The 72,089-nt window shown below is 34.0% G+C and overlaps 3 protein-coding genes across 3 annotated transcripts; all 3 read right to left on the reverse strand.

The window, feature by feature from the left end:
* Positions 1-19,378: 19,378 nt before the first annotated feature.
* On the reverse strand, positions 19,379-22,579 carry LOC131044620 ((R)-mandelonitrile beta-glucosyltransferase-like). The gene is made up of 3 exons (XM_059211936.1): positions 22,507-22,579; positions 22,326-22,425; positions 19,379-19,796 (listed from the first exon to the last, which is right to left on the reverse strand). Exons 1-3 carry the CDS (start codon positions 22,577-22,579, stop codon positions 19,379-19,381), a joined length of 591 nt encoding a protein of 196 aa, XP_059067919.1.
* Positions 22,580-22,593: 14 nt separating this feature from the next.
* Positions 22,594-22,956, reverse strand: LOC131044619 (UDP-glycosyltransferase 85A7-like). The gene has a single exon (XM_057977975.2). It carries the CDS (start codon positions 22,954-22,956, stop codon positions 22,594-22,596), a length of 363 nt encoding a protein of 120 aa, XP_057833958.2.
* A 10,310-nt stretch (positions 22,957-33,266) lies between these two features.
* Positions 33,267-35,141, reverse strand: LOC131044613 (linamarin synthase 2). Its single transcript, XM_057977968.2, has 2 exons — positions 34,626-35,141; positions 33,267-34,549 (listed from the first exon to the last, which is right to left on the reverse strand). The coding sequence occupies exons 1-2, from the start codon at positions 35,095-35,097 to the stop codon at positions 33,585-33,587; spliced, it is 1,437 nt and encodes a 478-aa protein (XP_057833951.2). The 5' UTR covers positions 35,098-35,141; the 3' UTR covers positions 33,267-33,584.
* Positions 35,142-72,089: the final 36,948 nt, after the last annotated feature.

Here is a 72,089-nt window from a genome sequence, read left to right on the forward strand (position 1 = left end):
CACACAAAGAAATTCTTGAACGAGCATTAGTAGATACCACAGTATCCAAAGATCTTGATATCGATCAATTCCAAACCATGGTGGGACACCTCACAACCCCTCATTGCTTATCATTCACTGAAGAAGATGACATGTCCTTGCAACACCCCCATAATGCTCCCTTGCATATTGAAGTCCTCATTCACAAAACATGAGTTAGATGTGTTCTAATAGATAGTGGATCTGGCCTAAATATTTGTTCATTGAGTCTTGTTCATGCCTTAGGATATTCAGAAGATGCAGTTGATGTCCGGAAAAGGATCACCATAAAAGCCTATGATGAAGAAGAATGTTCCTTTAAGGGAATTGTGATACTACCCATCAGAGTGGCACCTCTACAGAAAGACACAACATGCCAAGTTCTAGACTTGGACTTTTCATATAATGTACTCCTGGGGAGATCATGGATACATGACTTACAAGCTGTACCATCAACATATCATCAATGTGTCAAATTTCCCTATGAGGGACAAGAGATCACAATCTCTGCAGATGCAAATCCATTCCAATACTGCAGTAATCTAAAAATGGCTCAAGAAGTTATTGTTCCACATAATAGGGAGGTAACACCATCAAACACACACTCCAAGGAACAATCATTTACATCTATTTTATCAAGTATGGAAAAAAAATGCAGCTAAAAGATCGAGGGAATGAAGAATATTCAATATCACAATTACCACTTTCTCCTAAATCCTTTGGAAAAGCATCAAACTCTAAACAACAACCAATTGTGAAACATCTTCCAATATTTGATGGAGCATTCATTAGTGCTGGGACCTTATCAGAGGAGACAAAAGACAAAAATGTGCTACAGTGGCTATACACAGATGAAAGAGTTCAACAAAAGGTCAACAATGTGAGAATACCTACAGAAAAATATGGAAAAGGATTAAGCATTCTTCAAAGGATGGAATACATTGGAACAGGCCCTATAGGAAAAAGAAAAGAAGGTATCTCAGAACCTATTCAGCCTCATACTTGGTAGACTACAGACAAAATAGGTTTAGGGTACGGACAAGTCACTCTACCAAAAGATGCATCTTTTACTGAACAATAAGAGGAATATGTAAACAAACAAGAACAACTAGCAATTGAAAGGGAAGAAAATTAGCTAAGCAACAAGCACAAACAAACACGAAATGGAAAAAGAAGCAATCCTCAAATCAACAAGAAAAACAAATTGCAGATATCTCTCAAGCAGCATTAAATCTCAATAAAAACAAATATGAACCTAGTACTGATCAAGGAGAGCTCATATCAAAATTGACAGAACTCAATCTTAGTCCTGAAGAAGTTGAATATGAAAGAAGGAAAAATATAGCCAGAAAAGAAGAAGAAATGCTATATGACCAAATCTGTATATTACAGGCTGCAAGTGATATAGATTCTAATGAATGGGAATGGGATTCCTATCACTTTGAAGAATCAGCTAAAGAAAATTTCTTTGAAAAAGATGCAGGAGTCGATGTAGTTCACACGTATGCAGGACAAACGTCAGGAACTAGTTCACTTGAATTAGAATCACATTCGGCTAACTGGGACTTAACCGAGGACGATCAAGAACTTCTTATGCAAGGTCATTTTGATGAGAGTACCATTCTAGAAATCAACATACATACTAAAAACTTTAATACATCCATCATGACCCTTGCTATCCTTGAAACATCCCAACCTGAAGATCCCTTACCTCTAATCCACCCTAAGCTTATTGATTGGGAAAATGAAGGACATATTGTCATTCATACCTTTCCAAATGACCATGCCATATCTGTATATCTTAACAAAATTGAACCCCTAACAACTTCCACTAGGAATGTCAGCAACGCATCTTCCAATCAAGTGGGTGCCAAATCTCCTAGTCGCAAAAGTGAAAATAAAGAAAACAATATCAAGTCTAATGCTGAAAACCATCTCTTGGCAACATTAGATCGAGAAAAAGTAAAATAAAAGGACACTTCTAATGGTGAAAACCTCCTTGAGGCACTGAAAGATGGGAGATTTGACACTTTACCTGAGCACTATCAAGAAAGGTCATCCATTTTGATCGAACCAAAAAAGGCAGTTAACATTGGCACAACTGAGCAACCAAAGATTCTTCATCCAACAACTTCTTTGTCTGAGGAAGAAATGCAACAATATGTGGAATTCTTCAAACGACGACAAATCAATTTTGCCTGGTCATATGCAGACATGCCAGGGTTAGATCCAAAGCTTATTATGCATCACGTAAATTTTAATCCAGGAGCCAAACCAGTTAAACAGAAGTTACAGAAGATGCATCCTCATATTGCTCTTCTAGTCAAGGCAGAACTAAGAAATTATTAGATGTTGGATTCGTCAAACCTATAGCTTATCCTCAATGGGTATCCAACATTGTTCCTATTTCAAAACCAGATAAAAGTATTAGAATATGCACAGACTTCAGAGATCTTAATAATGCATGTTCATGTTAGGAATCCCAAAGATACTGAGAGGGGGGGTGAATCACTATCTTACCAGTTTATGAATTTACTTGATTTAAAACATGAAAAGCATATTAATACTGTGTACCGGTAAATTAGAAATAATGCAGTAAATAAGAATAACAACAACCACATGAGAAGCACACCATAACATAGTATTTTAATGAGGAAACCCAGTGTGGGAAAAACCTCGGTGGGATTTGTGACCCACAATATTCACTTACTGGCGAATAAGTGAATATTACTCTTACAATAGGGGCCTGCACATGCAGGGAAGGCCAAGTTCCTAGAGCTCACTGCTCAATTACAAAAAGGAAGTCACACTGACTTACAAAAATGGATTATGCAAATCCAATGTCTTGTACTGCTTTAGATTAGCATCTGCTATGCCAGATTCAGTACTGGTTTTAGCTCTGTTACATACATAAACCCTTAACCTATAATTCACATATTAGGTCTGCATAATTTGGCCTATATCCTTATTACAAAATGTTCTACAATGATCTCATACATAGATGAGTCATGTTACAACTTTCCATGTCGGCTTACAATGCTTTTACAATTTATTATAAAATACATTTTAAACAAAATTGAAGTCGGCCTGTCGGTATCCTTCCTTTCACTGCCGGTGTTCTGTATGCCGGTGTAGAGTCAATCTGTCGGTGCCGGTATCTTGTCTTGTCGGTGTCATATGATAGAAAGGTTGCCATCAATGACAAAACCTTTAATCACCAACAATTTCACATTGGAGTGTGCATTTGCCAACAATCTCCCCCTTTGGCATTGATGGCAACACTCATGAGGAAAATCCAAAAAGTGTCATCCAAAAAAGAATCTGTCAAAATTGTCTTACCAAAAATGTGTTACCAAAAATATGTGCTCCCCCTGAGCTGATGGTGTCATCTGCTGATCATTTTTCTCATTGCCTCTACTCCCCCTTTGACATCAATGACAAAGGTTGTCATCTGCTGTCAGTGGAGTCTTGCCTGAATTCTTGTAACCGGTGGGTTACAATCTGAAAAATGTCTATCAAAATCAAATTTATATCATTACTGAATGTTTTGCTATCTTTTATTGCCTCTTGTGTTCACTGCACTATACCAATGAGTATGTGCATTTTCTCTTCTGGTGTCTTCAGTCTAGGAACCAGAGCCTTAGATATTTCTTTTCTCAAGGAAATAAGGTATCCTAGTCTTGGATTAAGTCTTCATTTTAAGTCCTTTTCCTTATCCTTAATTCCCTATTTGTCATTCTCTAGTTTCTTGATTTTCTCTTCTTGCTCTGTAATTTTCTTCTTTAGCTCCAATAATGAATCTGATGCTCCTATCAGATTGTCAGCAATATTGTTTATCTTCTCTTGTGCTTTGCTGATTTCTTGGTCAAGATCCTTTGTTAATACATCCATTTTGCAAATGTCCCTGTACAGTTTCTTGAAGTCAAAAATAATTTCATTGAGTTCCAGTAAAAGGGTATCCATTTCCTCTTTGTTATTATTCACAATTTCCACAAAGAATTTCTCTTTCTCTTTTATCATTCTTTCCTTAAATCTATCCTCATTTATTTGATCAATAGAGATTAGGTTACCAGTGATGAACTTAGACAATGTGTCTAGTTGTCCTAAAGAATCTTTATTATCAACTGTGCACTTTGGTACAATCAATTTAAGAAATGGTATTGTATCATCAATAGCCTTATAGGCTTGTGCATTGCATTCTGTGATCTTCTTTATTGAATCTAACAAGACCTTTGTTACACTAGTAGGTCTGAATTCTGCCATAGTTGTACCAGATGTTTGTCAAACAGTCTTTATAATAGCCATGCTACTAGTTGCAGTAATTTCCTTTCTTGGTTCGACCTCTGGTAGGTCTGTCTGTGTTTGCATTTCTACAAATAAAGTTTTAGGCTTTTCTATTTGGGCCGGTGGCACTATCTCTGTCTGTACCTATGCTTCAACCTGTACCTATTTGGGTTTCTCTAGCTGTGTCTCAGAAGGTTTCTTTGAGTTTTCAGGTGTTGGTTTCTCATATGGTTTAACGGTTGTATCTACCAGTTTTTCTGATGTAATCTCACTCTGTACCTCTGAAATTTCTTTGGCCGTTTCTTTAGATGGTTTAATGGTTGTATCTACTAGTTTTTTAGTAGTATCCTCTGTTGGTTGCTCTTCCTGTGAAGGTTTTTCTGTGCTTAACTCAACCTCTGCAGCCGGTGACTCAGTAGTCACATCTTTCTCCTTATCTTCAGTGGTTTCTCTATCAACCACAACATTTACTTCATGAGTGTCTACATTAACTGTATACAAAATTTTTGATTCAGGATTAGTATATTGTATCAGAGTCTTCATACTCTCTGTAGCCAGTTGTCTGATAGTAGTGTCTACTGGTGGAGTGTCTAAGAGAGGTGGGGGTATATTGTTGGTTATTTTTAGGCTTGGTGGTCCACCAACCTTACCTTTCCCCTTATCTCTATCCTTTTGATATACTTTGATAGTTTTAGGTCTAAGTAATTCTTCCTCTTTCTCTTTTTCCACAAAGAATATATCCCATCCATCTACTGTTTCTTCAAATACTTCATTTACTCTGCCAACCATTAGTGCTACATGTCGGTGAGCAGTGGAAAATATTGTTCGGTTTGCTTCACTAATTAATTTGTCTATTTCATCAGGTGAGTTAATTGGATGCACTGCCAGTAATTTCTCAATCTTAATCTTTTTATCCATTTTAATAATAGCTACTCTTCTAGCTTCTAATCTCCTATACAAGTCATTTGGAATTTCATCAACAATTTGCATCAAAAATTTCTTGTATATGTCTAAGTGTAGAATCACACTATTTTCTATTCTTTCCTTATCATCATCTGATAGTGTATTGTACATTTTATTTATGTTCTTCAGCTTACCATCCTCTGATTTCACTGAGAAGTTTGTCGAGAGGAGCAATAGTTTGTTGTGTCTTCTTCTTCTTAGGAGTCATTTTCTTTACCGGAGGCCTTACTGCCTATTGCTTCCATCTTGTCCTTTTTGGTGTAGGAGAGGGTGCCAGTGAGGGTTTTCTTTTCCTTTCAACCCTTTTAAATACATCAGGTACATCACTCTCAGAAGAGGTTCCAACCAGTGAAAGATGAGTTTCTGGTTGAGGTGCTTCCAACTCACTTTCACTTATAACAGTTCATTTTAACACATCTTCCTTGATTGCTTTTGCCTGTCAGGTACCTTTTCTTACAGTTGCCTCAACCTTCTTAACCCTTTTCCTAGATTGAATTGGACTCTCTATTGTTTCTACACTACCAAATACTTTCTCTTTCGGTTCCTTAGGAGCTTCAAGGAGGGATTTTGTATAAGTTTCAATAATGTTGTCATCTATCTCATAGCCCATTTCAGTTACCTAGATGGTTCTAGGAATAACTGCTTCCATCCAAATTTCATCTTTCTTTATCACAAAATAGATTTCCTTTTGATACTTATCCACAATAGCTTGTGATAGCCTTACTCTGGTTTTCATTCGAGCCTTTAGAGCTTGAAAATGATCATTTATGTTTTTCTCCCTATTCTCTCCCATATTATTCAATAGGTCTGATAGTTGTTTTCCTACCGGTATGTCAAAACCAAAATCTCTAGCACCAATACCGGGTACTTGTTTGGTTATGCACAACATCAAACAAACAAGTAAGTTTCCAAATCTGAATGTTCCTTTCTTTTCTCTTTTGATCTTACCCAAATTGTCTATCAACTCATCTTTGAGCCATTCACATATGTCTATCCTTGCATTATCATTGACCATATCATAGGCACTCTTGATACATAGGCTAGAAACTAAGTTTAACTTATTTGCATCTATAGCCTTATAGCCTAAGATCATACTAATAAATTTGACATTTATATCCTTCACATTGTTTACCCTTAAAGATCTCTTATCAAATGTTGCACCGGTTAGGTTTGTCACTAAGTCATTTGAGACCTTCTTAGTTTTGTCAGGTCTGTTGCCGATGGAGGGTAACCCTGTTACTCCTTTTACTGCATCTTTTGTGATTTTATGAACTGAGTCCAACTAGAAAAATTCACCATGTACTCTGCTTAATACTATCCTTATGATATCCTTGGGAAAATCCGAGATACTAAGAATTTCAGTGAAACCTAGGGTTTCTACTATCTTATGTTCAGGTTTGACATTTCCCGATTCATCACAAATCATAGACTTAAACATATTCTTGATTTCCCCATGACCTAGTTCATCAATATGACAATGAATATACATCCTAGGGTCTTCAGCATATACTACTCCTTTAGGTATTTGAGAAAATGCACCTAAGCTATCATCTTTCTTCGCAATTTTGGGAACTAACTGGAATACAAGTTTAGGGTGCTTAATAACTTCAACAACAGTAGGGTTTGCAATAAAATTCAAGAGTGGATGAAGATGCCATAGCTATAAATACCTTAGTTTGTCTTAGGGATGAATGATTTGATGGATTGCTTCACTTATTCGCTTGGAATACCTTCGCTCAGAAATTTTCATGTTTTCAAAGATTTGAATGCTCGGTGAAATGAAAATGGAGCCAAAACACTTGCTTTATAATGTTATTTTCTTCAACTACCACATTTAATGCTTGTTGGTTAAGTCACAACTTAACTCATCTACCGGTATAGAAGTAATTTCAACTTCTCACCATCAATCGAGGGAATAATAGCATGTTTTTCAATTTGTTGCTAAACCCTCAAATGAATTTTCTTCAGTTAGATGAAGAGTCTCCTGCCAGTGGAGTGTTACTCTGTTCTGCCAGTGGAGGAGTATTCCCATCAACTTTCTGATCTGACTTTCTGATCCATTGCTTTGAGAATTATTGTTTTACTTCTTCAACCTTTTCTTTACCCTTCAAACTAGGACCTTTGTTATTTATCGGTGATGACTTGCTTCTACAAAATTTAGCAATATGTCCAATCTTTTTACAAGCATAACAAGTCACATTGTTTTTCTGAATAGATTTCCCATATCCTATGCCAGTTTGTGTTCTGCATTGATTAGATAAGTGTCCAAATCTTCCACAAATATAACATCTTACATTCATTCTGCAATTCTCTGAATTATGACCAACTTTGTTGCATTTAGAGCATTGACCGGTGGGTGTATTAGTGTTCTGATAATTTCTAGATCTACATTGATTTTCTCTATGACCATAGTTGTTACAGTTAAAGCATTTTCCATTAAATTTGTAAGCATTAGATTGTCTTACCGGTTTTCTATGACCATGATTGTTTGCAATACCGGAGCTTTTACCAACTTCAAAGCCAAGGCCATTTGTATCACCATTAGGTTTCTGATTCTTCAGCATGTCACCAAGTTCTTCTGAGCTTTTCTTGAATTTCCCCTTGTGTTGATTTGCAGCAGCCAATTCTCTTTCCAAGATTCCTTTCTGTCTCATGAGTTCATTTGTGTCATTTTGTGTATGCATCAGATCTGTCTTTAACATATCATTTTCATGACTAAGTCTTGTGTTTTCATTTGCAGCATCATTCAGTCTTCTAGTCAAGTCTTCTTCATTTTTCTTTCTATCTTCAATTTCTTTACAAAATCTCATGGTCATATCCTGCATCTCATTCTTTGTTGTAGTGTTCTCTTGTTTTAGCTTGTTCACTAGATCACTAAGAGTTTCATTTTCATCATTCTTATTTTGCATCTTTTCACAAAGTTCTCTTCTCTTGTTTCTTGCAATAGTAAGATTTTCTTGAAGTGCTTGAATAATATCTTGTGTAGCCTTTAGATCATCTTTAAGTTTGATATTCTTCAAATTTTCTGCATCATAGTCTGAAAGAGCTGTTTCTAATTGCTTCATCAAATTTTCCATCTCTACCAGTGTCAAAATCTTCCTCAAGCTATTAGGCTTTGAAAATAGAGGACCAAGCTCTGATACCAATTGTTAGGAATCCCAAAGATACTGAGAGGGGGGGTGAATCAGTATCTTATCGATTTATGAATTTGCTTGATTTAAAACATGAAAAGCATACCAATACTGTGTACCAATAAACCAGAAACAATGCAGTAAACAAGAATAACAACAACCACATGAGAAGCACACCATAACATAATATTTTAACGAGGAAACCCGGTGTGGGAAAAACCTCGATGGGATTTGTAACCCACACTATTCGCTTACTGGCCAATAAGTGAATATTACTCTTACAATAGGGGCCTGCACATGCAAGAAGGCCAAGAACCTAGAGCTCACTGCTCAATTACAAAAAGGAAGTCACACTAACTTACAAAAATGGATTATGCAAATCCAGTGTCTTGTACTGCTTTAGATTAGCATCTGTTGTGCCAGATTCAATACCAGTTTTAGCTCTGTTACATACATAAACCCTTAACCTATAATTCGCATATTCAGTCTGCATAATTTTGCCTATATCCTTATTACAAAATATTCTACAATGATCTCATACATATATGAGTCATGTTAAAACTCACCATGTCAGCTTACAATGATTTTAAAATTAATTACAAAATACTTTTTAAACAAAATTGAAGTCAGCCAAGGTGTCGGTATCCTTCCTTTCACTATTGGTGTTCTGTATGCCGGTGTAGAGTCAATTTGTCGATGCCAGTGCCGATATCTTGTCTTGTCGGTGTTATATGATAAAAAGGTTGCCATCAATGACAAAACCTTTAATCACCTACAATTTCTCATTGGAGTGTGCATTTGCCAATAGTCCAAAGGATGACTTTCCTTTGCCTAACATCGACATCATTATAGATTTAACTGTTGGACACTCCATGTTTTCTTTAATGGATGGTTTCTCCAGATACACTCAGATCAAAATAGCACCTGAAGATCAAGAAAAGATAACTTTCACATGTCCATGGGGTACTTTTTGCTAAAATGTCATGCCTTTTGGACTCAAGAATGTCGGTGCTACATATCAAAGAGCTATGATAATTATATTTCATGAAATGATGCATACATTCATGGAAGACTATGTGGATGACATATTGGTTAAATCATACAACATAGAAGAACATATAGAGATACTGGAAAAGATCTTTGATAGGTTAGAACAATACAAGCTACGACTAAACCCTAAGAAATGTGCCTTTGGTATAACTTCAGGAAAACTATTGGGATACATTATTTCAGCTAGAGGTATCGAAGTAGATCTAGCTAAAGTTAAAGCAATCATGGAAATGGAATCTCCCAATAATATTAGTCAACTAAGATCACTCCAAGGAACACTCCAGTCAATCAGAAGATTTGTGGCTCAACTAGCAGATAAATGTCAACCATTTACTCATCTATTGCACAAACATGTTAATTTCAAATGGGACCATCAATGTGAAGAAGCATTCAACAAGATCAAGGCATATCTCATGCAACCACCTATTCTAATGTCACCAATTCCAGGAAAGCCATTATTACTCTATGTATCAACTACCGAAGCATCATTGGGAGTTTTGCTCGCACAATAGGATAAGGAAGAAAAAGAACGAGCCATCTACTACTTTAGCAGAACACTAGTGGGATACGAGATCAACTATTCATCAATAGAAAAAGCATGCTTGGAAGTAGTTTTTGCTTCTCAAAAACTATGACACTATCTACTATCTCACTCCATCAAGTTAATAGCTAAAATCGATCCTCTGAAGTAACATTGATAGGACGACTAGCAAAATGGATCATGATTCTAAGCAAGTTTGATATTGAATATGTTGATAGAAAAGCTATCAAGGGACAAGTCATTGCAGACCAACTAGTAGAGACACTACTTCAAGATGATCATCCTTTGCAAATTGAGTTTCCCGATGTTGATATCCTAACAGTCACCACAAAAACATGGAAATTATACTTTGATGGTTCATATACACAGCATGGATTAGGAGCAGGCATTCTATTCATCACACCACAAGGTTATACAATCCCAAAAGCATACAAATTAAGCTTTCCATGCACTAGCAATACAATAGAATATAAAGCTTTGGTTACATGTATCAAAATGGCTATAGAATGGAACATTACACAAATTCAAGTCTTGGGAGACTCTCAACTCGTCATCAATCAAATTAATGATGATTATCAAACAAAAGACAAAAAATTGATGCCTTATAAAAAGATGGTTGATGATATCAAGAAGTACTTTGTATAAATAACTTTTCAACAAATTTCAAGAAATGACAACAAAGCAACAGATGTCATGGCTACACTTGCTTCTCTCCTTCAGACACAAGAAAATCAACAGCATTATGAATTCTTGGTAGAAGAATTGTTTTACCCTACTCATAGTTGTCTGGATTCCCAAACTATCTATCACCTTGTTGGGCATGATTCCTCCCGCTATGGCCAAAATTCAAAATACCTAAAAGATAATGCCCTATCTCTCGATTTATTGAAGAACCAAATGAGAAACTTTATTCGCCAATCCTCCCATTTTACTATTGTAGCGGATACCCTATTTAAACAAGGTCTAGATGATACTCTCTTAAGATGTCTCGAACAAGAAGAATTTGAGAAGGCCTTACATGAAGTCCATAACGACATTTGTGGCACTCATTCAAGTGGTCTTACCCTTTCAAAAAAACTCATATGCTTGGGCTATTATTGGCCGGCTATGGAACAAGATTCTTTTCAAATAGCTAGAACATGCAAACAATGTCAGATACATGGGAATTTGATCCATGCACCAACACAAGAAATTCATGCTTTAGCAAGCCTTTTTGTCAATGGGGTCTTCATCTCATAGGAAAGATAAATCCTTCTTCATCTAATGGTCACAAATTCATCTTGGTAGCTACAAAATATTTTACAAAATGGATTGAGGCAGTACCTCTCACAAACATCATAGGAAAATAAATTGTTGCATTTATCTTAAATTACATCATCTGTCGCTATGGAATACCAATGACCATTATCACTGATAATGGGCAACCATTCAAGAACCAAGATGTACAAGAGCTATGTGAGAAGTTCAAAATCCAGCACAAATTCTCCACACCATATTATCCATAGGGAAATGGGCAAGCAGAAGCATCTAACCAAACTATTCTAAAAATCCTCAAAAAGATAGTGAATGCTGCTGGAAGAGATTAGCATATTCAACTGAACGTTGCTCTATGGGCCTACTATACCAGTATCCGCACACCAACAGGTGCCACACCTTTCTCTCTTGTATATGGATTAGAAGCCATATTGCCAATCGAAGTAGAGATACCCTCTCTATGTGTATCACTAAAAGGTCTCATCCCAGATGAAGAACAATGAGTATCTAGACTACAAGAGTTAGAATTGATTCATGAACAAAGACAAAATGCCTTTGATCATTTAAAGGTATATGAGCAAAGAATGTGTCAGAGTTATAATCACAAGGTTAAACCATGAGTCTTTCAAGTTGGAGAACTAGTGCTAAAGGAAAACCCACGCAACCAAGCAGATCGAGAAAAGAAAGGAAAATTTGAACCAAACTAGTTAGGTCCATTTGTGGTCATAGTAGCATTTGGGTCAAGAGAATATCAGCTATCAATATAGGACGAAGATCAACTCGTGGAACCTATCAATAGCATGCATCAAAAAAAGTTTTATGTCTAAAAAAAAAACAATGAAAGAAAAAAAAATCAAATATAAAAAAAAGTGCAATAAAAACAGATGATGAAAACTTGGCAAATAGACACTGTCTGTCTGCTAGCTCTTCCATCTATTAGTTCATGCATCTTTCTGCTTGCATTCAATCATTTTCCATCTGCACTAACCATCATAAAGCCTTTGTAAATACACAGACATCCCAGGTGGCTTCTCGCCATGGTTTGGATCATTGGATATATCATAACAACTTTGTTTCTAGGCTTGGGGCAAAATCCTACACCTAGCTGGGGGAAAACTCTTCATCATTTTGAGCTTAATCAAACAAGTAGAACAACATTTAGACAACTCTTATCAAGTGAAAATTGAGACACATCCAACATTGAACATGAGATCAAACTATCAACCATCAAGCTATCATGAAGTAAATCTAAGCACATCACACACTTTTAGTGGATAATATCTTTTGGGATAATAATTTTAACATGATTGTTCAACTTTTCTATATTTCTTTTTGCTATCATGATTTCTGAGTGACTCCAGGATGTCTTTGACTAGAGGAACAAGGAAGGAACATGATATTTTTCTTATTTGCTATCTGAAAATTAATCATTAATATGTGCAAATTTATCTCGAGACATGATCATCGGAGTATCATTGAAGACATTTCCGATTTGCGTATTGAAATGATTAATACTGCCTGTTTTATGTAAGCAACACTCAGGTCATCTCGGTTCAATTATACCTCGATGCTTGTTCTAACTTGCTATATCAAAATCTAGGAAAGAAGTGCTCAGGTCATCATGGTTTAATTATACCATCAATGTTTGCACTCACTTCCCACATTTCAAAAATCTCAATGATGAAAAAACTGCAAAATAATCCAGTGACTGGTCTAGTCGTAGCTGTGCATTTTCATTTTCATTTAGCTTGCATTTCATTCTTGCATGGGATTGCACATGCTCCTTTTATCCAAGGTTAAATCTATCGCAGGAATAATCAAAGTATCATCACAAGTGTATACACAATCAGACGAATGACTCATATCTCTTCAGATATTGTCAACCCAACGAAAATCTTATGCTATCTCTCTCAACAGAATCAACATCAACATATCCAAATATTTCTGCAACTTGATATCAACAAACTGTCAGTTCTTTATCTAATCAACCTTATCAATTCAATCAATCTATCATGTCTTATATAGGGTGTATCTTTCCTGAAACCAGATGATCTGATTTTGATTCATGTCTTATACAGGATGTATCCTTCCTGAAACTAGACGTTCTGATCATGTCTTATACAAGATGAATCCTTCCTGAAACCAAACGCTTTGATCATCTTTGTCTTATACAGGAGGTGTCATTCCCGAAATGAGACTGAATCTCAATCTAATCAATCAAGATTTATCAATCTTATCAAATCTAATCAATCAAGCTAATCAAAGAAAACACATTTTCATCAAACACAGTTGCAGAAATCAAATCAAATCTATTAGGATATCAATTTTGCAAAGTTGAAAACACTCCAAAGATCAATTATCTCAATTGATCTCCTGATGGGGCATCATCATACCGAAATTTAGCAATCAAGAGCTGGGGCATCCTATCAAACCAATATCATCATCAAAATAAGATTATTCTTTGAATCAACACGTCATCACACCTCGCTTCAAAGAGGGGAAAAATGTATACACCTAAAAATGGTCTGAAGATAATTAATTGAATAAGCAATTATTTAATTAATCCTCCTCCCCAATTTAATTGAATTCATCAACAATTTGATTAAAATACCCTATTTCATCTACTTATTAATAAATCTAAGGATTTATTTAATAGGTTCATTTCAATAATCCCCTTTGATTAATTAATTCAAATTAATTAATTCTTCTCCATCAAAATTATTTCTTCTAATCCTCTAATTAATTAAATCAAATCAATTATGAGTTGTTGAAATCAATTAGCCTTTTCTTATTAATTGAATTTCTAAATTCAAATTCTCCTAACTTCTAACCACCTAACCTAACTCATTCCATCTACCCTCATGTTCCCTTTTATCTAACCTCTTCTAGAAGCTTTGTGACACTTGTCACTAAGTGTTCCCTTTCATCCAACCTCTTCTAGAAGCCTCTTGACACTTGTCACCATAGAGATGACATATGTTTCCTTTAATCCAACCCATTTGCCAACCTCCTCCAATTTAACCATTGATATCTTCAAATCAATTTTGACCATTGATTCCTGCCACCTCACCCCTAGCCTTGTAAATCCTTTTAAAAGACCCCATTTTGGAGCACAAAGGGTCCCAATTCATCTCATTTTTCCTTAATTGATCCCATCTCATTTTTATCTTATGCATTGTTATTATAGGCATCTAGCTTCTACCAAATCATTCTTAGCATTGTTATCATGTTCAAATTTAGCTTAATCATGCTATCATTGCTAGATCATGCATCTTCATCATTTAAATCCTCCATCTAGGTGTATTCAAGTCACTGGAATTTGCATAACAAGATCTAAGAGCAAAATTCGTACTCGCATTTACTATGAGGCGATAGATCGCTTAGTTATGGTTTTAGCTTTCTTTGATTTAAATTCATTAACCATGCTTGTAATGATCTATTGAGTGTTTTGTGTTTGCAGATATAGGTACACTTCACAGGCACAACAATAACCATGCCCTAGGGGGTGCTATGTAACACAACACTTCTAGTTTGAGGATATAACATAAATGAATTAACATGAGAAAAAAGGAGAGCTCATATGCCTCCCCTTAAGATGTCAACATACCTCTAGGTTGATATCTTAAGGTAGATAATAATCAAGGATAAGAACCTTCAACACCAAGAAGATACCCTTAATAAACATACATGCATTCCAAGCTAGGAAGAAATATCCTTGTACATGCCTCATTGCTATAAGAAAGGAAGAGATAGTTGTAAAAGAGATATTTTTCAACAAGTGTAAAGGGATCATTTTAAAGAGAGAGGAAGAGATATTTTCCTAAAGATGTCTACCTCCAAAAATAGAGGAGATATTTAATAAAGATATCATCTTTTAAAATAAGAAATGGGTAGGAGATTAAGAATACAAACCTTCCATATTGCTAGGAAATGGTATCCTTGATGAAGGATTGCACACTTTCTGTCACTAAGGAGAGATCATTCATAAAATACATACCATTTCAAGAAAGAAAGAGGTCCTAATCAAGGAACACACACGTCCAAGCAAGGAGAGTATTTGGATTGAGGACAATTCTATGCAAGAAAGGATATCAAGTTATAAAAGATAAAAATCAACATAAGTAAAGTGGATCCTTAAAAAAGAGGAACAATTGACAACTATTATTCTTGCTCCACAATGTAGAGACAATAAGAACTAGGCTATTACGTTGCCTCCCAAGTATGATTGCACATGAAATCGTATGTAGTACGATGAATGACAATGAGCCCCTAATAGGTAATTTTGTCCTAATTTTGTTTATGGTTTTTTCTTCAATTTTTCAAGGGGAGAGTAATAAAGTTGGCTTTAAGAAAATCATACAAAATTATCTCTTGTTGTGATTAAAAGTTGTTGGAAAAGTCATAGATATATTAGACAATGGGGGAGGGGATGTCAACAAAGGAGGAAAATAGAAACCTAAATCTTCTTTAGAAAAATGATGTATATTTCTCATGAAACTCCACACTTCATTGCACACATCCTAAATCATGTCCATTGCATCCATGTTTATAATTAAATGTGGTATTTAAATCATGTCTAGAGGAGTGTGTTCATTCATATTTTCAAAGTTTAAAGATCCTCAACCATCATCAAGATGTGTTGTAAGAAGAGGTTGGAATAGATTTAGAAGAAGCTTGAATAATTGACACATACAACTCCCTTGTGACTTCATATTTGGATAGAGGGACCTTATATCAAATTAAGGAAGGCATGAGAGTGATATATGTATTAGTGTAATTATTATAATTTTTGAATATTTATCCTTAATATAATATTGGAAATAGTATATTATACTAATTAGGGAGTTGTAATTAGGATATTATTTTCCCATTTTTAGTTGTTGATCTCATTATTTAAGACACAAATGATTTTCATCATTTTTAGATATGAAATAAGAGGAATTTGGGGTTGCATCATCATACGCCCATTTTCTGAGGACTCTTGCCAATTGTTTGACATAATGTCAGCAAGCTAAACATTTTGATTTTGAGTCTAATTTGGTGTTAGATCATCATAATTTGATTGTATATGAATTATTGGCTATAATTATTTCACTTGCAGTCAATTGTAGTTGTACATTTATGAGAAATATGTGATGGTTCACTTGTATACCAAACTAAAAACTTTTGAGATAACAGTCTGCATAACACACAACAGTAGAGAACAACATAACACACAGATTTGATAGCGAATATTCCTTGTTTTTCAGTCATCATTGGACAAGGGATATGACACAATCATACTAAATAGATTTCAAACACCATAATTCATATAGAGAACAACAAATTTGCTTTCCTAAAGGAATAGTTTCATGAAAATAGACATCAGTTGGGAATACGATATCCAAAGTTTAAAAAATAAATAGACATTGGAATGTTGATTCTATGATATAAAACATCTTTAAAACATGTACCCTGGCAATTGCAGCTACAACATGTGACAAAATTCCTCTATTATTTATCCTATGATAGATGTTCATACTGTGTTCCAAAACTTCCAATTTCTCTGAGGTGGTCTGTCAAACAGTTGGCATGCCATTTCAAAGCTCCCATTTTCGCATAGGCTGGGGGATGTTCATAGAGCTTTACACTTGTTCCCAAGCTAACGGAGAATTAGAAACATCACTATTTGCAGGTGCAAAATAGATGGGTGACTGATACTAATGAATGAAAGAAGGCAAATGAAGTCTATTGGTCTTTAGCCCCCAGGAGCATGCCCCTATTCCATGAGCTGACATTGCTCCCATTTTCGAAACAGGTTGAGGGATGTTGATAGAGCTTTACACCTGCCCTATTCCATGAGCTAACATTGCTCCCATTTTCACAAACCCTATTCCATGAGCCGACATTTCTTGGAACTGGCATTAATCGGTCAAAATGATTCACGTGCGTCATCCAAAACCTAGAGTACACTTACTCTGGGTGAGAGTATGCTGCTGGGGCGGCAACATGAGAATTGGAAGAGGCCGCAAAAATGATGTTTGAAATGTCTTGGTATTTTTTTTTTAAGTAATGCCTGCGGTCATCGGAATTTCAACAAACGCAGGCACTTTTTGTAAAAAAGCACAAATTTCATTGCAAATTCCTTCCCTATCGAAAACATATATTGAATTATCGTCAAAATTCCAGCGAATGCAGGCAATTTTTCAAAAAAAAATCAATTTTGTTCACAATATACCTTCTCCGTCAGAAACCTCTTTCTAAATTTTAGGCCAAATGTATTAGTGTGAGCTCAATATGGATTGTTGTTTAGCAAGCTTCAACATATATGATCAAGAATTATGCAGGTTCATGATCACTAGATAATGATAGAGATCTATCACATCTCTTAGGGATTGTTGTTGAATAATTCAAGAGTTTGGAAGTAAGAGCTCAATAACACATCTTGAAGCTACACCTTTCCAGGAGTCAAGAGACAACTTGATGGAGCCTTTCTTCGTTCAAGATTTACTTATTTTGGAGAATATTTTTTCAAAAATATGTATTCGAATTATGTTGTCCGCAAGTTTTGTTGTGTAAGCCTTAAGGGGGGCTCCCTAGGGTAAGATGAAGTTGATGGTTTTAGGATCAATCAAATAAGAGGGGGAATGTTAGAATAACTAGTAATATTCCATTGGCATAACTACTCCATGGGTAGTTATTGTTGTTATTCTTGGTAGTTACTATTTTCATGCAACAATTGTGTAAACCCTAAAAATACTTCTCTCTCTATATATATATGCTTTGACATGCTCAATAATATTATCAAACCATTTTTCTTTTCTCTCCTTCAAGAAATACTTTTGAACAAAGAACAATCATTCCATATGCATTTGTTTCAAAGATAACAAAGAGCACAAGCACTTGAAAGTTATGTGCTCTGATATCGAATGAAAGTGCATAATGCTTTATTGATACATATGGATGTATCCTGTTGTTGTGCATTGCTTATATAAAGTCATTATTTGTTCATATAACTACCAAAAGTCTCTTCCCAACAATTAATAGTTTAATTAACTATTTGTTAATTTAAACTAAAGTTAATATAATGTTCTCCGAAAAAAATAAGCTAATCAAAAGTGGATAAGATTCGCATCAAATTCACTAAAGATGTGTTGAATTCAAAAAGTATCTCTTTAATATTTTTTTCTTCTAAATAGTAGAAAAGGTAAAAGTGCATTCTATGTCTAACAAAATTTCAGTATATTGATCTAAAAAGATATTTGATATTGTAAACTAGAGTTATTTATAAGATAAATGACACTTTGTAGTAAAGAAAAGTTATAGAAATTAAAGCTCCATTACTTAGTAAACAAGACCTATAAAATAATATAATAATATAAATAGTATTATATAATTTATTGTATAAAATGTAAAAAAATCACAAAATTTATTTAAAATTATCAATAAGATGCTTCAATCTAAGATTTGTGCTCCTATATAAGATAAGGAAAATAACTTTGTAGATAAAAAATTCTCAAAAAAATATTAGTATTTTCCTGTAGTCTACTTATTCTTTAGTTGTGGACAAACTCAAGATGGATGAATGACAACCTAAGCATATCACAATTTCGCACTCCAAACATTTGGTAAAACTAAGAATATCACGTCTATTATTTAGAAAGGGTGAAGTGATAGTCTACCACTAGACCAATACAGACTAACGAAGAAATTGCATGAAATGCAGATATGCCACTAAAAGTGATCGATGAGTGACGAAATGCTTCCATGGCTACGCCTTTCTAACAGAAGATGAATTGCAAAGTTGTTTCATGTCATCAATAAACCTGTTCAAGTTGAGAAAAGAAGAACCTCCCTCCCCAACCGCTTTAAGTGTCGCTTGCTTCAACTCCCTCCCTCTTTTTCTCAGCTCCTCCGCTTCCATCAGTCTCCTCACGCCTTTCTCTATCTCCTCCCTTTTAACGACCAAATTTTCATCAACGTCAACGCCCTCCAAGTCCATGCCAATCTTCCACACATCCTTGCAGAACCGACAGTCCAGAAACTGGTCAAAGAAATAGGGCCATCCAAGCATTGGAACACCCATGCTCATGCTCTCCAAACACTAGTTCCACCAACAGTGGGTGAGAAACCCTCCTAATGAAGGGTGAGACAAAACCTACACCTGAGGCGCCCATTTCACAATCAGTCCCCGATCCACAGTCCTTTCTACAAAACCCTCCGGGAGAGTGGCGGGCTTTCCACCCGCAATATCCATTCGTAGCACCCACAGAAAGGGGTGCTGGCTTTTCTCCAACCCCACTGTCAACTCCTCCAGCTGCTCAATCGATTTGATAGCGATGCTGCTGAAGAAAACGTATATCACAGAACCTGGCTCTTCGGCGTCGAGCCATTTGAGACAGCTCTCTTCCTGCTCCGACATACTCCCAAGTCCATTTAAATCTCTTCCCTCCAGGAAATTAGGAAGAAATACAGGCCCTACTGTCAAAGAAGGGCATCCATTGCTGGACAGTGCACCTACCGTCTGAGGAGTGTCCACTCCATCGAGCGTGTTGACGAGCACATAGTCTGCCTTGCTTTGAAATTATGACTCACGCAGAGTCCACTGGAATAAAATGTCCGATGTGTCGGTAGCGCGGTAGAAGGATATCAGATCGCTTGGCAATAACGGCGAAGACCACTGGGCAAATATAGAATCTAAAATAGAGGATAAAAAAATAAGAAATCTTTTGACACAAACACAAATCTTTTATTTAAATTTGGAAAACCCAATTACATTATTGCAAGCAATACTAAAATTGCAATTCAATAGTTTTTATAGAGGTTGTAGCCTCTTCCAACAAATAGCTCACTCTTGATTACATTTCATGCATTCATTATGCATTATTCAAATAAATAATTAATTGAGTTTTTAAAAATAATAAATTAAATAAAACTATAAATAGTCTCCTAAAAATAAAACAACACATGTGAGTGCACATGCTTTATTCCACTAAAAATAAAATTGAATTAATTGTCCAAAAGAAAACTACAAATAGTTTTCTTGATGTGCATGGAAACAAACTGGAGTTCTGAAATTAAAGCAAGAGTTGCATGCATGTTCACAGCATCAATTATCTTCATACTCCCCCTTGATGCTGAGACTCACAAAATAATCTCAAAGCTTGGACAAACTGGATCTTTGCAACTTGATATGACCTTGTTGTACAAGGGAACTCAATGTGACAATATCCAAACCTTTGCAACTCACTTCATGAGAGATCACAAAGCCTTCCTTTCCTTTTTCTAAAGAAGACTCATGACACTTCAATGTGCCATCATAGAAAGCAGTGATCTGTTACTTGACTCGAACATCCAAACTATGTTCGATCACTTCTCCCATTCACATGTGAACATTTAGGCTTGTACAACCTTCTAAACATAGTCATTAACTTTTGCCTATAGGATCCATCAATCCAACCATAATCAATTTGCATACAACCTTCCTTAGGTTGATCATTTATCCCTTTGTTCCAACATGACTTTTCACAATGATTCTTCAACCCACAAATTGAACAAGGGTGAAGATCCCAACACTTATCTTTTTTATGTCCTTCTCTATGGCAATATGAACACTGAATTCTTTCAGCTGATTTACACGAGCCTATAACACTAGCCACATCAAATCTCTCTTTCTTATCATATCCCAAGCCTTCATACTTGGGCCTCATAGTTGTCTTAATGGGCTCTCTTATTCCTTGCCCATGTTTTCCCAAACCTTTTCCGTTATAAACCATCTTTTGCATGATCTTCATACCAATATTATTTTTATAACAAACTTTGTCTTTAACATCACAACTTGTATCTATACATGCAAATATATCCTTACTTTCAAATTCACAATTTTCACCTTTCGGTAGATCATCCATATCAACCAAAGGATACAAATCACTTGTATCACATGCAGCATCATGAACAAGAGGCTTCAGCTTTAAACTATCATTTTCTTTTGCCAACAACTTTAACTATTCTTCCAGATATTCATTCTTCTTTTTGATTTCGTCAAACAATTTTAATTTTGCTTCTTGATCTTCATTCTTCTTTTTAACCTTCTGCAATTCTTTTTAAAGCTTCTCAATTTCAAACAAATACTCACATCTTTCTTTTCCAAATTACTTTAAATTTGCTATCAACTGTGAATTACACTCTTTCAATTTCACCAATTCATCTTTCAAACAATCTTTTTCACATACCAAAGTTTCATTCTCTTTCTTTATTCTTTTACCAGACTTTCCCATTATAACAAATTGAATTTTTTTTACCTGATAGTATAGTTTCACAATAGTGATAGATCACAATCTGCAGCTTTGTCACATGATCTTTCTAATTTTTGGCTCCCTTAAGAATTTTCTCCTTTCAGCAATGGAGATTCTTGCAACCGACAATCCAAATTTTCTTGATTAACACCCTTGAACAAAAAACCACAACCTAGCTTGAGTGTTTCTTTTATTTTCCTACGAACCCTTTTGCACGGTGCTTTAAACTAGAGAAACTTTTCTTGGCAACAACATTGACTTCTCTAACTAAATTATCTCCACACGATCTTTATCTTGGTTGGGACTAATTTCTATAATTTTCTGCAACTTCCTTTCTCCTCATGCAATTTTTTTTGAATCATTCATACAATCTACTCCTATTCAGACTCTAGGAATAGCTACACCCATGGATCCCTCAACTGCTCTAATACCATTTGTAGAATCTAAAATAGAGGATAAAGAAACAAGAAATCTTTTGACAGAAACACAAATATTTTATTCAAATTTGGAAAACCCAATTACATTGTTGCAGGCAATACTAAAATTGCAATTCAACAGTTTCTATAGAGGTTGCAGCCTCTTCCAACAAATAGCTCACTCTTGATTACATTTCATGCATTCATTATGCATTATTTAAATAAATAATTAATTGAGTCTTTAAAAATAATAAACTAAATAAAACTATAAATAGTCTCCTAAAAATAAAACAACACATGTTAGTGCACATGCTTTATTCCACTAAAAATAAAACTGAACTAATTGTCCAAAAGAAAACTACAAATAGTTTTCTTGTTGTGCATGGAAACAAACTGGAGTTCTAAAATTAAAGCAAGAGTTGCATGCATGTTCACAACATCAATTATCTTCAGTAAACAAGTGATCAATTTATCGACCTTGTTCGAATGCTCCACTACAATCATAAGCGTTCAGTTATTACAAACATTTTTGAGCAAGCAACATAAAACTAAGGATTACTATGTAGATTTTGTACCTTTGACAGGAATATGCCCACGGGAGATGAGAAGGTTGGCGTTGCATTGTGCAATAGAAGAGGCGGTGCACATTGTCCAGAAATGACTCAAGGCACTTCCAGCTTGTTGGTTACATGGTGAGTGCAAGACATGAAATTTTTCATTATAATGTAAGTGATTGGAGGAGCTCCGTCCGATAAGCTGCACAACAAATGATGCTCCAAGATGGGGCCAAGATTTTCCAATGCCATCGCATACTCGGGAAGATAGGAGAGACGGTTATGATGAGGTGGCAACCCATCTGGAATGATGAGAAACTTAAATGTGGAGGTGGCAGTTGCAGCTGCTCTTGACATGCGGTTGTGGCTCCACTCTGTGTTTACGAAAGTGATGAAAACTCCTCTTGAAGAGAGGAGGTGAGCCAAATTCATAAGAGGATTGATACTGCCTTGCACAGGGAAAGGCACCATCACTGCATGCATGCTATTCATCTTCTTGTATTGTATCTCCTTGTATCTGCAAGGGATGAGTTGGGTCCGTCCATGGTATATATAAAAAAACAGACTAGATAGGTTGTGGATGGGTTTGATTGAACAATCAAATAAATAATATTTTTAAATTCATGGAAAGGTGGAAGGTAGGGGAAAAGATCTATTAGTTGAACACATTTTCATTGTTGTGATAGTAGTTGTTGATTTAATATCTATATTTTTTTATAACATTGTATCAATAGTTGTGATTTTAAAGTTGCTATTGCTATGATGACTATTCATAATTGAATGAAATGTACCCTTTGTTGTAAAAAGCAACCAATCATGTGATGCCACATCAGCTACGTAAGTATGGGGGCCTCTTTTGCATGACTATTGGTCTCACTTTTTGGGGGGGTTGTTTTGGACACCTTGGCAAAAAAACATGCTGATGTGGCCCTAAAACCTTAGTTATAAGCAGGGGACTTGCCAAGTAAGCCACTGTTAAAAATTGGAATTTCCACGCAAGATTTTGAGAAGCCTAAAGTTAGGGTGAACAACTACTAGGTCCTCTCCCCTAGTTGAAGCATGCATATTTGCATTCACAATTGATGAGAGATTTGGTTGTTGCCGATTATAGATGTTTTTTTATATAAATTTCTTTACATCATATTAAAATTTAGAAGGTGGTATTATGGTTTTCTTTTTTATGGAAGAGAGACTTACTTTTCTTTATGGAAAAATCTTTGGCCTCTAGCCCAACATGATTTGTCTTGCATAAATGTTTGACTCGACACAATAAGGGAAGAGTATAGTTATAGTCCATGTTATAATTTTGGTATACTCCTTGCTCATCTTATTTGCAAATTACTAACTTAAAAAAATAAAACTAATGGTAACTAAAATTTTATTAATAAATTTTACATGTATCAATAGCTGCCCACTTTATTCATAGCTCAAGACTCCTAGGACATTTTTGCATAAATATTGGCAATTTACATTTGTGCATATGTATTGGCAATTTTAAAGGCACAATTATCAGTGCATATTTAAATAGGTATGAGGCAACACTTTGAAATGACTACTTTTTGACTTTGGACAACATTTTGAAATGACTATTTTTTTACTTTTGTGCACATAACAGAAGCTAGAATAATAGTTGTAAATAGTTAAGTCTCATATAGAAACAACTGAAAAAAAAAATCATTGAAATCCAATATACTAATTTAAAATCTGTGAATGTGTAAAATTACCTATAACAATTATTGGTAGGCATCCCCTACTTCTTTCCTGATTGAAGGGCCATTGTCATTGGTACATCTAGCAATTTTTCTCAAGGCCAAAACTGTCAGGACCAACCAACGATGCAAGATTTCTGGGGATACAATTTGTATTTTGCCATGCTTGTTTCTCAATATTGTTGTTGAGGTATGAAGAAGAGAGATTGAATCTTTTTCCCGATTGGTGTAATAATTAAGATTGGGTCCAAAAGAATTATTTTCCTTGATGTGTTCCTCAAATTCAGCCTATAGACATCTTTTCCTTGATTGTGGTGCATTGTTCCTAGTTTGACAATCGACATGGCTCTCAAGTCATCAGAATTCCTCACATTCAACATGGCATTCATCCTCCAACAACTGTTCATCATTTTGTAATCATGAAATTTCTGAAGATAATTGATGCTGCCAGCATGTCAATAAAAGAAGAAGAAAAAAAACTATTCCTATTATTAGCTTGTAGTTGCTTTAAAATAGTTTTTTAGTTTTTAAAGCTTAGTTTTATTTCGTGCGAATAATGCATGATAAGCATGCTTAGTTATTTTGGTTGTTAAAGCTATGTCTAGGTTCAACTTAGTGATGATAAATCGTTGGAGGTTGCTACAAAAGGAGCTATGAAAATTCACACAAAAGAAGGTATAAAGAGTATTCATGGTATTTATTATACTCCACAATTGAAGCATAATTTGTTAAGTGTTGGACAACTATGTGAAAAAAATTATAAGGTAGTCTTTAAGAATAAGACATATACTATCTATGATAAGAAGTAGGGCAATAGGGTGATCACTGTTGTGCCTATGACAAGAAACATGATGTTCCCCTTAAGGTTTGGTGAACATAATAGTAGTTTGGCAAATATGGCATATGAGGATTCGAGTTGGTTATCGCATCTCAGGTATGGACATTTAAATTTTCACAGTTTGAAGCTTCTAACCTCACATGCATTAGTTTCTAGTTTGCCCAAGGTTGAAGAGCATAAGGAGGTTTGTGAAGGATGTCCTAAAGGAAAGCATGCAAGGGAAAAGTTTCCAAAGGGAAATGTATGGAGAGCCCATCACCCACTTCAACTTATTTACTCAAATATATGTGGTCCTATGCAAACTAAGAGTTTGGGTAAGTCATCATATTTGGATACATTCAAGAAGTTCAAAGCCCTTGTGGAAAATGAGAAAGAGTACAAAATCAAATGTTTGAGGACTGATCGTGGAGGAGAATTTTGTTCGAAGGCTTTCCAAAGTTATTGTGATGTGAATGGCATCAAGAGACAGCTTACTACCGTATACACACCTCAACAAAATGGAGTAGCTGAAAGGAAGAATAATACAGTGGTTGAAATGGCAAGGTGCATGTTACAAACCAAGGGTTTGAGCAATTCTTATTGGGGAGATGCAGTTGCTACATCAATATACATCCTCAATCGAAGTCCTACTAGTGCAGTCGAGAAGATGACTTCTTATGAAGCTTGGTATGGAAAAAAGCCTAATGTTAATCATTTCAAAGTTTTTGGTTGTTTGGCTTATGTGCATGTTCCTGATCAGAATAGACAAAAGTTAGATGCCAAAAGTGAGTCATGTATTTTTATTGGGTATAGTGAGAAAAGTAAGGCTTATAGATTGTATAATCCCATGACTAATAAACTTGTTATCTCAAGAGATGCAATTTTTGATGAAGGGGAAGTTTATGGTCATCAAAAGGGCCATGTTGAAAAACCAAAAGCTGTTGTGAATGATGTTAGTGAGCAGTGCACTAATGATTCTATTGAAAAAGTTCAAGTTCAAGTCCTACTTCTACAAGGAAGGTAAGAAGATTGAGTGATATTTATCAGAGGAGTGCAAATCAAATACATGAAGAAAACCCAATCGGTGAGACTGTGAATTTTGCTTTATTAGCCAAGGCTGATTTTGAACCATCATGTTTTGAAGATGAATGTACTAATGAAGTTTGGATGCAAGCAATGAAAGAAGAGATGGATTCCATCTATAGGAATAATACTTGGGAGTTGACAAATATTCCGCATGACAAGAAGAAGATTGGCACCAAATGGGTCTACAAGACCAAGTTTAATAGTGATGGGAGTGTTGAAAGACATAAGGAAAGATTAGTTGCTAAAAGATTCACACAGAAGTATGGAATTGATTATGAAGAGACATTTGCACCAGTAGCAAGACAAGAGACCATTAGAATGTTGATTTCATTAATAGTTCAAAAGAAGTGGAGCATACATCATATGGATGTGAAAAGTGCCTTCTTGAAAGGGTATTTAGAAGAGGAAGTATATGTAGAGAAACCACAAGGTTTTGAAGTAAAAGGAAAAGAGAATCATTTCTACAAGTTGAAGAAGGATTTGTATGGCCTCAAGAAAGCATCGAGAGCATGGTATGCCAATATTGATGGATACTTTCAGGATAATGGCTTCCAGAGAAGTAAGAGTGATCCTACACTTTACTACAAGCAAGAAGGTATGGGTAGTAGTTGTAAGATGAAAGATGAATTCAAAATTGCTATGATGAATGAATTTGAGATGAAGGATCTTGGTCTCCTGAAATATTTTCTAGGATTGGAGGTTTATCAAAGTAAGGATGAGATTTTCATTTGTTAAACAAAGTATGCATATGATATGTTGAAGAAATTTGATATGGCTGATTGTAATCCTTCCTCCACTCCTAGTGCTCATGGAGTTGTGTTGTGTAGAGATGATGGTGTTGATTTAGTTGATGAGACAACTTATAGAAGTATTGTGGGGAGTTTGATGTTTCTAACCCACACGAGGCCTGATATTGCATATTCAGTTTCACTTTTTTCAATGTATATGACAAATTCATCAGAAATACATATGAAGATAGCCAAAAAGATTTTGAGGTATGTGAAAGGCACTCTGAATTTTGGTATTCATTACTACTCTTCTAAAAAGTTTAATCTTGTTGGCTTTAGTGATTCAGATTGGGGAGGTAATATGGATGACCATAAGTCTATATCAGGGAATTGTTTTTCTTTTTCTTCAGGATTGTTTACTTGGAGTTCAAAGAAGCAAAGCATTGTTGCCCTCTCATCCACAGAAGTAGAGTATGTTGCGGTTACTTCAGCGGGTACACAAGCGCTTTGGCTTAGAAAAATTCTTGCAAAAATTGGAGAGAAACAGATTCAGCCTACAGTGATTTGTTGTGACAATGTAAGTGCCATCAAGTTAGCAAAGAATCCAGTTCATCACAGCAGGACAAAGCATTTTGATTTAAAGTATCATTTCATTTGGGATTTGGCACAAAAGAAAGAAGTCGAATTGAAGCACATAAACACTCAGGATCAATTAATGGATATCTTCACCAAGGCGGTTGCAAAAATTCAGTTTTTGGCACTCCGAGATCAGATTGTGAGCCCTCTCAACATCAAGGGGGAGTATGAAGATAATTGATGCTTCCAGCATGTCAAAAAATAAAGAAGAAAAAGAACTACTCCTATTATTAGCTTGTAGTTGCTTTAAAACAGTTTTTAGTTTTTAAAGCTTAGTTTTATTTCCTGCAAATAATGCATGATAAGCATGCTCAGTTTTTTGGTTGTAAAGCTATGTCTAGGTTCATTGTATTATTTTTTTTAGGTGCAAAAATCTCTTTATATGTAGACCTTTGTATTAGTTGAGTAAGTTGTATTAATAAGAAACAAAGCTCTTGCAGTTAAAACAGAGTACTAATTTGTCTTTGTTTTCTGAATTTATCCATGATTCATTGGTGTGTTGTAAGTCTGAATTACAGTCTGTTTTGGTGTTATTTTCTTTTATCTGATATGTCCGTTTAAGTTTATCAGCTGGCTACAAGAACAGGGGGTTCAATTTTGAATCTACAATTTCTATATTTCTTAATGATATGTTGTTTTATGTTTCTGGATTTGATTGTGTAGTTTTTAATGCTGTCAATCTATAGTTTTTTAGTCTTTTTCTTGTAATTTTTGACAGCATAAAAAATACACAATTAAATCCAGTTGCATAAAACAACATGTCCATCATTTATCAGCACCAGCACAAAGTCATTTTGATCAGATTGACTGTACCGTAGCCGTAGACTACAGTAATCTTGTGGAGTTAAAATTATTTCTTTCTTTCAAACCGATGTAAATATTTTTAGTAATGATGTCTGATGTACGACTTAAACTGTGTGCAATCTGCATAGGTGCAGAGTGGATTTGTGTACAAGCAAATTGGAATTCTGCATTTACACCAAAAGGAAGAGCATTTTATTCAATGAGTTTGCGATGCCTTTCCGGTTCTGTTTTGTTTGGTTGTCAAGAGGATCAAGACTGTTAATGCAAGAGGCGAGCATTACGGTTTGCGTGAAACATATTTCAATGTTGTCTCCTCCTTGCCTTCATTATGTTTTGTCTATCTGTGTATTAGAACAATATTTTTCTGTTTTTTCCATAGTTATTAGCTTATGACTGGTGTGAAGATCTGATTATTGGAAAATAATAACTACTATTTGAAAAATTTAATAATTATTTTTCCAATGTTTTTGAATATATAGTGTAAATTGTCCTAATTTTTGTTAAAAGTTTATTAATATAAATTAGATTTATATATAGTTAGAATGGTGAAATTTTCATATCATTTAGCTGTGTAATCTTATATAGTTTTGGCTCCTTTAAATTGATGGAGTGAAATATCCAAATCATATATCAATAAAAGACACATGAGTTGTGTAAACATGGACTCATTGTTCCATAATACTACCCATACCTATTTACATATTCTCTCACTAAACATTATTTTACACATATCTTATTTGATAGTGACAATGGTCAACCATAATCAAACACTTATTCATTGTCTAAATATTACCATTTCCATTACATCAATCCCACAAGCATGGGCTTGATCATTCATTTGTGAATCTAACCTTTAAAACTAAAATTTGAATTTTGGTTGTCTCATATCTATTTATTTCTCACTTTAAGCTAACTTGGCAACAAATGGTGTGATCTATTGCTATGTACTTATATATGAAGTCACTAAAAATTGATTGGATTTAAGGAAGAACATGCTACTAAGACTTCACTTATAACACCTTAATCTAGTTTTGGATCGCATTATTATAGAGGAATTCCATGTATTGGTGTCCTCAATTATTTCTAAAATGGTAAAATCAATTCTATTAGGTGTTTCCAAATATTTCCACTTCATGGCATTTACAGAAAGCATAAAGAATATAGCAAACTAGAAAATAGTATAATAAATTGTCCTAAATCAATCCATGTTTGCATACTTGGCCTAGACCCTAGATTTAACCCCTAAAAAGTTTATACATTGTGCTTTGCATAAATGCACACTATTTGAGAGGTAAAATACTAGTCAATATTTAATGGTAAAATACACATTGAAATTATATACATTCAAAAGGTAGAATACCAACACTAGGAAATAATTTGCATTCAAAAGATAAATACCAATCAAAATTGGTGCAAAATCTATAAAATTTAATGTTGTATTCTTCCTTTTAAAAATATAAATGCTAAATAAAAAAGGGTATGGTAGGTGAAGTGTAATTTAGTTTTTTATCAACCCCAAAGAAGCTGATGTGAAATTGGAACCCTTGTAGCATAAAAAATGAGCTCATATTTTGTAAAATATATAGAGTAAAAGTAAAAATAGAAAAAATGACTTCAACCTAAAATACTAGCTACTTGGAGAAACATGAAGAAAAACTAAATAGGTAGTTGCAAAGCATTTGGAACCAACTTTCTAATGCCTATTTGTTTGTATGAAATTAATATTGTATTCCCAAGTTATGGTTCTTAGAATATTATCTCAATTTTTAACCTTTAAAAATCATCAGTTACTATTAGGGTTTAGTTATTTTTAGGTGATGTACACACAATTGTATTTAATTTAATGAAAATATGTGTGATCAAATGGACATTATTGTTTGATATTTATTGGAAGATAGATGCATGTGATGTATTACATGCATAACAATGTATTACTAGATTCGTATATGTTGATGCTTATAGGTATGGATATTTATGATGCTTATGTGTGTACTTGTGATGGTGATTATGTTTATGTGCATGATTTTATTTATATGTCTATGGATATATGATGAATTTACATAATTCTGATGTATGTATACATGATAGTAATTGTATGGTAAAATTAGAGTTTCACCAATTAAGATAATAAAACCACTAATCCTACCCATAGGACCAATACATTAAAAAGAGGGGTGAATCCAAAAAATCTAGCCACAAGTTAATTAGGAAAAGGGCTGAAATATTGAGTAGATTCACTTGGAGGTTTGTCTCTCCTTTTTGAGTTGAAATTGGATGTAGATTGTGAATTTAAGGTAAAATAGTAGACAATTGAAGTGAAAGAGTAATAAAAGACTTCTATAGATATTAGACAGAACCATAGACAAGCGTTTGAGTAGAATAATAAGATCAAAACTTGTTATGAAATTTCAGGTTGAATTGTCAACACCAGGATGGTAGGTCACTTTGGTCTTGTAACTTTGACCTTAAATTCATATCTAAATCTAGTGATCTTAAATATTCCTGTAATTGAAGGCCCATCAAGCTACTCAACGTTTCTTATAGGATCGTTGCCAAAGATTTGACTATGCAATTTTTCCATCGTCTTCCCTAGTTTTCTTGTCCTAAATAAACAAGTTTCATAAAATGCAGGCATATTCTAGACAATATATTTACTATTTAGGAGTACATAAAATTAGCTCAACACTCATTAGAATTCCTTTTATTGAAGATTAATTTTTCCAAAGCCTATGAATATGTTAAATTTCCTTTCGTTCTTGACATGCTCCATGCTTTGAGGTTTGGACCCCATTTCATTTAACCTATTAGTATGTTTTTTGCTAATTCCTCTACTTCTATTACAATAAATGGTCTCTAGTTTCTTATTTTTGGGCTCTTTCACTATATTAATCAAGGTTTACCTCTAGCCTCCTCTCTCTATGTTCTTGATGTTGAAGGCTTTGGGCACCTTCTAGCCTACTCAATTTCTCATGGCTTATTCTAGGGAATTGTGTTACCTAATTCATGTACCCAACCTGTCAATGAAGAGTAGTAAAATATCAAAGATTTTATCAAGTGTTTGAGTATCTTTTACTGGGGGTTGAATTCAACAATACAATGACATAAGATTCAGTGTTATTATTAATCTATTCTTTCTATCCCCATGGCTCCAAGCCTTTCATTGGAAGTGGATTGACCATGGTGAAATATTTAAATTTTTGGGCATTCCCTTCTTTTTTAGGCTTCATAGATGGCCTTATGGCATGTTGTTCTCTCTAGTAGTCAAGATTTCATATTATTTTTAGATAATCTGATTAACATGGTGATTAGCATAATAGTTATAAAGCAATATATATATAATTCATTTAACTTCAATTATGAAAAACATTATGTTAATATAATTTATAATGATCAAGAAGTACTATACCAATAGTAATAAGGTGGTCTTATTTGAAGTCATCTATTTTTAAGCTTTAAAATTATTATTATAAGCTAAGTGGTGTGCTAGTAACAACTAATATGTAGGTAGCATTAGCAATCTTCCATTTTTTCATTGTATGCTCTCACCTTACTCACTCTTGGTGATTAGAAGGCGCTAAGTATATTTATTTGATTTAAAATTTTAACAAATATAAGTATTCCTTAGTAGGGAATATGCATATATAGCCAATATTGACATGAATCTAATAATAAATCATAGGGATGCATAACATCTTGGGTAGTTGTTTCAGAGCCTTGTGTCTAACTATTTATTTCTTTTTATGTCTTATTGTGAAGATTTCAACAAAACCCCTTCATCTTAGAAGATTCCTAAAGATGAAGAAGAATTTACCTTGTATTAAGAATTGTCCCTTTTACACCATTATCTAATCATAAGTCAAACACTTCAACCCATAGAAAACATCTTTAGCTATGGGTTTTGCATTTATATTTTAGGCTTATAGAGAAACATGTTTGAGAGAAATAGGTAGTTTCATGATCTAATTTTTTAGCGTACATAATTTGCTTAAATTATATTTTATAGGAAAGTTGTGGTATTGTAACCTTTAGAAAATAGCATTTATTAAACATTTTAGTTCAAATATAGAATGGGTTTTATGTTGGTTGTAACATTCCAAAGAATTTATAAATATAGCCATGCTAATATTTAAGCAGCATCATAAGTCTTGGTTTTAAGTCTACGTTTATAAAGAATTCTAAATAGCATGTGAGATGGGGTTGGTGGACTAGTAGTATGAAAAGGATGGAATTATCTCTCCTATATCTAGCCACAATATAGAGAATCAAGGAATTGATTTATAAATTTAGGAGTAGTTTGATGTTAGTAAGAGGTTGGGGCATTGACCTACCACTAACATCCATTATGAGGAGAGTCCATAAATTAATTGTGTGATTCCCATTGGATTTGTTGAGGTCTATTGAGTTTGAATCTGCATCATTTGGTGTTAATTGATACTTCAATGTGATTCATGCAATCTATTACTTGAATAGACATTTTGGTATAGTTGATTGTAGTTCTTTGATTCAATTTAAGAATATTGGATTGGTGGGGCAATTAAATACTTGTAACACCCATCATGGTATAGCCTATGTTGAGGGATTTGTAAATGAATATGTATCGGGAAACTCATACTTGTGGCATGGGTTTCTCTGAATCTTGATAAAATATTGACTATCCTATGTGTTGGGTGCTAACACAAGCATTGTCAAGAAGTTCACTTTCTTGAAGAGTTTTTTGCCATGTGTTGAGGTTTTATTTGAAACAATTGTTACTTTCATGGATGCCTTTCAACAATGTAAATTCATGTTCACTCTCTTGGTCGCTTTCCTCCTAAGTGGGTATAACGTAATTAGGGAAATTGAGGTTTTAATATTGATGAAAGTCATTATACAATGTATTGTGTGTATCCTTTTAGACATTGACATAGAGACATTACATTATAAAAATATCTCTCAATAATTTTAAAGAAAAATAAAAGGAAAAGATTGAAATTCTTCACAATTCAATAAAAAAAAATTAAATTGAAATTTAAAAATCACAAAATTTATTTGAAACTACTAATAAAATATTTTAGGGTTACGAGCATTTAACTTTGGTCTACTTATTCTTATCTCTCCATGGAGAGAAGGTTGTGGAAAAGCTCAAGATGGATAAATTACGACCTAAGCATATCAGAATTTTGCAATCCAAACATTTGGTAAACCTAAGAATATCACGTCTGTTATTTACAAATGATGAAGTGATAGTCTACCACTAGATCAGTACGGCCCACGGAAAAAATGCGTGAAATACGGAGAAGCCAATAATAGGGGTAGATGAATGACGAAATGCGTCCATGGCTACGCCTTTGTAACAGAGGCTGAATTGCAAAGTTTTTTCATATCATCAATAAACCTGTTCAAGTTGAGAAAAGAAGAACCTCCCTCCCCAACCGCTTTTAGTGCCGCTTGCTTCAACTCCCTCCCTCTTTTTCTCAGCTCCTCTGCTTCCGGACCCTCCATCAGTCTCCTCACGCCTTTCTCAATCTCCTCCCTTTTAACCACCGCATTTTCATCAACGTCCACGCCCTCCAAGTCCATTCCAATCTTCCACACATCCTTGCAGAATCGGCAGTCTAGAAACTGGTCAAGGAAATAAGGCCATCCAAGCATTGGAACTCCCATGCTAATGCTCTCCAAACACGAGTTCCAACCGCTGTGAGTAACAAACCCTCCTACGGAATTGTGGGACAACACCTTCACCTGCGGTGCCCATTTCACAATCAACCCCCGATACTTAGTTCTTTCTACAAAACCCTCTGGGAGAGTGGCGGGTTCGCCTCCAGCAATATCCATTCGTAGCACCCACAGAAAGGGGTGCTGGCTTTTCTCCAATCCCTGTGCCAACTCCTCCAGCTGCTCGTTCGATTTGACGGCGATACTGCCGAAGGAAACGTATATCACAGAACCTGGCTCTTGGGCATCCAGCCATTTGAGGCAGCTCTCTTCCTGCTCTGACATACTCGCGAGTCCGTTCACGTCTCTTCCTTCCAGGAAATTGGGAAGAAATACAGGCCCTATTGCCAAAGCAGGGCAGCCATTGCAGGACAGTGCGCTTACCGTCTGAGGAGTTTCCACTTCATCGAACGTGTTGACAAGCACAAAGTCTGCCTTGCTTTGAAATTGTTGCTCACGCAGACTCCACTGGAATAAAACATCCGACGTGTCGGCAGCACGGTAGAAGGATAACAGATCGCACGGCAATAGAGGGGGAAGATTACCGGGCAAACAAGTGATCAGTTTGTCGGCCCTCTTCGAGTGCTCCACTGCAATCATAAGGTTATTACAAATATTTTTGAACAATCACAATTAAATTGAAGATTACTACTGTAGATTTTGTACCTTTGACAGGAATATGCCCGTGGGAGATGAGAAGGTTGGCGTTGCACTGAGCAATAGAAGAGGCGGCGCACATTGTCCAGAAAATGACTCGAGGCACACCCAGGTTTTTGGCGACTTCGTAAGTGCAAGACAAGAAATTTTCCGTTATAATGCAGGTGATGGGAGGAGTTTCTTCCGTTAGGCTGCAGAGCAAATGATGCTCTAAGACAGGGCCAATCTTTTGCAGTGCAATCACAAGCTCGGGAATATTGGAGAGGCGACTGTGATCAGGTGGCAAGCCATCTGGAATGGTGAGAAACTTAAATGTGGAGGTGGCGGCTGAAGCTACTCTTGACATGCGGTTGTAGCTCCACTCCGTGACGACGAAAGTGATGAAAACTCCTCTTGAAGAGAGGAGGTGAGCCAAATTCATGAGAGGATTGATACTGCCTTGCGCAGTGTTAGGCACTATGACTGCGTGGAGGCCTTTCATCTTCTTGCCCTGCAATTGTTTGGGATCAGTACCATCTGTCCTTGGTATATATAAAAAAGATACTATATAGGCTGTGGATGGATTCAACTGAACAATCAACTAAATGAAAGGAAAAGTGGAAGGGTAGTTGAATGGATATGTACATCCACAAATAGTTGAAGATTTGGTTGTCGTGCAGAGTTAGTAAATTTGAAGATTTGGTTGTCGTGCAGAGTTTGTATTTACTATATAATTTAATGTTTTTTTTGGTATAAATTTCTTTACATCATGTTCAATCAAAAAGGTGATGTGATCCTCCGCTCTTTTAAGGAAGAGAGTCTTTTCATTAGTCAAGTAATCATCAATAATGCATACACATGTTCCCTTTTCATCATTATCTGTTCATTCCACCCGTTAGTCTTTTCTGATAACCAAGGTTGGTTAGCAAGATTGTCAACTTTTTACTCTTCTCTTGCCGTCTTATATTTTAATGATTCAAAGAGACAAAAATCCAGTTCACATGTGCTTTCTTCAATCAGTAGTTGTAGAGTTCAATGAGGAATTTAATTACTTTATATGGTCAGAACAACATCACCACTTAATTATAATTAGTAGTTGTAGAGTTGTATGAGGACTTCTATTAGTTTATGTGGTCACAACAACACCACCACTTAACCAACATATTATGGAAGGAATCTTTTGAACAACAAACTTCACATTTATAATTATTTTTTTTAATTTAATAATTTTAACAATATATTCATCTTTTTGTCTATTGGTGCAAGCTATGAATAGTCATTTCCAATGAATTCAAATTTTTAGATCATTTGTTGACTCAATTAATGACATGAATGACATTGATACTATTATGTACATCATAAGAAAATTACATTTGTGACTTTAACATTATGTTGTCTCCTTCTATGACATTTTTTATGTTATTCAAATCTATACAATTAAATATACAATCTTTTAAAAAATCTTTAGACGTTGTGTAACAAAAAAATGCTTACCTATTTTTTGGGCTCTTGGGAATTTTTTGGTTGGGTTAGGCAAAAATTTTGTGGTCCTTTCTATCTATTTCACGGATGTTTAAGCCTGTTTAAATTCTGTCTTTTTTGGGTTTCTCTTCATTTCTATGTCACCTACTACTATCTACGTAATTTATCAAGACTAATGCTTTTATTTTAATATAATGGGTGTTGGCCCTTCCAGCTATTTAATTATGAATATTTTTTTTTAATAAATTACCGACCTATTTTATTTATTGTCTATCTAGCAATGCTTTGATCATATTTAACTTCTTGGATTAAATATCATCTTTATTCATGTGATTCTTTATAGTTTGTCTTTCTTCTATGGATTCTTGAGGATTTGGTATTACTAGTTCTTGACCCCTACTTGCCTTTAGGTATCAAATATTAAATAATATTGATCCTTATTACCTATGTTATCTCATTTTTATATGGAGCTCTAGATTTTCCCTTCCCTCTTTGCTTTATTTTATCGATATTCTTGATTCAGAATCATTAGCCAGATTACAATATTAGGGACTCAATTATCTAAATCCTTCATTCTCTATGTGTCAAATATATTAAGATATCAGTCTTCAATCCTACTAACATTGGGTATTATATATCTCCAATCTTGAGCTTCACCTCAAAACCCTTGATATTTTTCCTATCAACATCCCTAGATATTTTATCAACCTAATCTTCATTTCGTCAAATTTTGAAAGCACTAAGAATCCCTACACCTCCAAAGTCTCATCATCTTTGCAACTACATATCGATGAATCTTACTACACCACTAATTTATGAATATAATCTTTTAAAATGAGTGTAAAACCTATCCTTTTGTATAATTAAGATTGAAAATTAATCTAACCAAGAATCATGACCCATGCTCATCTAGAACATTATAGAAGATAATTTTCTGATATAAGGTCTAATCCAGCCTATTGCACATATAATCTCATCCTTTGACATGTGTAAGCCCTTGCTATTACCTAATTCATTTATTTTAATATTTTAAATTCTATTGAAAATAAAAGATCAATTGAATTATGTTATTCAACTTTGGGAATTAAAGAATGAAACAAACATAGTATTAGTTGTTATTTTACTAGTTTTGGCAAGATGGGAAAACAACTCTTGTAGATACAATTGTTACATATGAGACTTAATATTCAAGAATGGAATTGTTCTATAATTATTTCATTTTAAAGCATGATAAACAATAAGGGTGGTTCAGGACAGATTCAAGACATGTTTGAAAAATGAGCAAGCATTCACGTAATGAGTAGTAGTACTATTTTAAAACTTGTGAGTTCATTGAAGCTATGAAAGAAGCAAATGTGTTGTTGTCATTACTACTTTTGTACAATAAATGATATTTATGTTCACAAATATAGAAAAAGAGGTCAAGTATCAATTAAAGTGTGTGTAAATAAATGGAGGTGTGAGCCTTTATTTGATGTCACAAAATGTCCAAAGATATACATATTACCATAAGGAATTTTTTTCTTCTTATTGAATGACTATTTTTCAAGATTTTAAAAGATATTTAAAGTGCATTTTAAGAAAATTAAATCATACTTGGTAGTTAAATTTTTCAAATGGTTTGTTGTGCAAAAGGAGAAATACAGTAAGTGGCACTTATATAATTCTCCACTTTGAAGTTTGAATGTGTAAGATTCTTTGATCATATCAGAAAAGCAAATATATGAGTTTTGGTGTTAAAAGTAGATTAGTTTGTTTCATTTTGGGTCAAATACATGGAAATATACTTGATGCATTAAAGTGTTTGTTTGTAGATATTTTTCTTTAAGAAGAAATAGGGAAATGCAATTTCAATTGAATCCAACACTTTCAATTTTTTATGTAATGCATTAGGTTGTCAAATGATTATGCTCTTGGGGTTATTCACACTTTGACAAATGTTTTGAATATTCTAATGTGCTACATCTACCTAGAAAATATTAAGGGCTAAAATAGGAGATTGCAGGCATTAGAGGATAGAGATTCCTCTCAATTCTTGTTCAAGGATGATTTATTGCGTGGGAAACACTTTTTCTATTTGTGTTAATTTCATGTGGATGCATTTGATGTATCTACAATGGTTGAGGTTCTTTTATACAACATATGAAAGATTGTTTCCATGACATTAAAGAAAGGCTATTGACATACTTGAAAGCGATGGGAAATCCAGAAGGAGATGGAAAGATTTTGAAACACTCCAGATGTGAAATTTCAAAGAAAAGTTATTCTCAGTGTGCAAGGAGTATGGAGAAACTGTCTGCCTTACTTTGAAATTGTGACTCATGAAGAGTTTATAGGAATAAAACGTCTGACATGTCGGTAGCGCGGTAGAAGGACAATAGATCGCTCGGCAATCACTTTATCCGCGCTATTCGAATGCTCCCCTGCAATCATAAGCTTTCAGTTATTACAAACATTTTTGAGTAATCAAAATAAAACTGAGCATCACTTTAGTAGATTGTGTACCTTTGACAGGATATGTCTGTGGGAAACGAGAAAGTTGGTGTTGCACTGAGCAATAGAAAAGAGGTGGCGAACATTGTCTAGAAAACGACTCGGGGCACTCCCACCTTGTTGGCCACTAGGTGAGTGCAAAACATGAACTTTTTCGTTATAAGGCAGGTGACGGTAGGAGTTACTTCTGTTAAGCTACAGAGAAAATGATGCTGCAAGAAAGGGCGAAGGTTTTCCAATGCAATCACAAACTCGGGAAGAATGGAGAGACAACCATGATAAGGTGGCAACCCATCTGCAATGGTGAGAAACTTAAATGTGGAGGTGACAGCTGCAGCTTCTCTTGACATGCGATTGTGGGTCCACTCCGTGTTAACGAAAGTGATGAAAGCTCTTCTCGAAGAGAGGAGGTGAGCCAAATTCATAAGAGGATTGATACTACCTTGTGCAGGGCTGGACACCATAATTGCGTGAAGGCAATTCATCTGCTTGCCTGGTATTTGCTTAGGATCAGTTGTGTCCATCCCTAGCATATAGAAAAAACAGACTAGATTGACTGTGGAAGGATTCAACTGAACAAAATGAACGGAAAGGTAGAATGGTAGTTGAAGAATGCACATCTGCCTTCACAATTTTTTTTGTTTTGTTTTATATTGAAAGAACGTAGATTTATAATAGAGATTATACTTGAAAACTGCAAGGGTAAGAACAGAAAACTAGAGACACCTAATCAACAAAATATGACCAGGAACATGAGATATTACAGTAGTGTATATGCTGCTGCAGCAGCCCAAAAAATCCAGCAATATGATTAAGAGCCATTACAACAGTGTATATGCTGCTACAGCAGCCCAAACATGACCAACAATATAAAACTGGTTATGGATATTTCTAGTTTTTCTTCTTAAAAGGTCTACTTAATATTACTTTCTCATATGCCCTTGAAGTCTCATTCGGAAGATTCTAAACTGTCTATTGGTGGTAGGCTGAATGTATGATGGTCTAACCGTTTAATTACTCTTTTTGTCACAACAAGGAAAAAGGTGGAATATATCTTTAAACACAAATTAAGCTGGAAAGAGGCTCTTTCAGGAGTTGGCCTTGATACTAATATTATTGTTAATGATGTTAGACATGTTATTTTGTTGCATCTACATTCACAACTGATTGAAGACTTCCTCCTAGTGGAGAGTTAGCATCTACTATATGATTGATGGTTTTTTTTATAAACTTCTCTACATCATATTAAAATAAAAAAGTCATTATTACTGTTTGATGTTTTATGGAACACAGACTTACTTTTCATTAGTCAAGTCTTCATCAACTAGTTTATATTATAGATTGCTATGATGGGCATCAATAAGTAATATTAGTAGCACTTGCAATGGATTCGTCGATAAGAGATTGATGCAAAAACATAAATGAATTTTAATATTACATGAGGAAGTGTATAAAAGTATAGATCTATAAACATGAAGCTATAGTAGCATTTTTTGTTGTTTTTTTGCATCTACTATATGATTGATGGGTTTTTTAATAAACTTCTCTACATCATATTAAAATTAAAAAGTCATTATTACTGTTTGATGTTTTATGGAACACAGACTTACTTTCATTAGTCAAGTCTTCATCAACTAGTTTATATTATAGATTGCTATAATGGGCATCAATAAGTAATATTAGTAGCACTTGCAATGGATTCGTCGATAAGAGATTGATGCAAAAACATAAATGAATTTATATATTACATGAGGAAGTGTATAAAAGTATAGATCTATAAACATGAAGTTATAGTAGCATTTTTTGTTGCTCTTAATAAATATTAATATTCAAATGCATTGAAACACATTAGAAATTTCATTATTTGTAACTAGATATATAAATTTAAAGAAAAGAAACTAATTTTATCGAGAGGTATGGTAAATCTTCTTTGTTTCCTTTTCTTGATCTTTGACAATGCAACTATAGAAGATCAAATGTTTAGTTGTAATAATTTAAAGTGTATACTTAAAAGAGAGTGTACAAGTAATTCAACATACTTGAACTTGAGAGCAATTGTAAGAAAGCTTTTTCTTTCTTTCTAATAATTTAAAATGGAATAATTTCTTTCTAAGTGAAGGCCTTTTGTGGATTTGAATCTCAACACTATTGTGAATTCTTTAGAAATCAAATAACATATTTAATTGGGAACAAATAAGTATTTAAAAATTACAATAATTTTACATAAGAGAATTGAGATCTTCCTTAAATGTTTGTCTTAATATTGCATATATGGATGTGCATATAAATGATTTAGAATTGATTGCACAACAAAGTTAGTTGAGATTACAATCTCCAACATTCCCCTTTAATCTCAACTACAAATTCTAATTTATTTCTTAGTCTCTTTAATTGATTCTTTTGCTTCTAAAATCTTCAAGTTCTATAGGTTAAACCTAGGAAATCCCATGATTCTATTGGGATTCTCTAATCATGAGCTTTGGTCAATTTGATTACCAATCCATTGTGGGTTCAAGTGCAAAAGAATTATTTTTTATTAACAAATCCCATTGAGTCACATTGTGGGTGCTAAAGGATCTTGGTTTTAATGCTCTAATGGCCCATGCATTGCTTAAACAAATATAAAATTCTACAAGATTCAAACATATTACTTCACGACAATTAAAAACTTTACACTCTCTATATCCTCTAATATTTTGATATCTTTTGTCAACTCCTTTTTCTTTGTTCTACAAAATTAGATACGATCTCTAACAAAGGATTATCTTCTTCTATACTCTCTCTCAACCTAGACATTTACTTATACATGCTCCTTGAGCTGCTACACTACAAAACCAACTTCATAGTGGACAATAGAGACAACAAACTACATCCTCTTCTCAGGATCTTTGAGATTATGACCTCCTTCGACAAAAAAAGTAAACTCCATTTTTTAAACTTCAAGCTCTACATCTCACCTTTCAATCACCATCAATAAAATTCATGAACTACTTTATAGAAGGTAACAACAGCTTTGGAGTTCCTTGAATAAACTCCTCAGACTTATCAGTTGTCGTTTTATCCTTCAAGAACTGGTAGGAATAATAAGTATCTTCATTTCTTCACTTGTTGGTTTCATTGTGATCTATTCAAATAATAAACACCATTTGAAACAACTCCTTTCATTCTTTACCTTTTAGTTTTGCAAACTATAAGTCCTACTTGGTTGCAATATGAATTTCTTACACCACTGAGATCTTACTGTTTATGGTGAAAATGGATAACAATAATAACAAAATTGAAAGGCTAAATGAATTCAACCACTAAACCCTAGCCTAACAATGAACAAAGATCCACCATAACATATGAAGATAACCTAAGACAATGCAAATAACTCAAAATCACAAAGATTATACCATCACATGTCCAATAGGGTTTTGATCTCCATTCTTCCTATCTCCATTGATCTTGCTTGATATACTTGCTCTCAGATTTTTGTATGCACGAGAGCTCAACAAAGAACGGAATGTGGTTGCAAGTGGAATTGTAGTGTAGCCAAGTACTCCAAAATTGGTCATTAGGGTTTTGTCATTAGGATATGTCATTAGGGTTTGTCATTAGGGTTTTGTCATTAGGGTTTGACAATGAAGAAAGCATCTCCTTAAATAGAAGACACAATAAGAAATGGAGGGTTAAGATTGAGAGGTGTAAAAAGAGAGGTCGGCTAGGATTAGAGGGTAGGTAAAAGAAATACCAAAATAATGAAAGAGGTAGGTAGTGTATGAATTAAGAGATGAATGACATGTGTCATGTGTAGAAAAAGATAATGAATTAATTAAATAAATAAAGATTTATTTAATTAATAGAAGAAGTGGGATAATTAAATAAATAAAATATTTATTTAATTTAGTAAAGGGATAATTTAAATAAATAAATGTATTTATTTAAATGAGAAATAAGGCTAGAAGAGGATAAATGAATTAATTAAATAAATTAAAATTTATTTAATTAATAGAAGAATTAGGCTTAGATAATTAAATAAATAAAATATTTATTTAATTAGACATGACAATTTTGAGTGTCTACACTTACAAGTAGAAATCTAACTTTATTTGATAAGGCAAAACCGTAATATATTTTTTAAATTTAACAATAGCAAGAAAATATTCAAACTCTACTAATTTAAACTCTTTGATCTCCTCTTATGATGCCCACAATCCTTGTAGGAAACAACATATAGCAGAGGCCAAAAAATCCTCTAATCCCAAGGAACATGACCCTCATGACTCTGATACCAGATGAAAGATTGAAGGGGGAACAAAAGTAGAAAATAAACACCTAGATTTTTTATTAAAAATATTGATTAACTTTTAGCTTTAATGATCTTCAGACATTATTATTACATTCTTCCATGACTAAACTACAACTTATGATTACTATTTGAGCTTTGGTTCATTCAAACACTATGACATTTTAATCTATTTTTTTCACAACCTCTAACAATTCTTCAAAGTTGGACTCCTCCAAGAGTTGGGAGATAAAAAAATGATCATACATTATATAGAAACTTACACAAATAAGCAGAGAGAGTAGTAACATTACAATAATCATAAAGCATGAGAAGTCAATTGATGCCATAGAGTATAGGTTGGAAAAGTTAATGTGCAATAAATTCAAATCTTTGGCAAGATATACCTTTAATATTTTTTTAATGTTACAAACATAAACGTGCATACGAAAGATTTAGAACTGGTTGTATAACTGAGGTAGTTAAGATTACAATCTCCAACATAATGTTGTATCCCAACTTACAAATGATATCCCTCATATCTGTTGGTAGAGGTAAATCAATTATCATCTAGCAAGCACAAATCAGGAGGACCCCTCATACCATTTGCAACTGACCAAGCACTGATTTCATCTACCCATGTTGTTCATGCCAACCATATCTCTATGTTACTAGAAACATAATGAAGAACCTTCATTTCATGTTTCAATAACCAAAACATATTCCTCATTGAGAACGACCATTTCTAAGACATTTTACTTGTTTTAAAAAAAAATCTAATATGAATAATGATGCCACCTCTCTCACCCCCCATGCCTTGGTCTAGGTTTCCCTATACCATATGTTTGTTGGGCCAAGATTTGTTTAGGGTATTTGCTAGATTGTTTTCAGTTCATGATCATTTCATCCTATGTTAACCCTATGCCACTAATATTTTGAACTATAGTAGGTCACCTTTTGTTCTACATTTTTTTAGTTTTTTCTTCCATTTTGAGGAGTTTTGATTAGATTATACTAGGTGAGGCTTGAACCATTACATAGCCACTAAAGAGAATAAACTCAAGGTCTCACAATGAGTGAGAGCCCTAAACCAAAGTGCCAGCTACCGAAAAAGAACATAACACATCAAACATCCATAACCAAACACCACTAAACCCAAAGACGAGAATAAACTATACTAAACAAACAAACAAAAAAATAACAATAGACAAATCTTCGTTCAAGGCATGAATTTATGGCCTACCTAGTGGGGCGCTTTCCAATTTTCCAATCCTGGGTCATCGCTTTCACTTTGTTAGAGATGGAGAGCCTCTTGTTCGAATCTTTAACTAATGAAATAGAAGAGGAATTTGGGATAGTTTTCACCCTAGACACTGATGGCTCCAAACCAATAGCAAGGGAAGAATTCAAATGATGTTTCTTTCTTGCCTACCTCCAGTCGATTTTTTCTTGAATGGCCTATAAAGCTGCAGAAGTCTTCTTGGACATTTTATTGTTCTGTGCTCTTATTTTCTCCATTTCCTTTTTTGGAACACTTGGTTGACTTGCAAAACCTCAATTGCCTTCATCGTATCCTTTTTGTCCTTCTTTTAACCTATCTTATCACACAATCCCTTCAATTCCTCTTCCATTCCTTCCCACTTTAATATTGGAGTTTTAGATGAAGAAGCCAATCCAATCATTGAAGAACTTCTTAGCACTTTAAAATTGGAGGAATTAGGTCAAGATTCCTTGGATGAATCCGGACAGGGGTGTGATGAAGGGCGAAGGGAAGGTTTTAAACTTTGGCAGAAAGATTCTGAAAAAGTATATTGTGGTTTATTTGGGTGTGATAGATGTTCTTTAGAAAGACAGGACCTTCCAGGAAGCGTGAACCTTCCTGGAAGCGTGAGCCGTGATTCGGCTCCTGAAGATGATGAGTTTGACGGTGAATTCAAAGAATTTGTTGAATGACAACGTATTTGTTTCTGTGTTTGAATTGGAAAAGGAAAGGGAACTAAAGGAAGATGAAGGGGACACAACAGAGAGAGAGATTGCGAGGAAATTGGTGTATCACACTGCCGCCAAGTCTTTCCTAAAGGATTTGTCACAGGCTGTGGAGTTTGCCTCCTGAGATGAGGAGGATGCAGTCTAGAGTCAAGCGGCCTGACAAAAAGTATTGATAGTGGCCAAGAGGAGAGGAACAGAGATGAAGAGGGCTCAGAAGCCCAAGCTATTATAGTATAGTATAATGTGGCCCGACTTAGAGATGAGGAGGCACAAAATTGGTCGGTTTTGTTTGTGGAACAAAGAGGAAGTAGAGAACAACATGCTGCAGACATTCTAGAGAAAAACAGGCTCATCAGAATGTCAAATGATAAGAACACTTTCCATATTAAAGTAGTTAGCCATCTTCAAGGTGAGTTTAAGAAGCTAAAGTGAGAAAGGGAATAGAGACATGCAGAGGTAAGAACAAATCAAAAACTTGATAGGGAAATTCGTAGAAAGACGGAATATTACAAAATGCAAGAGGAATCCAAGACACAAGCACCAACTGTTCAATATCAGATGGTCCGCTTACAAGACACCACGAAGGAGAACACGGAAAAGGATTTATCTGTGGAGAAGGCATGTGCTATCATTAACCGCGATGGTGAGCTCGTCAAGGAAATGTGCAAGGACACCAGAGCCCTAGATGATAAGATTCGAATGGGAAATAAAAGAAATGAATACGGGCAGTGCAGAGAGAAGCTGAACATCATGGAAGAAGGTAGAAATGAAAGTAGTTTGAAATATTTGTTGGTGGCTTGGACAAAGATGCTACTAAGTGCCCTCATTTGGGATATGGAATGCTCATAATTAGAGGTTGGAATGTTCCTGCGTGTATTCCTCAAGATGATCCTTGCCTTAATAAGAGGTCCTGCCGTTTATTGAGGGAGACAGATCCACTCAAACCTGCTTATGATAGATATCCGCAAAAAAGGCTTCGTTTGTATGAATCAAGCAACCTGAGTGTAGGTGACATTGGTATTTTGGTTGGAATGGGGATGAGTAGGATAGTTGGTGGCGGTATGATTCTTCCTACTCGCATGAACAATTTCTCATTTCATGCAGGATGGGTGTTTGGAAATATTTAACGAAGGCTCATCATGTTGTAGCTTAGGTTTTCAAAGAATGAGCACAGGTCATTGGAGATGAGTGGAAGTCTAAGATTGATGTGGATGATGAGAGCAGACTGCTTTGCCTCGCACTTGTCGGGTCTTGTGGGTTCTCAGTTTTGGGGATTATCAATGAGCTATTTGCAGCTTCATTGACATATGGATTTGAGAGAAAGAATAATGAAACTAAATTTGTTTTTTAATCTTCGTGTTTCAATGCTAGAGGTTGGAGATGATGCACTCAAGGGTTTTTCTTTAGATGGAGAAATGTATTTTGAACTTACAGAAATTTGTGTTCTTGATTATGGATTAAAATGTGAGTTTGTGCTTGCAAAGGTAGTAGTAGATGTCTTTAACTTTGATTTTGATTTGGAGAAGATTTGTTCGGAATGTCTTTGAATTGTCTTTGGTGATGTTAAAAATTTTTATGGGTCTGTTCGCAATGTGATGTAAGAAGCAGAAATGTAGGGGATATCACTGTTCATGGCTGTGTCGGTTGGATTTCAAGTGGAAGATTGTTGGGAATATGAAATCCAACAATCACATGACTTTTCACCTTCTCCCATCTTTTATTTGATAGTTGTATCTTTGTATAAATAGATGAGTACATGCCATGTATTAGATGTCAGATAATACAAGATTTCCCTCATTTCTCATGGATGTAACCTTTAATGATGAACCATGTAAATCTAACGTGTTGTGTGTTTATCTTCATTTATCTCTAATTTTCTTTATACTGATTTGTGTTATTGATCTGCTTTCTCTAACTTGTTTTAATTTAACATTATCATCCAATCAGCATAGACCAAGAAGATACTTCATGCCGTCTCTAATCAACCCTGCACGATTTCAGCCGTGCATATTGTTCATGCCAACCTTTATCTCATCTATCCATTATGAATGTTGCAGCTAACTATATGCTAAAGTAAATGTAAAATTTATTATATATCTTTCTATTAATCTATTATCTCAAGTTTCAAAAAGCTGCTCTATTTTTGTTTTGTCTGGTCTTCTCCTCTGTTTTCTATGGTTTTTTTTTCGTCTCTGTTTGTCTGCTCTGCCTGCAATATCGAGATTCACCACCTGATATTCTACCAGGAATGCTTTATTAATACACGTTTGTGATGTTGCACCAGTTTTTTAACAAAATACTTATAAATTACAATCATCATAATCATTACAGGTCCTGCAATACCGACTTAGAAATTGTATGAAATAGAATATGCCAGTAATAGTGAGATGAAGGGCCGAATGCTTTCATGGCTACGCAGCTTTTACAGAAGCCATTTTGGAAATTTGTGTCATGCCATGAATAAACCTGTTCAAGTAAAGAAAAGAAGAACCTCCCTAACCAACTGCTTTAAATGCTGCCTCCTTCAACTCCCTGCCTCTTTTTCTCAGTTCCTCCGCTTCCATCAGTCTCCTACGCCTTTCTCTATCTCCTCCCTTAAAACCACCAGATTTTGATCAGCGTCCACGCTCTTCAAATCTATGCCAATCTTCCACACATCCTTGCAGTTGAGAAATAAGAGGATTGATAATGCCTTGCACAGGGAAAGGCACCATGACTGCGTGCAACTGCACGCCATCCATCTTCTTGCCTTGTAATTGCTTGGGTTGAGTTGATTCTAGCCATGGAATATACAGAAACTGACTATAGTCATGATGAGAATAGATTCTATTAAATAAAATAACCGAACAATCAACTAAAACATAATCTCATTCATCCATGAATGGCAGAAAGGTGGAAGAGTAGTTGAATGCGTATCTATATTTACAATTGATTGAAGATTTGATGATGTGCTGAATTTGTATTTACAATATGATTAAATGTTTTTATATAAGTTTTCTACATTGTATTAGAATTAAAAAGGCTATAACTTACTTTTCAATAGTCTCTTCACCGAACAAGTTACGTTATGAATTGATAAATAGGCATCCATCTTTTTCTTGATTTCTTCTTTTCTTTTTTAAATTACATATAATATTAATTTTAAAGAAGTATATCTATTATGGATGGTTCAGATGATATTTTTTTTTTTAAATATTGAATTAAGCAAAAGAAAGATAATAGACTACATAAAAAAGGTAATTATTAGTTGTTAAGAATAAATCAACAAGAACGATAGACAACACTATCTTAAAAAATAGTAATAGCTGTAAGTCAACAACAAGCTTACAAAGACCAACTACAAAAACTAAACAGTGCTGAAACATGAAAGCAAATACAACATCATGGGTGTTACAATTCTTTGCATTACAAGGTTTCAATATAATTTACGTTAATGACTGAGCAGTTGTAAACTTCAACCAGGTTTTTAAATTTGTTTAGCTTTTTATTAAATATATTTTTTAAATAATCAGTCCTTTAAAATGTACATTTTAATTTTTAATTCGAGAAGGCTGGAATAGATTTTTTAATAACTTAGAACTGCATTAGTTCATCATATGATTTAATCTAATTTTGTGCCCACTATCAAGATATTATACAGATGACTTTTGATCTAAGTCACTTTTATATCCTATAAGAACAATTCCTAATTTTGATAAAATTGAAGAACTCTTTTAGTGTTTCTAATTTTTGACTTTATATATATAAAAAAAACCATTCATTGATTCATTTGGACCACAAAAACATCGAGTGTGATGTCTCATGTGAACCCACTTCTAAATTTCATTTTCATTTCACTGATCCATTTTTGTTTAAAAGAGTTCAAAGTCTCTCCTATTTATATTTATGTAATTTTCATAAAGATATAATAATTTTAACCTATAAGTATGATACATTTATATAAATATAACATAAATATATAATATTATATAATATATATACATACATATATATATGTGTGTGTGTGTCTATATATATATATATAAACACACACACACACACACATATATATATATATATAGTCTATTTATTTAATATAATATAAATGAGTAGAATATAATGTTGTCCATATAATTCTATAATATGTAATAATATAATAATATATTAAAATATCATAATGTTTTCTTTTGATAGGTAATGCGTAACCTAGGTTGTACAAAATGTATTAAATTTAAAAATATAAAGTTACATAAGACACATATCCTATTGGTTTTTGACACCACTATTAGAAACAAATGCTACATCAATGCATGCCCATAAATGTTGAGTTAACAACACATCCTACTAGAATTTCAACAAACATTAAATTGTTGTATGCTCTTTTAACTCCATAGAAAGACTACTACCTAGCCTATATAAACCCCTTTTCGAGGCTGATCTAAGAAGCATTCTATGCTTTCCTAAAGAGGATTTCTTTCTTTTCACCTCAGTACAACCTTGTGCAAAGTGAGGAGAGACTATGGTATTTTGGTCTACTTGTGTAAGCGAACTCATCCCGTCCACAACATTAGCCTGATATTTGTAGGCCACAACATCCTTTGTGCCAATATTAAATGTTGTTTTCTTTCCTAGAAAGAGTGTCCTTCTATGAGGATTTAAGAGCTACAAAGGTGGTGAAGTGTCCTCAAATGAAGACTGAAAATTGCACCCAACCTACCCCAAATATTTCTACATGGAGGTAGGATTCTTTACCTTAGGGGAGTCAGATTCCTTCCCATGACTGTTAGAATGAACATCCACCATATAATGTTGTAGATGAACGTTAGTCCACTATGATTGATTCTAAAAATTGTCCTTAGATATAGAACACTTGTTAGCCATGTGGCCAATATGAAAGCATCATCTACATCAAAATGGAAATCCTTCATAGTCCAAACATTGTGTCAAACAATGATCACTGATCTCAACATTGATATGTGCCAAAAGATCTTTAAATATATTTATATCCACAAAGATGCAAAAAAAATGTAGTATGAGTGAACTAAGAAATATTTGAACCAATGGATATAAATACACCCAAAGAGTCCCCAATAGCTTCAAAGTATCCCTCAAACCAAAACTGAATTTGTAGGTTTGGGAGGTGAACCTAAACATGTTTCACCAAAAAGGATTCCTTGAGAGGGTTGATGTTTGTATACTAGGGTTTGAGGAGAAGCAAACTTTTCCCCCAACACCATCATTCCTAGAGAATGGAATCTTGATCCTACTTGCCTTTGAACACCATGATGAAAAAACCCTTTGAATAAGGGTAAACCTCCACATTTACCTTAAGAACAGGTTGTCAGACCCTAGTGAGACATTTATGTAGATATGCTAGTTGGGCCATAATCTATTGAGTTGGTCGATCAGGCCATTAGAAAAGTAGAATTGCTCTCCATCAGAAACCTCATTTTTGAGATCCTTAGAAAAGACTAGAACAAGAGAAGCAGAGGCCCATTTGATGAGAGGTTTTGGGCAAACGAGGACCCCTTGCAAATCAAAACAAGAACTCTCTTTCACGATTCATTCATCCCAACTCGAAGGTCTAACCCTAGAATGCTCTACCCTTTATGTCATGACATCTTGAAAAGAGGGCCCATGATCAATAGTGGTGATTTCCATCTCCAAAGAAGAAATAGGCACTATTGCTGAAGTTTGTAGACTACTTGAAACCCCCTTGGAAGGATAAGGAGATCCATGCACAGAGGGACAAGTGGTCAAGAGCACCTCAACAAGATTAGGGCATGACCCAAGATAGGAAAGAAGTGGCAACATGTGCTCCAACTGAACTAGAAATGCCATGCCCACTATCATCAAGACCAAAAACTTATTGATTTGTGATGATGCAAATCATCTAAGGGTGAGATGAGAGAGAAGGAGAGGGCATACAGATGCGTAGAGAAGTATAAGTCTTCCTCATTTCAAATATTATATATTTTATTTAATATTATCATATTTGTTATGTTATCTAATAATACATTTTGTTATAGACACACACATATACATATACATATACATATACATACATATATATATATACATACATACATACATACATATATATATATACATACATATACATACATACATACATACATACATATATATATATATAAAGATATATATGTATATATAGATATATATATATATACAAACATTTACCAAATGATGCAGGTGATGGGAGGAGTTTGTTCCGTTAAGCTGCACAGCAAATGATGCTCCAAGACGGGCCCAAGCTTTTCGATTGCAATCACATACTCGGGAAGATCGGAGAGACGACCATGATCAGGTGGCAACCCATCTGGAATTGTGAGAAACCTAAATGTGGAGGTGGCAGCTGCGGGTGCTCTTGACATTCGGTTGTGGCTCCATTCTGTGTTAACGAAAGTGATGATAACTCCTCTTGAAGAGAGGAGTTGAGCCAAATTAACAAGAGGATTGATACTGCCATGCGCAGGGCCAGGCACCATGACTGCGTGGAGACCATTCATCTTTTTGCCTTGTATTTGCTTGGGAGCAGTCGGGTCCGTCCTTGGTATAAATATAAAAAAAGACTAGATAGGCTGTGGATGGATTCAACTGAACAAAATGAACAGAAAGGTAGTATGGTAGCTGAAGAATGCATATCTACATTTACAATTGATAGAAGATTTCGTCCTCGCGAAGAGTTAGCATCTACTATATGATTCGATGATTTTCCTTTTATAAACTTCTCTACATTATATTAAAATAAAAATAATGTCATTATTACTGTTTGCTGTTTTATAGACTTACTTTTCATTAGTCTAAGTCATCACCGACTAGTTTATATTATAGGTTGATATAATGGGCATCAATAAGTAATATTATAAAAAATGAAATCAGTATAATGGACGGTTCATGTGATAGATGTGATTCAATTCAAAATAATATAAGCCTTTCCCTCTCTGAACGCACCGCCCATCCCCACATACGCAATTAAATTGCTGATTTCCAGGATATCATCAAAGACCAGAACGTAAATCCAACAAGTAAATCCAATAATATAGACTAGTTTATATTATAGATTGAACAGACATTTTCGAAATATCCAAAGACTCGAGCGATTATTCAACGAACCCAACAAGTAAATCGCACTTATAATAAATGAAATGTGTGTCTTAGCCTACACAGAAGTACAACATGCACCCGACAACAGCTATCCTGATCTTTTGAGTGTTTAATAACTTGTGTGTTTGAAGATGAAACAAGATGGTTATCCTTGGTGAGGAAGAGGAAGAAGTCCCCGTATTTCAACCTGACTTAGGTTTCCACGATAAGTAGAAAGACATAATCTCTGAATTGATTGTTTTAGCTTAGAGAACGAATACTAATTGGGTCGAGTTTAGACAAGACGATCTCTGTCTTAAAAGAATAGGATTTCAACAAGCTCCTGCACCTCCTCAATAAGATTTGACTCTATTTTTCATCAATTTCAAACATTTTTGTGCTTAATTTGTTGTTTTACATCCACCATTATCTGTTTGTTCCACCTTTCAGTCTTTTCTGATAACCAGGGCCTGATGGCTGGGCTTAACGAGCAATGTGTATGCAACATATTAGATGTATTTTTTATTGTAATTATTAATAATTAAAAATAATAAAATGAATTTTTATTTAATAAATAATTACAATTAAAGGTGCATTTTGTATGTTGCATAGACAAAGTCTTATTTTTTTAGAAAATGACAATATTTATAAGTCAATTGACTAACATAATTGAGACTGAAGTAAGAAGTCATCCCAAATTAGTACAAAAATAAGCTAGAGAAATATTATAATCAAAAGGTTGATTCCACATGTACCACCACTACCTCCAAAGGCCCTTACAAAAGGAATACATGAAGAAAATATGAAACACAAATTCTTCACTAATCCCACAAAGCATGTAGTTAGAAAGTCCTTGGAAATCTTTTTTTCTTATATTATGAAAACAAGATATTTATTTTGACAAAGAATCCAAATAAATAATTTACACTTTATCAAATGATAATTATTCTAGATCCTTTTTACCAAGGGAAAATATTATTACCCATTTCTTTTTTATTCTAAGATCTAACATCCACGAAACATCAAATAAACCCCCTTACATCATAGCTTCAAACAAAGAACATCAAAATCTTCCAAATAACAATGAGATTGATTGGCTAGAATGGAAGAAAGAGAAACCTAATCATTCAAATCACCTCCCACTAGTAAATAATTCAAATCCTTCCAATAGTATATATGAATTTTCCCAGGCCATGAAATTAATTTTTTTTTTCTGAACCAACACCCAAAAGACTACTACTTCAAGCGGCAAGATGAGGAAAGGATATGAGAATTGAAGCATAAAAGACCAAAAAACAAATAAATTAAAAAAAGAGTTTTACAAGCTATATTGACAATCTAGAGAAGTCACATTTTCACAAGCAATGCTCTCCTTTTAAAAGTATTCTACTTAGTAAAGTCCTTCCTAAAAAAACTTATTCTTGATATATCCTTAGCTTCAACACAACTAATATATTTATGGTGAAGATGTTTAGCCAAAGTTTGATTCTATTGTTGACACCTAATCCAAAAAAAATTAGTAGCCAAAGCTTGACTATTAATGCCTAGCAAAATGCATAATTATTATAAAAAGTATTTGAATTAGTGTTTCAAGATGCATAATTATGATAAAAACTATCTGAATTAATGTTTTTCTTTTATTTTTCAACTATAAGAAAAAAAAACTTATAGATTAAGAGGAGCTTACATCAAGGAAGCAAATTAACACAAAGATCATGAAGATATCAAATATGGTAGTCATGCTAATAAGGTTTATCAAGTTTTTATTTATTGTTGAATTAAGTAGCATGCTTTGGTATTCCTTTATTCATGAAGTAGAAAAGAACTCTTGTGTTAAAACAAGCCTTGTTTTAATGTAAAATGAGTATTGAGGAAGTGATAATTCAGTAAGAATTAGTTTGAAATAAAAATAAGTTAATAAATTTAATTACTTATAGATGTGTTTCCCATAATTCAATATTTTATCTCCCAGCTCAAGTTGATATTATCACAATTAAAAGAGTGTGGAAATGAAAAACAAGATAAGGAGTGTATTTTGTTGATCTTGTCTAAGATTAAAGGTCCATTTTCCATGTTTTATTCGGCCTTCTTGTCTACTATGGATGATATGGGGGAAGATCATAAGATGTCATCTTTTGAGAATTTTTTTGATCAATTGACTAGGGAGTAGGCCAATTTAGTTTAGATGTATGCTCTTTCTAAGAGTCATTATTTGGTGGCTCAATCCTCCAAGAGAAAAAGGAAAAACACAAACAAGCCCAAAATATAATACAGTGACACTTCATCTCCCTCTTCCAAAGAGGTGAATTCTAAGGAGAGACCCAAATATTCTCTTTGTAAGAAATTTGATCACAGCGATGCGAATTGAATTAAGAAGGACAAACCCTCATGTGGTTTTTGCAAGAAAGGAGGACATGATGAAAAAAATTTCTTGAAGAAGGAAGATTATGACTCGAGACAATTATTGAATATGCAATAACATTTATGCTCCTTCTCCATCAATTTAATCTTCTTCCAAACAAGAGAATAGATCTTGTGATCTCAATGGAAAGGGTTATGCCTTGATTACCATTCATGTACCTAGAAACATTGGTTTAATTCATAATTTGGGGCAATAGAACACATTTCCAATTCAGTTGACAACATGTTTCAAGTTATTTAGGTCCTCCACCATATCTCAAGCTCTTTAATGCAAGTAATTAGTGTGTGCCAATTATTGCAAAATATGATGTTGACTTGGGTTCTATAGTTGTGTATAATTTCTTTCATGTTTGACTACGATAGCACATAATATACTTTTAGTTTACTAGCTTATGCAAGAAGGTAGTACAATTGAGTTCACTATAGATGTATCTTAAATTTAGGATGTAAAAGGTGCTTCTCTTGCAGTGGTTAGGGTTGATCATCTAAGTAGGGTGCATACTTTTTACTTTATTGATGATGATTTTGATGACTCTTATGTTCCTTTGATTCCTCCATCTAGTATGGGGATTTATTGTTAGGTAATAAATAGTTTCAATATCAGAAATTATGAAGATCAATATCTATCCAATAAACTAATCAAAGGATGAGATTCAAGGGTTGGATAAAAATAACATAAAAATATGAAACTTAAGTTGCCTTAATTTTGGAAAGACATGATTAGATCCTTCTTATTTGTGATGCCAAAAATCAACCTATTTACCATGTTTAATAAACCTATCTTATGTGAACTTATAACAACAATAAATAATGATTAACATCAACATATGATAAGGTCAATAAGGAATCAATCAACAACATAATATCCACACATAACACAGTATTTACATGGAGAAACCCTTGTGAGAAAAAAATCCTTCAAGAAGAGAGGACAAGATTGTATTAACAACAATAAAAGTGCTTATAATACAATCACTTTCATTCTCCTCTTTGCCTTCGCCATAGCAGAAACTATGTACATGTGAAAAACCTCCTAATTCCTCCCATCCATCCTTCATTCTTGTACATAAAACTACATTCAATTGTTCCCTATTTGGTTACATAGAAAATCTACATCCAAAGGATGAAATTATAGAATGAAAGAGCTCCAAAACCACTAATAAAGGTTCCCAAATAAGACTCTTCATTACTCATGACCACAACCCTTGGATTTCCTCCATGAAACTCAAAAATACATTGGTTTATCTTTCAATACCTTCCCTCCAACATGGAAACCTATACTTGCAAGATAAGCATTACATTAAATGTAATAAATGAAGAGAAAGAAGGAGACACATGTTTCCTCTTCCCTACTCCCACTTGGAGAATCCCATAGCTCAATATTTTAATACTTTCTTAAGTCATTAAATATCTTATTTTAGAAATCCATAAGTGGGGAAAACAATATTAAAAATTTGTGTTCACAACCCACTTCTATCGTTGCTCATGTAACCCATCATCCTTTATGATTGTATTACAAATAATGGTGAGAATTAAATATTATAAACTATTTTTTCCCAATACATCCTAAGTGTCCTAGGACACTTTCCTAGGATGTTGGAACAATGACATAGGTTTTACAAGGTAGATGATACCTTAATCCTAGCTATTTTGGAGTTCCTCCTAAGGGGTTTGTGGATCTTCTCATGGATCATTCATTCTGTGCTACAACAAAGTTGATAGTTGACATGGATTCTAGGATTTAAACGTAGTGGGAGATATATTTTTTTTCAAATTTGGAGTTTCAAGATGGTTTCATTTTAGTCCTTGCAGAATTGACCTCTCATTCCTCTACTTTATATTTGGAGGACATGCTTGGAAGGTATCTCCTCTCTTTGTAGATTTTACTTTGGCGGATGATCTTGAGTCCTTCATTTATTATTTCTTTCTTGATTAAGGACTTTCCAATTATTTGTGAGACATTTTTGGAGGCATTGACTCTACTTTAAGCTTTCATTGTTGATAATTATTCCTTCTCCTTGCAATATGGATATAAAGTTTCTTCTACATGCACTATTGTATTCCATTCTTCCCAAGGGGAGGTATGTTGTTTGTAGCCATTGGATTCTCTTTTATCCTCAAACACACTTCAATGTTTTTAATGATACTTCACTCAGGGGTGTCAATGTTCTCTCTATATTTCCCTTCATTGGAGGGGTGATTGTATTGTATTCTCATGATGGATGTAGTTCTAGGGGTTATTGATCTAAGGCCTCCACACATCACATTATCTATCACTTGTATATATCTTGCATATCTCTTTTTAGGATAGGATTTTTGCCCCATGAGCTTTCATCCTTTTTTCCATTTATGAGAGATTAGTTGCATGATTAGTTGTACATGGGTGTCTAACATGGCCTAGTTTCCAAGACCCATTTATTGCATCCTCATAATTAGTCTTGCATAATAATCTCTCCATAAGTTGCACTAAAGGGGAGATGTTGGAGTAAATTAGATTTATTCTATTTACTCCAATTAAGTATACATAGGATAGCTTAGTTGTCACATGACATGATCATTTAATATTATTCATTTAGTTATCTTAGGTTTTTTTCTAAATAGAAATGAGTCAACATTTAATAATTAATTTTGTTAGAGGGTAGTTGTAACTACTCCCTCCTCACTTTCCTATATAACCAAGCTCATTTGTACATTGTGTCATATAAATTCATAGAAATTCATTTCATGTGCATTTGAATAATTGCTTCATGATCTCCATTGTTCCTCATTGCTCAAGTTCCAACATTCTTGTTTGTGGTTGGATAGTTACTTGGTCGATCCATTGTATTGTGTGCAACTTCATGGGCTCATAATTTCTCCACCAAGTGACAGATTCAAAATTCAATCTTCACTAACAAAATTCAACACTATGTCTTCTCTCACTATTTTGCTTCAAGATTGATAATTCAACATTAATTTTATTTTACATTAAATGTTGACTGATGCACAAAATAATATGTCTATTTTTGTAACTCTATGGAATTCTCTATATGCTTATGCTACTCTCAACCACATAAGACTCTTTCTCTTCCTTGAAGAAGACAAGAAATAGATCAGATAGATTATGCAAAAGCAACTAGACCTTTTTAGTCTAGAATATCTTCTACTACACTCTAATAGAGCGCCCAACTCTTTCAATCATGGCAATAGGTATGGAATATGCTTCTATTATTCTATTTTACTAAGTCACAATAACATAAAATTTATGCGATCTGATACCAAACGGAAGCACATAATGTTTTATTGATTCATATGAATGTATTGCATTGTTGTGCATTGGTTATAAAAAACCATTATTTATGAATATAATTACCAAATCCCTTACAAGATAGTAACTTCCCAATAGCTAACAATTTATTTGACTATTTGTTAATCTAAATTAAAGCTAATGTAATATTCTCCAACAAAAATATCCTAATCAAAAGTCAATAAGATTCACTTAAAATTCACTAAAGATGTGTTGAATTCAAAATATATCTCTTTAATATTTTTATCTTCTAAATAGAAGAAAAGGTAAAATTCCATTCCATGTCTAACAAAATTGAAGTATATTGATCTACAAAGACATTTGTTATTATAAAAAAGAGGTATTTATAAGAAAAATGTTACTTTGTAGTAAAGAAAAGCTATGAAAATTAAAGCTCCATTACTTAGTAAAGAAAACTTATAAAAGAATATAACAATATAAATGATATTATAAAATTTATCACATAAAATGCAAAAAAATAAAAAAATTAATTTGATACTCAAAATAAAATGTTTCAGCTCAAGATTCATACTTTCATATAAAATAACTAAAACAATTTTATGGATGGAAAATCTTTCATAAAAAATTATTGAACATTGAATTGTCATGGAGAGTTTATATTTACTAGATAATTAAATATTTTTTTGTATAAATTTCTTTACGTCATATAAAAAATTAAAAATGAGATATTATGGTTTTCTCTTTCATGTAAAGAGACTTACTATTCGTGAGCCAAGTCATCATCGCCTAATTTTTATCATAGATTGCTATAATGAACATCAAAATATTATAAAAAATAATATCAATATCAGGGATGGTTCATGTTTTAAATTTGATTCAAAGTAATTTAAGCTCGAATGACCTACCATTTCCCTCACTGCACGTCTCGACAATCCCACATACATAATAGGTGGTAGCGTGGAAAGACAAAAAAAAATAAAAAAATTCACCATTATCTATTCATTCCACCTTTCAGTGGTTTTGATAACCAAGGCCGAGTAAGCAAGATTGTCAACTTCCACTCTTCTCTTGCCAGCTTACATTTCAAAGACTCAAAGAGAAGAATAAATATAGTTCACATTGGACTTTATTCAATGAGTAGTTATAGAGTTTTATGAGGACTTTTATTAGTTTGGGAGTGACCCCAAGAATCTCTTAATCTTCTAGGTATTGCTATGAATGTCATAGTGATCACTTTAGAATTTCTAAATGTATGTTTGTGGAAATGAATCAGGTTAATGTCAACATTTAGTCTATTAAAATAAAAGTGGATGTTTTAGAGTAGGGTGATGATCAGGCTTCCTTTGGAGCTCATGTTGACAATTTGATCTTCAATAACAAAAAAACTAGAATGCTCTCTATCCTAGGAAATGTGGCCAAAGATGTTGCTTTCCCAAAGATATATTATAATGGTACGTTGGGGATTCTTGAAGCCTAGATGAAGAGAACTAATGGCAACTTTACTAATCTAGTTAACATGAGCTATAGAACCATTCACAAGAGTGTAAAAGCGATTAGAACCCTTGTGAATCATTGGCAAAAAGTGCAGGCTTTAAAGTTTGGGAGCAACATTGTTATTGGTCTCAACCTAGCTGAGAAGTGTAAGAAGACTAAGGATGACAATGGAGGTCCATCATATAGAACTTGTGGACATCTCAAGATGACTAGGAAGAAAGAAAAATTTGAATTGCAAGATCTGACGAACTTGGCTAAGAAGCTAGATTAGATGGAAGCTAAGGTAGTTAAAGCCCTAAATAATCTATGTCAGGTTTTATGTTGTATGTTGTTGGCCTATTGTTTTAAGGGTCCATCTTCTAGTATTTTTACTATGGTGGAGTTGTCGATTGGCTATGTGTTTTCTATTTGTAGCTCTTTATACTCAAGGTTTCGAGGTCCCTTCAAAACCTATTTTTCCCTTGATAAAAATCACCACCACTTAACCAACATATAATGCAAGGAATCTTCTGAGAAACAAACCTATTGCTTAATTTGTTTTTTAATTTAATAATTTTTAAAATATATTCATCTTTCTCTCTATTAGTGCAAGATAGGAATAGTCATTGTAAAAATGAAACTATTATTTACCTTTAATATAAACTACATCCAATTAATTCAATTTTTTCAATCATTTATTGACTCAATCATTGACATGAATGACATTAGCACTATTATGTACATCATAAAAAAATTACATTTCTAACTTTAACATTATTTTGTCTCCTTCTATGAGATTTTTGATGTCATTCCAATCTATACAATTAAATACATAATCTTTTAAAAAATCATTAGACATTGTGTAATAAAAAAATACCTACCTATTTTATTTATTATCTATCTAACAATGCTTTGAACACATTTAATTTCTTGGATTAAATATATCTCTATTAATTAAATGAGTCACATGAGAATATTATATATATCATAATAAATTGAGTTGTTGACTTTAAAATAAGTTTGTCACTTTGAATGATTTTTTTTTATATCAATGAAATCTAAACATCAGATATGAATGAATGATATTTAGTATTATCTTAGATAATAACTATATTTCCTAATACATGAAGTTAAAAAATTAAATCTTCTTTGATAGGATTTTGTGATAAATTCCATGCAAGCTTTTCTGCTAAAATTTAATAGTCTTGGATGTTAGAGCTGGTTGAATCCATGAATCCATGCTCATAAATATCACAACATACTTTGCAAATTATTATGTTCACATTTAAATGACTAATCTAACTACAATCATCAACAACTCCACCCTATATGCAACAACTATAGGCAAGAATATGATGTAGTGCATTTCTTATTTTTAATTTATTTTTCAAGTATACAAATTAAATAATATATGTTTCTAAGTGATTGCTTAAAACAATTATCTAATAACAACAATATATGTATATTTCTAGGTGATTTTTAATTTTTTTTAATCTAATATCAAACATTATAGTACATGAATCAAATCATCATTTATAATTATTTTTATCACAAAAATTTTTATCTATGATTGCCAAAGATATTTTTTAGTGACAATTGTCATCGATTGATGATTTTTTGTTTCTAGGGTCTCAAAAATGGTGAACATAATACTTTTGGAAACATAGGCTATGCCAAAATTTGATATTTTCTTTTTCATGCATGCAACATTAGATGACCCTATTGTTGGAATTAAGGTAACTCAACCTTTGAAAATCCTAACATTAGTTATATTGCATAGTTTTATTTGTTTATTTATTTTTAATTACTTAATTGCCTAAAAATGTCTAGTCATCTAGTGGGACCAAGAGGCTGGGTTGAATCCTACTTGTTGATGACTGTATGACATATATCTTGCACATGTAGATGCAGGCATACCACGTTGAGGATCTTGACAAGTATTTTTCTATAAAAAAAATTATGATGAGTTGGACATGTGGCTGGAGATACTCTAAATTATAACAATATTAATGAGATTATTATGACAACTATAAGATGCATAAGAGCATCTATCATAAGGTGCCCAAAATAGGAGGTTTGAATGGGAGTCATTTGCAGATGTACATGTGTCATTTGCACGCTTTTTGTTGGCTGAAAAACATGGCCAAATGCTTTGTACAACTACATCTTGTTACTTCATCTAGAAGCTTCTTCTTAAGTTGTAAATTTCTAGATAAAAGGTAGCCTTGGAGAGTTTTAGTCATGTTATTATTTTCAGATGAAGTGTTATATTTTGGAATTAATCCAAATTGTGGGTTGATAGTTGTACACTCTTGTTGAAGAAGCTAAGTACTGATATTGTATTGTAAGAATTTTATTACTGAAATACAAAATACTATGTTGTTGGAGTGTGAGGTTTTTCTCCTGAAAGGGTTTTCCACACAATATATATTGTGTTTATTGTGTTTATCTTTATGCATCTTCATTATCTCCTTGTGAATATGTTTCTTATTCTATAATAATTAAGATTTGTAAAGAAAATTTGCACTATCTCCCCCACTAAATTACTATTAGGAAGCATTTTCCACACCTTAGATTCCTTTTAGTTGGTATCAGTGCCTAGCCAATTTTGGTTCCATTGTTGGGTAGCGGGTTTTTTCTATTGATCACAATTCGAGTGGAAGATTTTGCAATGTATTTTCAAAATCTTATTACAAGAAGAAGATGGTAAGAACACCCACAAAAGCTAATGTGGAGAAGTTTAATGGTAGAAATTTCAAACTTTAGAAGTTGAAAATGGAGGAAATGCTTTTGGATAGAGATATATGGTCTACAATATTTGGAACCAAATTTCAAAATACAATGCAAGATGTTTGGGATACAAAGGATCAAAAAGCTAACGGCCTCATAAGGCTCTATTTGGAAGACTGTGTATTATTGAATGTCCAAGAAGAGAAGACCGTGAAATATATTTGGAATAAGCTTGGATATGTTTATCAGCTAAATGCCTAGTAAACAAGATTCTTCTAAGAAAGAAGATATACTCTTTAAAGATGAAAGATAGAGGATTTGTTGTTGATCATATCACAGTATTCAATAATATTATTGCTCAATTAATTTATGTTGGTGACAAGATTGAGTCAGATCATTGAATGCTTTTATTATATTATTTTCTTTATTTTTTGGACCACCTCTTTATGTCTATTGGGAGAACAACCACAATGTTTAGGATGGATGAAGTGGTATCATCATTACTCTCCATAGAGATGAAAAAGGAAACTTCTGAGACAACTAAGGAGGCCCTTGCAGTTTTAAGATTTTTTTTTTCAAATATTCAAAATGAAATTATCTAGAAAGTATATATAACACTTATTCAAGATTATTTTAATAATCATAGCAAAACAAAATGAGAAACATTAATAAAAATTAATTCAAGAGAGGTTTAGTGTTTACAACTTTTTGGATTCATCCTAAAACTTTAGATAACATTTACAATGTTGATAAAAGGGAAAGTATTATCAAGACACTTTTTTGCCCAACCACAAAATTACTAGTCCCCCATGCCACTTCTTGATGATATGATGAATCAATAAGGATCTAGACAACTAATGAGAGGGGGGGGGGGGGGGGGCGGTGAATCAGTAGATAGAAAATAGACTAAACTCTCACCAAACTCAAAACCCAACTCATAAATCAATTATTGAACTAATGGGTTCAAATACTAAACAATAAACTTTAATTGCATTGTCAAGTTTACCGGTTGACTAGAATACCAAAATAACAGTGTAACAGATCTGAAACTATCAAACTGTTTAACCAAAACATAAAAGAAGTTTACCAACATAAGTAATAGCACATTTCAGATCACTTCCTAACATCTTTAAATATCTAAGTGTTTTTACCAGCTAAACAAATTAACCATATCAAAACATAACCACAAAAACCATTCACCACTTGACACAATGATTTTTGATGTGGAAATCCAAATCGGAAAAACCATGGTGGGGATGAATACCCACAAGTATTATAAACTCTTCTGAATTTCACCCTATTAGGAGCCAAACCTATTAAAGCTTTACAAAATGTCCTGTTAGGAATAGATCCGGTTAAGGACCACCCAGTTAAGGGATTGACTACAATACCCTATTAAAGGCAATACCCTGTTAGGAGTAACCTTGATAGAGGATTTGAAAATCCAAGCTAATGGATCACCTGGTTAGATGATTTAGAAAACACCAAGCCTATTAAAGCTTACCTGGTTAAGGGATTTAACTATTGTAATTGTTAGAGAACAACAGGGTTTATAGTGATCTAGTAATAGCACTATATGCTTGATCAAATCCTTTTCATGCTCCTATCTGCCTTCAAACATTATGTGGATACTCCTTCTGGTTCGGCAATCAATCACACTAACACTTAACCAAAAATTTCCAACACTACTAAAAAACAACTCATCGTCCTTCTAAGAAATACAATAGGTCGGTAACACATTACAAAATGTAAGATCTCATAGAGATTACAATCAAAAATTGGTTCAAACATGACCATTGGATTACATAACAATCATTGCACATTGTCCAAGACAACCTCGACCTCTCCTTGATCATCTCTCATCGAATCCTATAACACATCACACAGTTTCCACTTCATACAATGCACTCGCTCATTCCCAAGATAAAACAATTATCTCTACGCACCAAAAACCACTTTAAAACTCATCACATGCACAACATGCATATGTGGCATAATCATCTCTGATCACCATTTGATCATAGATCAACATAAATCAACACAACTGATTCACCAAGCTCCATCGGTTAGGGTTTGTCATATCAACAGGTAGGGTTACCAGTTGATCTCACTGCTACAATAGTAATATTGGTTTCCTTCACTACTCAACTATTGGTTCCATTACTGCATCACTACCAGTTACAATTGACATCAATGACAACACTTAAACTTCATTAATGCAATTTTCATGAAATGCCAATAATCTCCCCCTTTGGCATTGATGGCAATACAAATATCAATACCCTGTGATTTTGATGATTAAGAGTAATGCACATACATAGGTATAGGAATCCTAGTTTACATTTTCCATGTACTCTCCTTCAACTAAATCTCCATGTCTTCAACTAGTAATTGGCTACATTTCTTCTCTCTATCAATCATATAGTTCAACTGAATCTCCATTTCTTCAACTAGTAACTAGCTATGGTTCTTCTCTCCATCAATCATACAATTCTTCTCCCACTTTGACAATAATGCCAAAGTGAAAGTAAAACATAGAGTGTCATACTTCACTATTCTACAATAAAAATCCACAAGAAGTTGCTCCCCTTGTGGAATAGCTCCACTCTACACCAATCCTGCTTCAAGATTCTTCAATTAGCTTCGGGACTGATGTCTTGCACATCTGTTCAACTAACCTCATGTAGGGGCACAACCCCTAGCTCACCTTTAAGATACTCAAAAGTAGCCTTAGGGAGAGGTTTAGTAAATATATGTCAGTTTTTCCTTTGTAGATACATGCTCCAGTATCACATCTTTACTCTGCATTTTCTCTCTTAAGAAATGATATTTCAGCTCAATATGCTTGGTTCTAACATGCAACATCGAGTTCTTTGAAATATTTATTGCACTAGTGTTATCACAGAAAATCCTTACCGGTTCTGTGATCTTTAATTTAAAACCTTCTAGAATGTGTTTCATCCAGATTGTTTGGGTACAATTCTTATATGTTGCCACATATTCAGCTTTAGTAGTTGATTGTGATGTACAGCTTTGCTTCTTATTGCTCCTAGATACAAGCCTTCATCCAAGAAAAAATGCACCTCTGGTTGTACTCTTTCTATCATCAACATTTCCTGCCTAGTTTTCATGTATATACACTTTCAAATCAAAGTTACCTACATATGGATACCATAATCCATAATCAATAGTACCTTTCTAGTATCTAAATATCCTTTTAGTTGCTACCATGTGTCTCTCCTTTGGGTTCTTCTGAAATCTAGCAACTAATCCAACTGCATGAGCAATATCTGGTTTGTTGTGAACAAAATAATGCAATTTCCCTATCATTGAACTATACTCCTTTTTATCAGTGGATGCAACATCATCCTCCTTAGACAGTTTACATCATGTAACCATTGGTGTCCCAACTGGTTTACAGTCTCCCATTTCAAATTTCTTCAATACCTCTTTCACATATTTGGGCTGTGTGATGAAGATGCCATTCTTCATCTGTTGAATTTGCAAACCTATAAAGAATTTTATCTCTCCCACTAGAGGACATCTCAAATTCACTTTTGATCTCATTTATAAAGTCATCACTCATGTCATCATTGCATCCAAAAATAACATCATCCACAAACACCTCACTAACCAGTATCTTATCTCCTTCAGTCTTGAGATATATAGTGTTGTCTTCATTGGTTCTCTGAAAACCTATCTTCACCAAGTGTGAATGTAGTCTTTCATACCATGTTCTTTGTGCTTTCTTTAGTCCATATAGTGCCTTGTAAATTTTGCACACCATATCCTTCAAATTATTCAAAGCATAACCATCTGATTGTTCAATGTAGACTTCCTCTTTTAGTATTCCACTTAGAAATGATGACTTCACATCCATCTGATATAATTTGAATCCCCTATATGTTGCAAATGCAAGTAGAGTCCTAACACCTTCCAATCTAGCAACTGGTGCATATGTCTCACCATAGTCTTCTCCTTCTTCATGTGCATAAACTTTGCATACTAGTTTGACTTTGTTTTTGACTACTAGTCTATCTTCATTCAATTTATTTCTGAAAACCCACTTAGTATCTATTAGATTTTTGTTCACAGGTCTGGGTACAAGGGTCCATGTCTTGTTCTTCTTAATCTGGTAAAACTCTTCTTCTATAGCTTTGATCTAGTGATCATCTCCAAAATCTTCCTTTGCTTTTATGGGCTCAATAGTGGATATCATACAAGAATCCTCCCTTATTTTTCATTTGGTTAGCACTCCAGCATCTTTATGTCCAATAATCTGCTCAAGATTATGATTGAGTCTTACATACCTTGGAATAACATGATCATGATCATTAGGTTCTCCTTCCTCACTATCTTCATCTTCTATAAAATATACCTGTTCTGGTTGAACTAGTACTGCAACATTCATTTCACCAACTTCTGGCTTCACCAGTTCTGGCTCCAGTTCAGAATGTAAGGTTCATCTTCCTTCTTCTCCTCACTGGCTTCCCTTGTATCTTTAGGACACTCATCCACTTGAACATTAGCACTTTCAATGATCTTTTGTGTCTGGTTGTTGTAACATTTGTAGGCTTTTCTCTTGGTGGAGTAATCAAGAAATATGTCTTCATCACACTTAGCATCAAACTTACCAACATAGTCACCTCTCTTGATAAAACATTGACTGCCAAAAACCTTAAAGTAACTGACATTAGGTGATCTAACATACCAATATTCATAAGTATTTTTATCCTTACCTCTTTGAACCAATATCTGGTTCATTGTGTAGATAGTTGTGCTGACAGCTTCTCTCTAGAAAGTCTTAGTAACGCCTCCTTGTATTAACATAGTTCTAGCATCTTCAACAACTGACCGGTTGTTCCTCTCTGCAATATCATTTTGTTGTGGTGTCCTAGGTGTAGAAAGTTACCTCTTAATTCCATGCCTTCACACTATTTAGTGAATTCCTCATAAGTAAATTCACCATCTTGATTAGTTCTAAGACACTTTATCTTCTTTCCACTTTCCTTTTCAACTGAGGCCTTGAATACCTTGAACTTGCTAAAGGCTTATGTTTTCTCCTTCAAGAATGTGACCCACATCGTTCTTGAGCAATCATAAGTGAAGATCATAAAATACCGATCACCTTGAATGCTTCTAGTCCTTATTGGTCCACAAAGGTCTGTATGAACTAAATCTAGCAAATGTTCCACTAAAAAAGATTTGCTCTAAAAATTTGAGGATGTCATCTTTCCTAAACTGACATGAACCTTACATAGAGAATTCACCGGTTTGTCCAACTGAGGCAAACCTCTTACCATTTTGGATTTACTAAATTTGACAATGTTATCAAAGTTTACATGACAAAATCTTCGATGCCAAAGCCAACTATCTTCTACCTTAGCAATTAAACAATTTTTGACTTTAGGATTTAGGTGAAATAGGTTACCTTTTCTCTACTTGTTGGTTGGAATTAGTTCACCTTTGCTTCCATAGATTTTGCACATTCCATTCTTGAATTCCAGTGGATAACCTTTGTCATTGAGTTGAGCAACACTTAGAAGATCGTGTTTCAATCCTTCAATCTAGTAGACATCATCTGAACTTCTCTTTCCATTAAGAGAAATGGTTCCTTTTCCTTTTACCATCTAGGGTGAGTCATTCCCAAATCTCACTACACCTCTATCAAATTCCTTTAGAGTAATAAATTTGCTCTGATCACTGATCATGTGGTTTGAACAACGACTGTCAATAATCTAGTCATCAAAACTATCCATGTGAGAGACTAATTTCTTATGATCAAATGTCTCCTCTTTAATGGCAACAAGGACAATATCCTCATTTGCATCATCTTCAAACTCCTCATCTATGATTCCTCCATAAACAACAATGAGGCAATATTTTTTCCCTTTGCCTTTGTACTTCTTATACTTCTCACGTTTATGCTATAATGTGTCCAATCTAGTTACATGCAAAACACTTCAAAGGTAATTTACCTCTATACTTATCAGTACCCCTGGGTAACCACTTGGCCAACAGTGCTTCAAGCTGAACCAAACTATCTTCATCATCAACTTCTCTGCTGGATCTAGACTCGTGACTGTGACGGGCTTCTTTGCTTTTCCTTAACGGTGGATTAGAAACTGAATCTCTAAATGCAGACTCTAATTTTTGAATACTTTCATCATAACCATTTATCTCAAAAGCAATCAGTTTGCCAATGATGGAGTGAAGAGTTACCTTTGTTTTATCAATAGACTTTAGCCCCTGAATAGCTGCAACTCGGATAGTGTAGACCGATAGAAGGGTTCTCAAAACCTTTCTAATCACTGTGGTATCCTCCACTTTACCACCAACACTTTTAATCTCACCAACTATCTCCTTGATCTTCTAACCATACTTTTGAATATTCTCACCTTCAACCATCCGCATGTCATCAAGTTTACCTCTCAAACTCTCTTCTTTGACAATATTCACATCCTCATCACCCCTATAGATATCTTCAATTTTCTTCCACACATCATAAGCAGTCTCCAAACCATGGATATCAACATACTCTGCATCGGACAGGGAACTTATAATGGCCTCCAATGCTTGATTATTCTCTTGTAGTTCCTTATTTTGATCATCAGACAAAATCCTACTAGGTAAGGTATATTTGGTAACCACATGTTCCTAGTATTGGCTTCCTAGACTCTTAATATAGATTTTCATCCCATCACTCCATATTCTATAGTTTTCCCTATTGAAATTTGGACCTTCTTTCTTGATCATGTTCTCCTAGATCTTTGCCTCAAGTTGTTAGGCTTAGACACTAGAGGACCTAAAATGCTCTGATACTAATTGATGATATGATGAATCAACAAGGATCCAAAAAACTACTGAGAGGGGGGGGTGAATCAGTAGATAAAAAATAGACTAAAATTTTACCAAACTCAAAACCCAACTCATAAATCAATTACTAAACTAACCGGTTCAAACACTAAACAATAAATTGTAACTACACTATCAAGTTTACCAGTTGATGGGAATACCAAAATAGGATTGTAACAGATCTGAAAATATCAAACCATTTAACCAAAACATGAAAGTACTTTACCAACATAAGTAATAGCACGTTTCAAATCACTTCCTGTAATCCTAATATATCTAAGTGGCTTTACCAATTAAATAAATTAACCATATCAAAACATAACTACAAAAACCATTCACCATTGGACACAATGATTTTTGACATGGAAACCCAAATGGAAAAAACCACGGTGGGGATGAATACCCACATGTATTTTGAACTCCTCTAAAGTTCGCCCTATTAACAGCCAAGCCTGTTAAAGCTTTACAAAATGTCCTATTAGGAATAGATCCGGTTAAGGACCACCTAGTTAAGGGATTAACTACAATACCCTGTTAAAGGAAATACCCTATTAGGAGTAACCTCAATAGAGGATTTGAAAATCAAAGCTAATGGATCACCTGGTTAGAGGATTTAGAAAACACCAAGCCTATTAAAGCTTACTCGGTTAAGGGATTTAACTGTTGTAATTATTAAAGAACAACAAGGTTTATGTTGAGCTGGTAATAGCACTATCTTCTTGATCAGATCCTTTTCATGCTCCTATCTACCTTCGAACATTCTGCATATACTCCTTCTAGTTCGGCAATCAATCACACTGACACTTAACAAAAAATTGCCAAAACTACTACAAAACAACTCATCGACCTTATAAGAAAAACAATAGGCCGGTAACATATTACAAAACCTAAGATCTCATAGAGATTACAAATAAAAATCAGTTCAAACATGACAGTTGGATTACATAACAATCATTTCACATTATCCAAGACAACCTCGACCACTCCTTGATCACCGCTCATCAAATCCTATAACACATCACGCGGTTTCCACTTCATGCAATGCAATCACTCATTCCCAAGATAAAATAGTTATCTCTACATGCCAAAAACCACTTTGAAACTCATCATATGCAACATGCATATGTGGCATAATCATCTACAATCACCATTTGATCATAGATCAACACAAATCAACACAACTAATTCACCAAGCTCCATTGGTTAGGGTTTGGCATAACAACATGTAGGGTTACCGGTTGATGTCACTGCTACAATAGTAATACCGGTTTCTTTCACTGCTCAACTACCGGTTTCAATACTGGATTAGTACCGGTTACAATTGATATTGTTGGAGTTATCTTTTATTAGCTAATAATTTATATTTAATTATTAATCTATTATACTCCATGCTTAAGCTAAACTTAGGAATCTTATAATTCTTTAGGGTTTTCACCTTTAGGGTTTCAAGTATCCTTTTATAAGGATTCTCTCTTTGTATTTTCATAACAATTGTAATTATTGAATTGCATTCTTGTTGCACAATAAATATGACTCCTATATTCTAAATCTCTGAATTATGGCCTCCATAGCTTTTTTCTTTCTCTCTTTCTATGATAGGTTTGCATGTAGGTGACCTTTGGGAGCTATAGAGTTGATTTTTCTTCAACTCCAATATGGTATCAGAGCTCTAGATTTGCATGCCCCTATTCTCTTCATGAGAGATTTTGGGTCTTGTTCTTCAGATCTGTGTATTTGGGGGTTTGTGCAGTTGTTTTTTTCCATTTCTGGGGGTAGGTAATTTTTGGTACATTTTGGTGCCAAAAGGATGTCATGGTTCTATTTAGAAGGCTGATTCCATGAATTTTGATATATAATTTGCCTATTTTCAGTGACAAGGGCATTTGGGGCATGATTTTTTATTGGCATATTTTTCGAGGCATCAAAATTCATACGGCTGTCCTTGCAAATGCGTCCAAACAATTTCGTCAATTTTTTTTTAACTTTTTTTAACCCTCTTTATGCCCTACAAGAGGGTTTTTTTTTCTTTTGGTCAATACTTGGTCATACGGAGACATTTTTCGACAAACCTTATATCGTCAGAAAACTCTTTCTGAGCTCTATCTGGATCTAGAGGTTTGAACTTTTGATGGCATTTTTTTGATGGTGTTTTTTGTCATCAAAGCTAGAGTTTGATTTTTGCACTCCGGGAGACATCACTTAAGCATTCAAAGTCCATTTTTTGAAAACTTAATATTGTTGGAAAGCTTGTTCTGTGTACTTTCCAATCATATGAGTTTTCTTTCTAGATTCTTCTCCAGGTATATTTTATTCAGTTTTTTTCTTTTCAGCACTCTAGTGAATATCTTGGATGTTTCAGGTCCTAGATTCTCTTTCTTTGAGTAGGATGTCTCGTCTTTGGCTTTCTTTTTCTAGTTTTTTGTCTCTTCTGATCATTGTAGCATTTTATGTATGCAAACACACTGAGATAAAGTACCACCATGCATTGTATACTTGGGATCTTACACATCTTGTGCCTTATTGTACATGCACTACATTATAAAGTGCCATGGGGGGTTGATGTTTACCTTTTGTTTTCCATCTACCTTTGTCACGTGAGTGTTCCTTCCACGACATTAGCCTAATGATGTGTGTCAAGTGAGTGTTCCTTCCATGACATTATGTACTTTCTTTGCACCTTCGATGTTCTTGGTTCTTCATCATGCAATTCTTGTTGGTCGCTCTTTTCAATGTACATGTCCCTCTCCATTTTCAGCATTATGGGGAGGTTTGTCCTGTTGTTCTAATGCTTCCTCAGTTCGATTGGTTAGCTCTTTAGGCTATGGTGTTTCATACCATCTGTATCTTCGAGTTCACTTGTTTGCATTTATTTGCCATCCGATTCGAGTAGTGTCATTTGAGGGCACTCATGTAGATTACAGTCTTCTCTACCTAGTCATGTTCTATTTCAGTGGAGATTCTTCAGATCAGCAGTTACTCTTCGACAGTGTTTGCATCTATTTCATGCTTCAGTGGTGTTCTTCATGCTCTTTTTTTCTTCTTGTCTTCTGGAACACTCTTGTTTGGAGGCTTCTTAGTCCTTTGCTTGAGCTTTCATCTCTTCTTGGAGAGGATTTTTGTTTCGACAGGGTTTTCTCCCTTTTCTCCACTTTACATAGATTTTATTGTACTTAGATACCTCATCAGACCTAGTTGTCGGGACCCATTATTGTTTTCCTGCATTTTATACATGTTTTTTTAGTCCTTAGTTGTTTTTTAGATACTCCCTAAGTTCATCTTAAGGGTGGGTGTTGGAGTTATCTATTATTAGCTAATAATTATTTATTTAATTATTAGTCTATTATACTCCATGCTTGAGCTAAACTTAGGAATCTTATAATTCTTTAGGGTTTCGAGTATCCTTTTATAAGGATTCTCTCTTTGTATTTTCATAACAACTGTAATTATAAGG

This window comes from Cryptomeria japonica, chromosome 1, assembly GCF_030272615.1.
Source record: "Cryptomeria japonica chromosome 1, Sugi_1.0, whole genome shotgun sequence".
Taxonomy (NCBI): domain Eukaryota; kingdom Viridiplantae; phylum Streptophyta; class Pinopsida; order Cupressales; family Cupressaceae; genus Cryptomeria; species Cryptomeria japonica.

What these genes read in the sequence shown, in the direction of transcription:
- LOC131044619 (XM_057977975.2), bottom strand. Translation starts at nt 22,956, where the DNA reads ATGGTGCCTTTCCCTGTGCAAGGCAGTATCAATCCTCTTATGAATTTG.
- LOC131044620 (XM_059211936.1), bottom strand. Translation starts at nt 22,579, where the DNA reads ATGTGCACCGCCTCTTCTATTGCACAATGCAACGCCAACCTTCTCATC. An exon ending in TGGGCATATTCCTGTCAAAG is followed by an intron (nt 22,426 to 22,506) that starts GTACAAAATCTA and finishes TTATGATTGTAG; the next exon opens with TGGAGCATTCGAACAAGGTC. An exon ending in GCTTTAATTTTAGAACTCCA is followed by an intron (nt 19,797 to 22,325) that starts GTTTGTTTCCAT and finishes ATAATTTCAAAG; the next exon opens with CAAGGCAGACTATGTGCTCG.
- LOC131044613 (XM_057977968.2), bottom strand. Translation starts at nt 35,097, where the DNA reads ATGAAAGGCCTCCACGCAGTCATAGTGCCTAACACTGCGCAAGGCAGT. An exon ending in CGGGCATATTCCTGTCAAAG is followed by an intron (nt 34,550 to 34,625) that starts GTACAAAATCTA and finishes TTATGATTGCAG; the next exon opens with TGGAGCACTCGAAGAGGGCC.